At 45.8% G+C, this 65,284-nt stretch overlaps 6 protein-coding genes and 1 pseudogene across 10 annotated transcripts; 3 read left to right on the forward strand and 4 right to left on the reverse strand.

Annotated features, from left to right (window-relative positions):
- LOC101783571 overlaps nt 1-16 on the forward strand; it is a 1,734-nt pseudogene extending 1,718 nt beyond the window's left edge.
- Nucleotides 17-6,064: 6,048 nt separating this feature from the next.
- Nucleotides 6,065-9,085, forward strand: LOC101784375 (RNA pseudouridine synthase 3, mitochondrial). Its single transcript, XM_004974799.3, has 8 exons — nt 6,065-6,388; nt 6,766-6,837; nt 6,926-7,084; nt 7,399-7,527; nt 7,626-7,742; nt 7,866-7,967; nt 8,102-8,260; nt 8,468-9,085. The coding sequence occupies exons 1-8, from the start codon at nt 6,065-6,067 to the stop codon at nt 8,840-8,842; spliced, it is 1,437 nt and encodes a 478-aa protein (XP_004974856.3). The 3' UTR covers nt 8,843-9,085.
- A 1,989-nt stretch (nt 9,086-11,074) lies between these two features.
- LOC101784779 lies at nt 11,075-14,247 on the reverse strand. Its single transcript, XM_022827792.1, has 7 exons — nt 14,131-14,247; nt 13,942-14,008; nt 13,553-13,624; nt 12,465-12,498; nt 11,979-12,218; nt 11,270-11,944; nt 11,075-11,147 (listed from the first exon to the last, which is right to left on the reverse strand). The coding sequence occupies exons 1-7, from the start codon at nt 14,245-14,247 to the stop codon at nt 11,075-11,077; spliced, it is 1,278 nt and encodes a 425-aa protein (XP_022683527.1).
- Nucleotides 14,248-26,473: 12,226 nt separating this feature from the next.
- LOC101781651 (pumilio homolog 5) lies at nt 26,474-35,222 on the forward strand. Of its 2 annotated transcripts, none has more exons than XM_004973906.2 (10): nt 26,474-26,793; nt 29,343-29,958; nt 30,817-32,219; nt 32,326-32,467; nt 32,619-32,726; nt 33,557-33,769; nt 33,847-33,957; nt 34,081-34,275; nt 34,580-34,751; nt 34,845-35,222. In XM_004973906.2, the coding sequence occupies exons 2-10, from the start codon at nt 29,347-29,349 to the stop codon at nt 34,865-34,867; spliced, it is 2,979 nt and encodes a 992-aa protein (XP_004973963.1). In that variant the 5' UTR covers nt 26,474-26,793; nt 29,343-29,346; the 3' UTR covers nt 34,868-35,222. The 2 variants fall into 2 exon arrangements, with proteins under 2 accessions (XP_004973963.1, XP_022683140.1); XM_022827405.1 differs by lacking the exon at nt 26,474-26,793 and adding an exon at nt 26,851-28,432.
- A 987-nt stretch (nt 35,223-36,209) lies between these two features.
- Nucleotides 36,210-39,256, reverse strand: LOC101785582 (exocyst complex component EXO70A1). Its single transcript, XM_004974802.4, has 2 exons — nt 37,762-39,256; nt 36,210-37,658 (listed from the first exon to the last, which is right to left on the reverse strand). The coding sequence occupies exons 1-2, from the start codon at nt 38,530-38,532 to the stop codon at nt 36,339-36,341; spliced, it is 2,091 nt and encodes a 696-aa protein (XP_004974859.1). The 5' UTR covers nt 38,533-39,256; the 3' UTR covers nt 36,210-36,338.
- An 86-nt stretch (nt 39,257-39,342) lies between these two features.
- On the reverse strand, nt 39,343-43,488 carry LOC101781260 (probable mitochondrial adenine nucleotide transporter BTL1). The gene is made up of 5 exons (XM_004973904.3): nt 43,040-43,488; nt 41,190-41,284; nt 40,459-40,792; nt 40,025-40,262; nt 39,343-39,871 (listed from the first exon to the last, which is right to left on the reverse strand). Exons 1-5 carry the CDS (start codon nt 43,253-43,255, stop codon nt 39,621-39,623), a joined length of 1,134 nt encoding a protein of 377 aa, XP_004973961.1. The 5' UTR covers nt 43,256-43,488; the 3' UTR covers nt 39,343-39,620.
- An 11,029-nt stretch (nt 43,489-54,517) lies between these two features.
- LOC101780589 (nitrate regulatory gene2 protein) lies at nt 54,518-60,347 on the reverse strand. Of its 4 annotated transcripts, none has more exons than XM_012846673.3 (6): nt 60,186-60,347; nt 58,338-58,419; nt 56,841-58,193; nt 56,536-56,753; nt 56,231-56,454; nt 54,518-55,323 (listed from the first exon to the last, which is right to left on the reverse strand). In XM_012846673.3, the coding sequence occupies exons 3-6, from the start codon at nt 58,180-58,182 to the stop codon at nt 54,702-54,704; spliced, it is 2,406 nt and encodes an 801-aa protein (XP_012702127.1). In that variant the 5' UTR covers nt 58,183-58,193; nt 58,338-58,419; nt 60,186-60,347; the 3' UTR covers nt 54,518-54,701. The 4 variants fall into 4 exon arrangements, with proteins under 4 accessions (XP_012702127.1, XP_004973959.1, XP_022683397.1 ...); XM_004973902.4 differs by having other exon boundaries at nt 56,841-58,239; nt 60,186-60,346; XM_022827662.1 differs by lacking the exon at nt 60,186-60,347 and adding an exon at nt 59,906-60,098.
- Nucleotides 60,348-65,284: the final 4,937 nt, after the last annotated feature.

A 65,284-nucleotide genomic window follows, 5' to 3' on the forward strand; every position in this document is an offset into this window, starting at 1 on the left:
TCCTGAAATGAGCTAGTCAGGTATGCACACATTATGTAGTTTTATTTTTTTTTCAGTTATAGAATAGCTGATAACTGATTATATAATGATTTCAAGTACAGGATAATTAATTTTGGGCGCTGGAAGCCATGGTGAGTTGTCTTCTGCTGGACAACAGAAAAATATTTGCTAGTTCTTTTAGTAAACAGCCCAGCTGATGATGGCCTGTTGCCTTCGTTTACACAGGCATTAGATGAAACCTACTTGTGTGAACATGTCTACTTGTCGAATGTTTGAATATGTCTACTTGTGTGAACCTGTGTGAATGCGTGGTAAACACCTCATCTGTCAGAAGCATGCGTTTCAAGATTTTTCAGTTACTTGTATGTTAAATAGTCCACTGTTTGCATGTCTTCCCTTGTGAAACTGTCCACCGACTGCATGTCTCCTTTGAAACCGCGTACAGACTACATATCTCCCGTATGAAATTCCATCCAGTCATAGGCTGCAGACTATAAATAGGTGGCTTGCTTCCATTCATTCAGCATAGAAACTTTGTTTTTCTAGTACTATGGAACCACATCCACCTGCCGATGATGAAGATGATCTACCAGAAGCCGATGACTTTGATCCTACAGAGGTGTTCACCGTGGAAGATTTCCTAGCAGAAGATGAAATTGTAGAAGAATTTGTGATGCAGATTGGAGATGGATTAAAGGCAGACATCGAAGGAGGAACATCGTCTGTGACTCGGCGCCGATGACAAAGTGGACCAAGGAGGTACATACCAAGGAGTCGAGAACAAGGTCATGATGATCTTGTTGCTAATTATTTTTCTGCAAATCCTATCTACACCGATGAGATGTTTCGTAGAAGGTTTCGAATGAATAAACCATTATTCCTGCGCATCGTTGAAACTCTTAGTAATTAGGATCCTTATTTTACTAGAAGAGTTGATGCAACTGGTAGAGAGGGACATTCACCCCTTCAGAAGTGTACTGCAGCAATCCGGATGCTAGCATATGGCTCGCCGGCCGACCAACTTGACGACGTCCTAAAAATTGCTGCAAGCACTTCTTTGGAGATTCTTGGAAAATTTGCTGTAGGTGTGATTGAATGTTTTGGTCAAGAGTACCTGCGCCCTCCTACAAGTGACGAACTAGAAAAAATTTTGCAAGAAAATGAGGCTCGTGGTTTTCCAAGAATGTTGGGAAGCATCGATTGTATGCATTGGGCATGGAAGAATTGTCCTAAAGGTTGGGCAGGCATGTTCACACGTGGTGACAAAGGTGTTCCTACTATGATTCTTGAAGCAGTGGCATCTCATAATCTTCGTATCTGGCATGCTTTCTTTGGTACCGCTGGGTCTCAGAATGACATCAATGTCCTAAACAAGTCACCATTGTTCATCAATGTTCTAAAAGGGGAAGCTCCAAGGGTACAATACACCGCAAATGGAAAACAGTATGATATGGGCTACTATCTCGCTGATAAAATATATCCAGAATGGGCGGTCTTCTTGAAAACAATAACAGCCCCCCAGACCCGTGAAGACAAATTATTTGCATTGATGCAAGAAGGAGCAAGGAAGGATGTCGAATGCGCATTTGGCGTATTGCAATCCCGCTTTGATATTGTTCGTCGACCAGCAAGGTTATGGAAGCGGGAGGATGTTATCAACATAATGCAAGCTCGTGTTATCCTTCATAATATGATAGTGGAGGATGAGAAGGAATTGGCTAGAGTTTCCTTGGATTTGAATGAGAATGCAAGTACGATGATTGTGCTCCCGCCTGAAGTGCATACAAGTGATAACCCCAATCCATGCTTCGCGGAGGTGCTTAGAAGGAATTCCGCTATCCAAGTACGGCCAACGCATAGACAACTCAGGGACGATCTTGTTGAACACATATGGCATCGCTATGGAAACAAAAAAAATTAGATATGAATATTTCAGTCGTATTTGATTTATGGGGATGAAGATCTATGTTATATTTGATTGAAATATATAGTATAATATAATATATGTTTTACTTTGAAGAATTTATTTTCTATCCATTAGCAACGCAATAGTATATAGAAATACTATTCATGATTGATCATGGTTGCATGCAAATATTTAATGATTTGTTGACAGCCAAAACAGATAGCAGCTGTCTGTGGGTTGTACGAGCTGTCTATTTAGCCGTCTATGTTGTAAATTCCAAGAACTTAGAGACAGCAGCTGTCTCACTGTTGTACATGCCCTAACAGGCGCATCAGGGCGTCTCTAACAATCTAGCTCTAAGCTAGTAGAACTATTTTTTTATTCATTGAATAGTGCAAAAGATAAGAGACTAGCTAAGAGTGAAGAGATAAGCTCGCTCATTTCCCAATGCACCTTCCCCTCACTACACAACATTCAATACTAGCTGCTGCACACTCTCTCTCCTTTAAATTAGAGCTAGTGCTAGCTCATACCATTGGAGCAGCTCTCACATGACGATAGTCTTGGAGTTCGTGTTTAGCTAGTCGATGGAACTAGTGTCAAGCTCACATTTCTCTCTCCACCAGATCACATGCAAGTATGACATAATGGGCAATTCGACCCCTGTTGCCTGTTGGACTTGCTCTAATTTAGGTGAGGGGAAGCTTCATTCCTATGACATTCATCAGACACAGTTGCTATGTTCTCATCTTTGTGTGCAATAAAATTGTGCACTAAGACTGACCTACTAACAAACAGTAAAAGTTCTTTAATGATTTAAAATTGGGACAAAGATTTGATTACAGATATTCACCCACATTTAAGCTCATCAAATAGCAAAAAAGTGACACATAAATCTTTGTGCTATGTACCACAAAATTGACTGGTATTATATCAATAATTAGAAGGTGGAAACTAGTATAACAAAAGTCAGGTGAAACCAGAATGCATGCTTCCCTGAATTCTGAAGGTAACTAAAACCATCTACCTTGTTAACACCAAAAATGATTTGAATAAAGGTAAAATACAAGCAGGAAATTTTAGTTCATACGTTGGGACAATAAACGCTGCATTTTCCTCTAGCAAAACATTGGACACAGTTGATGATATAACTGATGCCAATATAATCATAGCAGTAGTAAATGGTGGTGAGTTCTCTGCTCGAAGTGGCCTCGGTACTGTTTCGATAGCAAAAGGGCATCCAGCAAGTGCTGCTTTAAAACCTAAAGGAGAACATAGTAACACAAGTCAGGGGAGGATATATGACAGGAAACTCAGTAATATATGACGACGCAAAAAAAATAGTTGCATTCTGCATTACAGCAAAGGTTAATATCCTGAAAAAATATTTTATGTTTCCTCTTCCTAAATTAGGATTTGTCAGATAAATTGGCCAACATCACAAGCTAAAAGTGAAAAATGAAAACGCATCCATTCAATTTTCAATTTTCTTTTTCGGAAATCTACGGCTAGGTTGCCTGAACTTTATTGATTTGGGTAAACAGATTTACAGGCATCTACTACCTTATATTAAAAAGTTGCTGGCCTGGGCGGCCTCTCAGGGGCCTTGCTTCTGTGCAAGGTCACTGACGCGCGGGCCCAGCACCTCAAGTAAAAAAAAAGAGCCTCAGAAGAGCTCCGTGCCTCTGGCGCGTTCCCGGCCGCGTGGCTGTGGCTCTGCTGACCGCCCGGCGCCCGACCACGCCGAGGTGCTCAGTCCGGCGTGTGGCCTGCGCACACCTCATCGAGCTCTCCCGGGCGTGATGATGGAAGAGGTATTGCCGAGGTCGCCTCCCCTTAGCTGACTGCTGCCGGAACTGCCATGCGGCGCTCGCCCGCCGCTTGGCCGTCGCGCCGCCCCCGCCAATCTCCACGTGTAGCTCCAGTCCGCGCCGCTCCAGTCCTGCACTCGCCCTCGCGCCTGCCCCCGGATGGATCTCGCTCACATACCGCTGCCTCGGAATTCTAAAAGTTCATAAACCGTACAATTTCTGAGGAGGTGAACGCGAAAGCCATGCTAAAACGAGAAGTAAAAAAACAACAGTAACGATCTAAGCCACTCTCTAGAGACTAGTAGTATGCTGCTTAACTGCCAATCTGAAATCTACCATGTTAGGATATATTGTCCCCACTCTCATATCTGGGTTGTCCCTGTACCAATCAAGTACCGGCTCCGAAGGGTCATTGTCATCAATATTAATGCCAGCATCATACATGTCTTGTTCAACATTAAGAGGAATGACGGGAATAGCAGCTTCTTCTACCGTTGCTTGTGCTGCTACCTCATCTGCGGCTTTGAAGCCCATTACCTCAAACACCATATCCTCATCAGCCAGAACATAAGGTTCACCATCTTGATCAGTATCAGGCAGTATTGTCAAAGTACTCCAATCAACAAATTATGGCTGTGCTGGAGAGCTATAAGTTTCACCTGCACCATCATGTGTTACACTAAAAGTTCCTACCGACCCAGTCTAACTGTGCACATTCTGGTACCCTTCCTTATCAATGACTTGTACCCAACATTTGCTAATCCTTCATTCCATCTATGCTTAATCATGGACTCAAAGTGCTCATTTATTCTAATCTTCCACTTAGTTTCACTGTCAACATCCACAGACCATGCTGAAAGAGTTTGACTAGAACCCCAATATATCTTGCTAGCCATATCAACCTCAAATTTATCCGGATGCTATCCACTTCATCTATCAACCCACAACACATGTTGCTGTTCGTCCATGTCTACAATACCATACTCTGCATTTGCCTTATATTTTTCAACCTTAACCACTATTCTAAACGTATTGCCAGGATCAATCCTGACATAATCATGAACATAAAAAAATTTTGCAGTTAGAAACATCCAACTCCTCTAAGGCAAGTACCTACTACACTCAGTGAAGAGGGGGATGGTTGACTTACCAAGGAGGAGGGTAATCATCAAGCTCCATTGTTCAGCCCCTGCACAAGGGAATGCGTAAAATCCCAGCGGTCACTCATATGCGGCTCGGGCAAAGAACTCCGTCACCTGCCGCCGCCGTCGTTTGCAACTAGGGTTCCATTCTGGTTGAGGAGAAAGGGAGGAAGAAGAGGATGAGGAAGACGTCGGACCTGGCTCGGGGGTAACGGATAACGGGAGGGCACGATGGTCATTTTTCATGCCTGATCCACGCTGGAGGGAGGAGATGTCGTGCCACGTAGGATAAAGTGGCAAATGTGTTGGCTCAAATGTTACACGGTGGTAAAAGTGTAGGAGCCATTCTAAAGGTGGCAAATGAAGGTGTGACCTATGTAAAAACAAATAATTAAATAACCCATGGTAGGAGGGTCTCTAGCGACGGGAAGTCCAGGATGTCGCCGGTGAAGGGGTGGAGGAGGCGGATGGTAGTGTCGGGGTCCCTCTGCAGCAGGAGGTTGTCGTCGATGGAGTCGAGGACGCAGTGGTCCTTGAAGAGCGGGAGCCGGACGCGGACGAAGGCCCCGTTGAAAGGTTGAAGAAGTGGACGTGCCTGTGGAGCTTGCCGTGGCCCGGGTAGAGGCCGTGGCCCTCGGGGAACAGCATCCACCACCACGGGTGGAAGCGCGGGTCGGCGACGCCGCGGCCGTGTGGGCAGGCGATGCTGGAGCGCCAGTGGCAGCACACGGCGTGGAACTCGCGCAGGTCGCCGGTGAGCACCCACCACGCGACCAGGCTGGTCAAATCCTCATGCAGAGATGTCCGTGGCGACGCGTCCCGAGAGATGGCGGCCTCGGTGACGACCCTCCGCCGCCGACGCGGGCGCATGCTGCTGCACGCCATTGAGGAAGTGATTTTACCCTAGTAAAAAAATAAAAAAGAGATGTGCTCAAGTTTAGTAATTTTTTTGCTTTTTTAGAGGAATTTTTTTTGCTTGTATATATGCTGTATAAAACTTGTCCACAATTCCAATTCCAAAAAAAAGAACATTTAGCGAGGCGTCTTATACCATGGGCCGTATAGTCTGGTCAGGCTGGCCCATTTATTTAGATGGGCTAGATTTGGGCTTTAATAGGCCTAGGCTTCGGTCGGCCCGTTTTGGCATTGTTTTGCTATCACAGCCAGCGCAATAGAATGGCCCAAACAAACAGACGATTAGAGGGATGCTGTGCAGCGGCGGCCGGGGGCCGGGGCCGTGGCGGTGGCCGGCGGCGCTGCGGCGGCTGTCGCGGCTGGCGCCGCCGACGCCCGCGCCCGCCGACCCTGTCGTGGTCCGGGTGGACAGCAGCAACGTCGCGCGCCTGGGAGCGCCCAAGCCCGGGCCGAGGCCGCGGCAGCTGCTCTCGCTGCCGCCGTTCCCCGCGGGGGCGGACCCTCTCCCGGGGAGGAAGGTGGTGCCGCGGCGTGTGACGGCGGTCAGCTGGGTGAAGCACTATTTCGCCGACGTGCCGCAGGAGGCTGTGCAGGCGCACTTCAACAGGAGAATGGTAACTTTTTGTACCGGCATCCCTACCCCCATTGCCGCTTGTTTCAAAGGTGGCATTTTTGGGTCTGTTAGTGTTAATTAAGAAAACAGCTAGAAGATTCCGGGTTCTGATATTATCATACGCGAATTGCTTGTTTCAGTTTTTTTTTGAATAAAGGGCTTGTTTCAGCTATGGACTCTAGTGCTCACTGCTCAGAGCTGTTACTGTAATGCAGTATTGCTTGCAATGGAACTTCTTTGAGGTGTGCTTGCAAGATTGATAGGATCGTTAGATCATTTGAACATACATAATTTTCCCGATTTAATTTTATTGTAGTTTGAACTGCTTGTGGTCCCATTTTGTTTGGGTATCTGAAAAAGAAAACCTTTGCTATTTAGGTTTTTTCAGAGTGTTCTGAGCATGAATTTTCAGCTGAAAGCATTCGAACTCAGAAGCATCATCTGAAAAAGGTATGCAATTAAGGAATTGCTTTCTACTTTCTGTATGATGTTGTTGTACTTTGTGAATAAAGTAAATATGCTCATCAGTTTGTTGCAGATTAAACACAATGATGTTATGGAGCCTGGAATGAGAATTCACCTTCCTGTTTCAGTGGCTGAGGGTGAGATAAAAAAGCGTTATGAGACTATTCCGACTGCCACATTGCACCCCAATAAAGATGAGATCGAGTACCTGAGGAGGCTTGTCATCCACAGGGTAATTTTTATTGCCATAATTTATCTATAGTCAGTAGCCTACATAATTCCTGCATTAATTAAAAAAAACTTTTTTTCTGCGGATAGTTGGCTTCTGTACTTCAGTATTGTCCAACTCGGACATATAACATTATGAAATGAATAGATCAATCTGTCTCTACATATTTGTTAATTCCAAAATACTATTTGTATTGTTAAGCCTATCATATGATAAAGGTGTCATTTTGTCATCATTTCAGTGTTTCGAATTTCACTGCTTCCATTCTACAGTACATTTCAGGTTCAACATGTTAAGCTAAAACTTTGGATGTTCAGGACTCTTCTATACTGGTGCTTAACAAGCCCCCCAAAGTGCCCATGAAAGGCCATTTGCCAGTACATAATAGCATGGATGTGCTAGCAGCAGCAGCACTGTCATACGGAAACAAGGAGGGTCCGAAATTGGTGAGATCATTGTGTTGTTTGATGTTTCTCTCCGAAATTTGGTCAGAGTGTATCTTAGACTATCTGAGGTTATTTGTTCCTATGGCTTGTGGGTACAGGTTCATCGACTAGACAGAGAAAGTAGCGGTTTGATTTTGATGGGTAGAACAAAAGAAAGCTTTACTCAACTGCACTGGCTTTTCACAAGCGTAAATTTAGCTAGAACAACTTCACAGGTAATCATCAATTCGTTGATTAGCCTTTGACTTAGCATACTATGTTCTATCTAATCTTCATGATTAAAATCTATTTTTAAGCTGCATACTAATACCTTGTATTACTGGCCAATATATATACAGACATGGAATAAGGCATGTGAAGCATACGTGCAGAAGTACTGGGCGCTAGTAATTGGGACTCCTAAAGAAAGGGAAGGAGTTATATCTGCTCCTATTTCAAAGGTATTCTCTGATTCATTTGTTATGTATAAACTGTGCAAGTATATATGTAACATAAAATGATAAATGATCCCCTGTAGGTTAACTTCTTAGGTTCCAATCTTTTTAACTTAATAAAATTGGATTTCCTTATTCAGGTCCTTCTAGATGACGGTAAAGCTGAGAGGGTCATTCTGGCACATCCTTCTGGCATAGATGGTGCACAAGAGGCCATAACAGAGTATCGGGTGATGGGACCAACCATTAACGGGTGCTCATGGATTGAGCTACGCCCATTGACAGGGCGGAAGCACCAGGTTCCATCTTAATACTCGGATTTTGTTGTCACTTACATATCTGCATGTGAAGGTGTTCCACAATTTAGCACATCCTATCAAGTTTTTACTTGTTCTTAGATTGCCATGTTATTTCACAAATATGTCAAATATCTGCATTTGTCTTGCTTATGAAATGGCCATTCTCAAATTTGAGCATCAATGTCTTCTGTTTGCTCTGCGTTGCAGCTTCGAGTGCATTGTGCTGAAGCTCTGGGCACTCCCATCGTTGGAGATTACAAATACGGGTGGTTTGTGCACCAAAGGTGGAAGCAGAATCCTCAGCCTGACTTTGAACCGTTCACTGGAGAACCATACAAGATAAGGCGGCCAGAAGGATTGGAGGTTCAGAAGGGCAGTGTTCTATCTAAAGTCCCTTTGCTACACCTGCATTGCAGGGAGATGGTCCTCCCCAACATAGCAAAGTTCCTGAGCAGCATCGGAGAATGGCATGACGGTGGCGCCGCATGGGCCAAGGAGAAGCCCAACCTCCTAAGATTCATCGCACCAATGCCTCCGCACATGAAAATTAGTTGGAATGTCATGTCGTCATATCTGGTGTGATCTCTGCCAGTTTTTTTTTTCCAGGAAACAACCTGGTGTGATCAACTGATCATGTACCTTTTGCTTTGTTTGTAACCCCTCTTGTCAATCCCAATTCCCAAGCCATGTCGTATGAGATTGTAGTTGCTTAGATTGTTTTAGACTCTGCGATTGCAGTCACCATGTCAGAATCAATGCACAAAACTATTGATGTGAATATGTATCCATATTTTTGAGAGAGTGCATCTCAGTCTTGGAATTTGATTGCAAGCACATTTTAATAACTGTACAATGTTGCTTTCAACACTAGACTACTGTTACTGCACTATTACCAAACTGATCAGCATCAGTAGTTCCAAAAAACTTGGTTTCTCCTGTGCTGCTTCCTGAGGAAGACACCGAGCAGCTTGTAGCGTCCACCGCCGCTTCCCGCCGGTGGCCTCCAGCAGTCCCTCGGAGCTCACCTGGAAGCCTCGAGGAGAATGAGTTGGTCCTTCACTTTAGCCTGCTGATGGGTTGACCTGGTGATGGACGGCTCCGTTCCATGCATCAAACCAAACAGCGAGTCTAGGCTCGGACGGAGGATCGGATGATTCCGCATGGCGCCATGACGTGAACGGAACACACTGTAAGATCCCATATCATAACGGTAAAGGTGCAGATGGCAGAGGACGAAAAAACCAGGCACAACCACCAATCCACCATGTTACAGGAGCCATTTACGCCTAGCATGACACAAGTAGGAAAGCAGGCGTCAAGTCAGTGGCTATACCAACTGAACCAATCTGATCAAATATAATAGTAGAAAACAGGGACATGATGAAGTATTAAGATACAAAATCTATAAGATCCTAAATATGCAAAAGAGAAAAAAAATGTGTGGTCTTGATGTGAAATCTGCATAATCATTTGGCTTGCTTTGGTGGACAAACGAGCATCTCCATTGAGCAAACTAACACTGTCCTTGGACAACTTCTGGAAACAACATGTCAGCAGTGTGTATTTATCTTTGCTAACACTATCCTAACAAAAATACCGCTGCTTTCTCTTTGCTAATTAAGTTCAGTGCCAACAGACAAAATTTTTTGCATAGCAACAAGTCATATGGTGATTGTAATATAGACAAGGTTGCAATCATAAATGACAACCATACTACATTTCAACTAGCTCTGAGAAAATAGCCAATCACCACTAGTAGCTATTCAATCGTCAAATCCCTAAGTGGGCCATTCAAACTCTTAATTCTCATATGGCCCACTGCCTTTGGAATAGCTTTGATGGACACCAAACTTATCATTTAGGCCTGGCTTTCCCTGTGCCTCAAGAAGGAATATGGTGGCTTCGGTATACCTGACCTCAGAGATTTGAACCTAAGTTTTACTGGGATCTTGGGTAAGAAGGTACCTAGAGAAGGAACCTCAGCTGTGGAAGGAGTTGATAGACTACAAGTACAATACATTAACATGTCTCAGTGCCGGAATCTGAATAGGGGTGCTCTGGGATGCCCAAGTTGCAAAAATGGGATACAGATAACATGTAGGAGATGACAAGAATTTTTTTTTTTGGAGGGCTAGGAGATTACAAGATTAAGTGTTGGGAAAACAACTGGTTGCGTTCTTCCAACTTAGCTGTTCTGTTTTGGGAGGTAATTCTATTGTGAATGAAAAATCAGCAACCACAGCAGACTTATGGGATGGTCACCAACAGAAATGCACTTTCATGAGGCGCTTTAGTGACAGACTTCTTAGACTGTGAGGACGTGGTCCACCTGGCCTCTACCACCCTTCACAGGGGATGAAGACTGTGTGGTGTGGAAGTACCATTCTTCTGGTGTTTACTCCTCACAATCACTCTATCAAATCATAAACTTTAGGAGTGAAACGTGTGTTCACCTGTGAGAACATGTAAACGCTTAAACCTGCTTTTTGGTCCTTCTGCAACGCAACTGGACCAAGGCCAGGCCCTGGAACTCTAAAAAAATCACCACCAGTAGCAAATACAAACATTTGTAACAACTTATAAAGATTTGCAGACCCAAATCGAGCAACGCGTGCATACAGATGGCATTACATCATGGATACCATATATCTAATTAAAAAGGAAAGCAACAGATATCCTGTTGATTTGGGACCGTGGACGGTGTCAATTTAATACTAGAAAAACACCCCAGAAATTAATCAATCAGCTGTAGCCACCCTTTGGTGAATAACCGGTAAACCGCATAGAACAGAATCATTGCATCAGAGGCAAGACTTACCCAATTCGCCACTTTCCCTTCACCCGCCACCAATTCATCTCCCCCTGAAACTTTATCTGTCCCTTGTTCCTACAGGCAGAGAGGAGGAAAAACAATAAGCTTACCTAGCAACACAAAATGTTGCAGGGAAAGGATCGATCATTGTCAGGGAGAACAATGATGGAATCGAAAACAAAAAACAGGTCACTGACCATTGTTGACGATAGCAACATGTGTAGATATGGAAAATGATGCTACAAGGACTTGGTATAGCACATCCTACGATAGATCCATCTGATGCTGGTGACAATGTGCCGCTGCTGACGTGGTATTGAGCAAGATAGCGCTTCTCTCTATGGTGAAAGACAATTGTGTCACCCACAATTGTAGGAAACGCATTAGACCCGACACACAGATTCCTCTCACCAATGAAGAGGGCATCGCCATCGATGCATGTCATCAGGACATTCCTTCCAAGCATAAGATCAGCTAGTCTGTAGGCTGAAATTTTCTTGGTTATGCCAAAGCTTCTGGCGATCACCAGAATCTCTGATGAGCGTTCTACCAAATGGTACCGGGTGGGTCCATCGGATTTGCTTACTGGACATTTGGCAATCGACCTTGGTGGTGGCACCCTGGGTTCCATCCCTTCCAGTTGGGGTGGGTCAATCTCTAGGATCTCTGGTCCAGTGAACCCTCCGCAATCACGCACCACATATAGCTTGCCTTGGAATGGCGATGGACTAAAAGTTTGTTGCAAGGACCAGCTTGAAACCCTCCATTGCTGCTCCCTGGAGGTAGCAAAGGCTACCTTCATAGCAGGTGACCCCACAATCATGATCGGGACGACTTCATCGAGACTCACGTTGATAGAGGCAGCAGCTATACTTACGTCTGATATAGCACCATTTGTTTCCCCACATGGTCGGGCTCACATACCTCAGGAGGGTCTCCAGAGGCGGGAAGTCCAAGATGTCACCGGTGAAGGGATTGAGCAGGCGGATTGCCGTGTCGTGGTCCCGGTGAAGCAGGAGAATACCGTCGATGGAGTCTAGGACACAGTGATCCCTGAATAGCGGGAGATGGATCCGGACGAAGTCGCCGGTTGAGAGATTGAAGAAGCGGACGAACCCGTGCAGCTTGCTGTGGTCCGGGTAGAGACTAGGCGTGTGATACAAATATCAGCCCGAGGAGGTTGATACATTTATTCGACAGTTCATAAATCGTACAACTACCGAGGAAGTGGGCGTGAAAACCACGTCATAACGAGAAGTAAATAAAGAACAGTAATGATCCAAGCTACGACCTAGAGGCACTCCAGACAACAGTTGGAACTAGACGGCAGCAGAAACATCCTTGCAGGGCCCAACGCCACAGGCCACATTGAGTGCGGAAACGACCACCTACTCAAAGTCCTCAGCAATAAAATCCGGGTTTTCCTCTGTAGCAACAAAACAAGAGTGAATGCAAACATACTCAATAAGTCCAACTACACCCCTGGAGGGGGATAACAAGAATATGCACAAGTCATAACAAGGAGTGGGCTAAGGTTTATTTGCAATAAAGCTATATTCTTAACACATGCAGGGGTTCATTTTCCAAAAAGTTTTCATAAAGCATTTATTAAGTAACTGAGTAATTAAGTGGGGTTGATCCTACACAAAGGATCCACAATTTTATGCTACCGGACTCCCCGTCCGTGGTAGCTCACGGCACAACTGCTGGAAACTTCCAAAATACAACACACGCCATGAAAACATCCATCGCCCAAAAGCTAGTTATATGCCCAAACCGTAACTCGTCCAATACCGTGTCCACGGCTATCCGAATAGGTTTTAACTCTGCAGAGGTATACACTTTATCCACAAGTAAGGTAACGCAACACGATCACCTTAATGTCAGCACGGATCCTATCAAAGCCATTACCCACCTTAGCTAATACCTAATAAATCATCATGGAAGCAACCATGGGGCTAAGGACCTACCAACGAGGTCTTAACCGGGACCTAAGCCTACACATGCTTACTCCTGCTCCATGATCTCCCATTGCTCACCTAGCGCATCGATGATTATTAGAATCGCTAGTGGAATTTTTATGCTAAGCCTTTGCCTCATATAAAAGTTGAGTGGTTGCACGATAAAATTGGGTTAGGCAAGATGACACATCAACTCGATCCTTAACCATGAAATACCCATCCGTCTCATCTAAGCATTTTCTTTCTTTTACTTCCCGAACCTGTTTATCTCTTTTAAAACACTCACACCTTTATTCTTTAATAAAACACATTATAGTCATGATTGAATATGTAATGAAATGAGTAACCAGGTCGTAAGCATTCTAGCAGTAATTATCATCCAAACAGAGCATATCATATTTAGAGATAATTCTAGGTCATCAAGGAAAGTAAAACAATATGCAATTTATAAAACAGGCCAATAGGTTATGTTTCAAAAAGCTAGGATAAATATGCATCAAAGGGTGAGATTGGACTTGCCATCCTCAAAGTCTTCAGGGAGTTCCTGCTCTTGGTACGGGTCCTCGGGCTCCTCCTCAGTCAATCCATGATCTATGACACCCCAAGCGAGCACAGAATAATTAAAAGAAAATAACATTTTACCCGTTGAGCTTGGAGAGAGAGTGAATCAAAAATGGAGGAAGGAGGGGTATTTGCAGGGGATTGGTTGATGGCTCCGCGGAAATATATTGGAGAATGATATGTTCGAATTTGGGGTTCATTGGGGAAAATTTGGCACATAAAATGTCGGCGAGAAGGTGCTTAGGGGATGGTTTTAGAGGGTTCGGGGACCTTTTTGTAAAGACTTTGAGAGAGGGAGGGCTCCTGGCGCATAGGGGAGGGAGAGGGGAACCCATTCCTACCCTCACCTTGGGTGAAGGAGGCGCGGAGGGGCATGTTCATGACGGCGGGGACCTGGGCGGCGGCGACGGTGCTCTGGCGATGAGGGAGAGGGAGGTGGGAGTGGTGAACTCAGGGAGGGAGTGGGGCGGCCTTTATAGGCGAGCTAGGGGCCCCACTGTCGCGGGTGGCGTGACGGGAAGGTGGCGTGCGCACACAGGCGGCGCGGCGAGCAGCATGCGGCGTGGGGCGAGGCTGGCGTGGCGGGGAGGTTGCGTGCACGTGGGAGTGGTGCGGGGCGTGGCGCAAGCACGAGCGGCGCGGCGCAGGGGCATGGGGGCGAGCGGGGTGCACACTGTGGGGGTGGCGTGTGCGTGCGCGCCGCGCACGCGGGCGTGGGGGGTAGGCACGACGCGGGTGTGGCGTGGTGAGCGGGGGCACGGTGCTGGGGAGCCTGGCGCGGGGTGCTGGAGGGAGGCACGTGGGGAGGGGGGCCAGGTGCGGCGTGCGGAGGTGCCAGGTGCGGCAGGAGAAAGAAAGGGAGGAAAGAAAAGGAGAAGAGGAGAAAAAGAGAAGAGGAAAAGGAGGAAGGGAAAGAAAGAAAGAGAAAAGAGGAAAGGGAGAGGAAAAAGGGAAGAAAAAGCGAGGGGGTGACAACGGCGATTGCGGGAACGTCGTGAGCACGAGTGCGGCGGTTTTCCAACTGGCACGCGGCATGACTTGCGGAGAGAAAAAGAGAATGCTGGACGGCTGTCGGCTTGATGCTAGAATGGCGAATTCGTCGGGAAGTTTGGAATCTGGAAGCTCAAACCGAAAAAAATTTTGAAATGGTTTTTAGCGAGTGATTTCGAATGGTGAATTTTCGAGACGTTGCACACGTGGTGGGACCTAGGATATCTCGGGGTGCGTGAACAAGTCTATCTCTTCAACTCACGCTAGCGTTGAGATTTCCGTTGTTCCTCTCCCTTCCACGACATGGCTACCTCGTTGGAGGAGGCCTCGTAGTGCCTCGCTGTTCCTGTGTGCAAGCACGGTACACCTTTGAGCATGAATTAGTCTTAAAATAATACCATCCAGGCACCAAGTGACTCATTGTAGACAAAAACAAATTCCATGCTTCGCGATTGGAAAATCCATTTGTGCGTATATCCATATGGTAACGTCGAACCAATTCTAGTACACGGTGCTTTAGCTTTTTATTGAATCGTGAAGTAGATTCGTGGGGGCATGCTACAAGCTTTCGAAGCTTAGCACAAACCCATAAGTATAGATCATACAAATTCAGGCACAGACTTCAGAGTAGACGTATCCCTGCTGCTACAGTTGTGATTTTGCTCCTTTTCGTAGCGGATGATCCCTGCAAGGATAGATCAATCGACACGTACTGTTTCGTTTTCATCAGCACACAGCGGGCGCCAAAACCATTCTACCATGAATAAGAAGAGAACTGGAGGGGTGGCAAGCTGAATGGGAGTTGTTATATATGCCACATTTCTCAGTTCTCGAAAGACGTACAATCTGTAACAGTAACACCAACAGGAACGGCAGCCATGCATGCTCGGTCGCGTCTTGGTACCGAGCTCTCCAAGCAAAGATGAGCAAACCTGCAACCGTCATAAGTATCAGTAGTAGAATTATTTCTATTGCACTCATCGGAGTTGCAATGATGAGCAAATGAATACGATTACCAGGCTTCGCCGCCATTGAGCAAAACACAACCACATTACCCTGCCTTTTCGCACACTAGGATTGTGATGAATCACCGGCGGCGGCGAGGCTCGAGCAGCAACGTTGTGGACAGATTTTGGCGTCTATTTTTGCAACCACCAGAAGATTTCGGGCCTGTTTTGATACACAATGCTAAAATTTAGCACTACACTTTTAGCATACTTTTAATACTTGTGCATCCAAACATGTGTGCTAAAAGTGCTGTAATAAACTTTAGCACAACCCTTTTCATCAGTACACCCAAGGGGTGCTAAAGGGATCAACTTGTGCTAAAAGTGGTCCCCAACTCCTCCTTTTACCCGGTTGCCCTTGCTATCTCTCTCGTCCCTGCCGCTTGCCCTCGCTCTCTCTCTCCTTCCTCTCGCAGCGTCTCCCTCCCGCAGCTTCCCTTCCGCCGCCGCCATCTCCTCCCGCCGCGCAATACTCCAGCCGCCATCCCCGTCCCGCCTGTCCTCTCCTCCAATCCTCCCTTCTCTTTGGTCCTCCGCGTAGAGCTGGCCATCCCCTACCTTCCGCTGGCACCTTCACCTCTCGCCCGCCCTCCTCTCCTACCGCCATTCCCGCTGGAAGCTCCTTCCCCTACCGGCACCTTCCCCTCCCGGTCATCTAGCCTTACCGCCGCCCGCAAATCCTCCTATCCCCATCCGCAGGTCCTCATCTCGGCGCCCGCACATCCACCTCTCCCCGCCCGCAGATCTCGTTCCTTTTATCCCCACGCCGCCCCCTACATCCACGAGTTGCTCACCGCCAGTAGTTCGCCGTCGTGCCCCCAAACTACCCCCGGTTGCTCATGGACAGCCGCGGCGATGATGGATTCAAGGACTTGTTCCCCTAGGCCGATCCACAATTCCCCCCCGACAGCTTTGATTTCTTCTCTCAGTCCGAATCTTCCCTTCCTCCCCGTCAAGGCATTGAGGCCCTAGACCTAAACTCCCAGGCTGAGGAGTTCCCCGACCTCAGTAGCTACTCCGAATTCCTTCGGGGAGATGGAGTTCCTTGGGGCCGCGCAAGCCGTACCTTTGGCTTACGCGTGCCTCGCAATGGAGGTTCAAGTGGTGGCGGTACCAGAGGAGGTGGTAGCAGCAGAGGATTTGGAGGAGCCGACGGCAGCAGAGGAGCCGGTGGCAGCAGAGTGGCCGGCGGCAGCAAAGTGGCCGGTAGCAGCAAAGGTGCTGGCAGCATAGGGGGTGGAGGGCGTGCAACAAGGTCCTTGTTTCCAGGATCCTTCCCCGATGGTGGTTCCGGCAGCGGAGTTTGTGGCGGAGGACGTGCCGGTGGACGAGCATTTTGTCCAGGACCAACAAGTGAAGTAGAGGCTTCTCAGCGAGACGATGTGATTGATGTCGACGCACACAACGGCGTCGAGGGTGCAGAAGGTGTGAAACTTATATTCCCCGGCTCCAAGGTATTATGTTCGCGCCTTCCTTTTTTGCACAATTCATAACCATGTGTGATTATGTCTTCAAAAACCATGTGTGATCTTGTTCTGGTGTATCATGTTTGGTCATGTTGTGAGTAATTCCTTGAACTAGTATGCATGCAGTAATCAATTATTTTGATGTGTGCTATCAGTTCAACATTGTGTGATCATATCTTGTCATAAGCACTGTTGTCTTTGAAACATTCGATTGTGGTACTTCCTGATTTCATCAATATGTATATGCTATCTTAGAAACATTTTTTTGTTGATATGCACTAGATAAAATGTGACAAAGCACAATGGTCAGAAAGAAATACTGGGATATTCTATGATTTGTGGGTAGAGCAAATTAGAGCAGGAAACTATCATAAAGGCTCAATGTCTGGAAGAGGATACAAGATACTTGCTGAAAAATATTACATGGCCACTGGTTTGAAGCATGATTCATCACAGTTGAGGAACATGAGTCATCAACTAAAAAAGAAGTATTCTTTCTGGAGAAGCCTACAAAAGGAAACTGGGCTGGGCAGAAATCCTGATGGAACAGTTTTTGCCCCGGATTGGTGGTAGGAACAGAACACAAAGGTGAGAGGCATATGATTCATTTCCATCAACATAACAACCACTTGCAGGGTTTCCTTATATAACTTGGAAACATTTTTTATTTGCAGGGCAGACCAGATTTGAGGAAGTTACAGAACGATGCTCCTGAGTACCTTGATCAACTTGAAGAAATGTTCCATGATGTTGTAGTTGATGGCAGCACATCATTTATTCCTAGAAATGAAGAGGAAGAGGAACAATATGGTCAAGATGTTGAAGATGGAGAAGACTTTGATGCTGACCATGACCAAGATGGGTCTTTCTATGATAGCCCATTGAGCTCTAATACAAGGAAGAGGTCCAATGGTAGCACAAGGTCCACTGCTACTAGTCCATGAAAAAAATCAAGAAGCCCAATGGTGAATTTGGTGACCAATTACTTTACTAGGATGACTCAGAAGGATGACATGACTCATAACATATTCAAGAATGTTGGGGACATAATTGTTAAATTTACCGAAGAGAAAAGATAGAAGATGAACAATAATGTAGTGGCAGACGCAGTTAAGAAGTGCCAGAAGTTAGCTCTAGAATGTGGTGCAAATCATAACAGTGCAGAAATGTTTGCATGTTATGATATCTACAAGGACCAAGTTGCTTATGAATTCTTCTTCTACCTACCATGTCCTGAAGTTAGGATGGCATTCTTGAAGAGATGGTGCCAGAACAAGAATCTAGTCTAGGATGTTAGTAGGTTTAATAATATTGTTATTGGTGTCTGTTTGTTAGTCTAGAATGCTACCATGTGCCAGTTTGAACCTTTCATGTGCCTGTTTGAACCTTATATGTGGTTGTTGAACCTTTCATGTGGCTGGTTGATCCTTTTATGTGGCTGTTTGAACCTTTTATGTGGCTGTTACTTATTTTTGTATTATATGGCTGTTTCTATGATGCTGCATCCAATCAAAGTAACTGATTTTTTTATGCTCACTTAGGGTGATAATGATGGTGAAGATGGAGATTCCGATGATGAATTTTTAATTGAGGCATGCAACTTTATGCAGTTGGAACTAATTCGTTGAAAGAGGAATCGGGAGATTATGGAGTCGGCACTCATGCTCGGTAGGTATTGTGATACTTACTGGAACAAAGCACCATACAGGATAGCCACTGTACCGGGCATAGAATGGGTACAAGAGACACTATCAAATGCAACCTCATGCTACAACATGTTTAGGATGTCTTGCACGTTATTTCATCAGCTTCATGACTTGTTGGTTGAGTCGTATGGTTTGAGGGCAACTAGAAAAATATCAACGATGGAGGCATTAGGAATGTTCCTATGGATAAATGGTTCGCCCCAGTCACTTAGACAAGTTGAGGATCGGTTTGTAAGGTCATTGGAAATAATAAGCCACACATTTGATAGTGTTTTGTCCAGTGTTCTGAAGCTAGTAGTAGACATTGTTAGGCCAAAGGAACCTCAATTTAAGACCGTGCACTAGAGATTGAAAAACCCTCGATATGCTCCATACTTCAACAATTGTATAGGAGCTACAGATGGGACTCATGTACCAGTTGTGGTCCCAAATGATAAGGTGGTTCATCATACGGGTAGACATGGATATCCTACACAAAATGTGCTGGCTATTTGTGACTTCGACATGAGGTTCACATTTGTTGTCAGTGGATGGCTTGTATCAGTACACGATATGCGAGTGTTCAATGATGCCATAAAAAAATATGGTGACAAGTATCCACACCCTTCTCCAGGTAAATTACTTTGGCTACAAAATTATGTAAGCATGTACCAATATGTTGTCAACTTCATTTACCTCACAATATTCTCTTCATTTGTAGCAAGTTTTATCTAGTAGACTCAGGGTATCCTAACCATCTGGGGTACCTTGCACCATACAAGGGTACAAAGTACCATCTTCCTGAGTTCCGTAGTGACCCACTTCCAAAAGGTATGAAAGAGACATTTAATTACGCGTATTCGTCCCTTAGAAATGTTATTGAGAGTTCGTTTGGAGTTTTGAAGATGAAATGGAGGATTTTATTGAGTATTCCAAGTTTTCCAATGCAAAAGCAAAGCAAAATAATAGTAGCATGTATGGCTCTTCACAATTTCATTAGAGAGAACGATATTGCTGATAGAGCCTTTCATATGTGCGATCGTGATGAAAATTTTGTTCCTATGGCTGAAGCATCAAGCTCTGAAGGACATGCAGGAAATACCCAAGCATCGGACGAAGATAAAAATATGAATGATTTTCGTGATGAAATAGCTAATGCTTTGTACAATAGACAAGTTGATTTTATATATGGTTGAGTTGTAATGCCATTGACAATGGACTGTAATGTATTTCTCATTCACTTGTTTCGAATAGAGCTGGCCAAACGAGAGAGAAAAAAAAGGCTGGCAAAACACCAAAAACATGTGCTGCGCGCCAGCAACCAGCGCCGTTCTTGGCGCCAAACACCAGCAAAATGGAGGGGCACTGCAGGGGTAGTTAAGAGGAATAAATGGGGTAAAGTTGATATTTTTCCTCTAAGGTGTTAAAGATTAGCACCCCATCCAAACAGCCCTGTGCTAAAGTTTAGTACTTACTATTTGAGGGTGCTAAAGTTTAGCACTGTGCTAAATTTTAGCACTGTGTATCCAAACAGGACATTTATTGTCCAACATTCGGAGCCAGGAAAAAGCAATGAAAGGAGCCAGCAACGTAATAGTGGTCGTATTTCTGTTCAAGATTCCACCATAACTGCAAATTAGAAAAAAAACTGAAAGATTACTTAAACAAATTAAATAATTAAACCAGCAGAGTTAACTTTACAATGTTATTTACTTAGTTATTGGTTCAAAACTCGTACAATGTCTTTCAATGGAACTAAAAACAATTTTGTGTGGTAATACCATATAAAACTAAGGAACTTATTATTAAACATTTTTTTTTGAAAGACAACTTATTGCACAATTCAAGCTGCATACATACGTCCACACTGTTGTGATATGCTTGGACTAAGATACGGCCAGTTCATAAGGCAAGATAATGGCATTTTCTTTTCAACAATGCAAAGCATTAAAAAACATAGTAGTATTTAGTTGTCTAGTGCTAAATTTTTGAAAAAAAAAACATAAACACGGGATGGGTACCATGTTTGAATTTGATCGAGCTAGTAGTTGGTATGTAAAACCTGAAGGGAAAAAAAAGAAACTCGAACTTACTCTTTAATGCTCATGTCTTCCGGAACTTCCCAATTATAACGTTTGTGCTGCTGGTAGGACGCACCGGATGCAAAAGGCTCGCGGGCCTGTGTTGGCAGCAGCAGGAGAGCTTGGGAATGTGTTCGAGCACCTTGCAGCAGCCTGCGGGAGGATCCACCAGGAGTCAGAACTCAGAATGTGTTCTTTGATGTTTTCTATGGATGTTTTGGTGTTCCCGTTGGAGCCTAAAAGTGGCAGCAAGCTGATCAGGATCAGACTAGCCAGTCAGACCGGTTCCTCCAGGCGGTCTGATCGGTCTGGGTCTCTGTAGCCGGTTTGGCACGGCCAACTGGTCTGACCGATGGGCTTGACCGGCCAGACTGGTCTGACCAAAGTACTTAAAATGTAAATTGGACTTCACCATTGCATAGATCTCATCGAGGCGATCGAAATGCATATGTGGAACGTCCAATTTGGAGTCCGGATGAGAGAGATATGTCTCTAGCAAGGTTCAGCCTTGTGCTGACTGGTCTGACCGGTTGGGATTGGTGGTCGGACCGGTCAGTCCAGCCTAATCCGAGTTAGAAGTTATATTTGACACAAAATTTGTATAACCTTCTACTCCTATTGAGGCAAGACCTCCCCACCCTATAAATATAAAGGGCCACGGCCGATTGAGGGCATCCCAATCGAACCAATCTATAATTTACTTTTATCTCCTAAAACCTAATCCTTTTCCAACCTCCATGCTGTTCATCTACTATTCTCCACAACCATAGATGGCGTTCTAGGCTAGCTGGTCGAAGCACGCCGGCGACGTCCACGCCTTGACGGGATCCCTCCCGGGTGAGAGTTTTGACGGCCTTTGCTAGTTTGCTCGTAAACTAGTCGTTCTTCGCCACATAAGTGCGTTGGTTACCCTTTTGCTGGTTTGCTCGTAAACCTAGCCGTCCTCCATTACGTAAGTATGGTAATTATTCCCTCGAATGATCGACTCGGGCCAAACCTCAGGAACCGGTCTGACCGGGTTACTGGACCGGTCTGACAGACCTGTGAGCATCTTGGCTATTCGGTCTGTTCGCGACCCGCGCGATCTAGCGCATCTGTGTGTTGGCTAGAAAAAAGCGCCAACACATATTGGCGACTCCGCTGGGGAGGAAAGATCTGGTTGCTCAAACCGTTCTATCAAACCCTAGCCAAATTTCTAATTGATCTACTATTTTGATTCGCCGCTGTAGTTGCATCTGGTCTTTTTGGACCGACTGCATCTATACTTGTGACTTTGCGTCAGATTGCTCAAGTCGATTGCATTGTGTTTTGCTTGCTGCTACATTTTGAAGATTAAAAGAGAAGCAAAGTATTAGTCATTGGTTGCTTAGATTATCAACAGTATCTAGATTTATTTACCACAAGATCAGAAGCATCAAGACCTATTATGGCGGGCTATTCTTATGTTCCACAACGATATCACTACATCGAGCCAAGGTATAAGTTGCAAATACTTCATATGTTTGTAATAATTATTTTGCAAGTACCATGAAAGATGTTGCTAGATATGATACTAGTAGGCATATTGCATTGACTAGTCATTATTCAGATGGTTCCACTTCTACAAATTATAATTCTGAATATTATATGCAAAAGCCATTGTTAAATAATATGCATGCTTTAAATTTTAATGCTACTAGAAATATGCAACATTACTCCCACACATCGGCTATACAACAAGTTCAAGAGCCGGTGGACATTTATCATAGTCAAACTAACATATTGAGTTCGGTCAATTTGTATGAGACATCATATGCGGGTAGTTTCAATAATATTCAGCGAAGTGTTTCATCTGTTTATTCATCGGCTGGAAACTCACAATAAGTGATTATACCACAAAAAATGCCGGTGAATGAGAAGATTGGCCATGCTAATTCTAACTATCCAGCCAGTTATTCTCAAATATCATGTGCTATCAATCTCTATAACATTTAGCAAGGTAGAGATGAATCGGTTTCTAATTATATAAGACAGTTATTGGAAACTAAGAACCGTTGCTTTAATTTGTCAATTTTTGATAAGGGTCTTGCTGATATTGCTTTTAAGGGCTTAAAACCATCCATTAAGGATAGAATGGGTATTCATAATTTTATTTCGGATGCGTCACTACATATAGAGGCTTTAATACAGGAGAAATGAATGATAAAAGAGAAGAAGAATTATTCAGATTTGAGCAACAGTTCAGTTATTACAACAACCGAACCAAATAATGCATATCTAAATCCGTTACACCAAAAGTGTCAAGTTTAGCTACACAAGAGCGTGTTAAACATAATAAAATAGCCATACTTATTTTTCCTAAAGCCGAAGGTGTCGTGCATTTCTCTAGTGATTACCGCGTTATTAAATGACATGTTCTGGCTGAGAAAAGTTTAGAACATCAAGCTATCGAGGACCATAACAATGGAGGCAGTAAAGAAACAATGGCATCTCAATGCTCGGTGCCAGCAATCTTGGAAGCACCAATCTAACCGATTCCATGGTCCGGTCTGACCGGTCCATGCAGAACATGGCTGTGGGCTGCCATCAATAGGAGAAGCATGATATCATCCACATCAAGGTTTCTCGCCCCTCCAACATACTTGATAAGGTGCTCAAAATGCAAATTGGACTTCACCATTGCGTAGATCTCGTTGAGACAATCAAAATGCATATAGGAACGTCCAATTTGGAGTCCGGATGAGAGAGATGTCTCTGGCATGATTCAGCTCTGTGCTGACCGGTCGGGATGGGCGGTCTGACCGGTCAGTCCAGCCTAATCCGAGTTAGGAGTTGTATTTTGACACGGGATTTGTATAACATTCGACTTCTACTGGGGTAAGACCTCCTGACCCTATAAATATAAAGGGTCACGGCCGATTGAGGGCATCCCAATCGAACCAATCTACAATTTACTTTTATCTCCTAAACCCTAATCCTTTTCCAACCTCCATGTTGTTCATCTACTATTCTCCACAACCATAGATGGCGTTCTAGGTTTGCTGGTCGACCTAGGGCATGCCGAACGAGAGATTCGACGGCCTTTGCTAGTTTGCTCGTAAACTAGTCGTTTTTCGTCACGTAAGTGCGTTGGTTACCCCTTTGCTCGTAAACCTAACCGTCCTCCATCATGTAAGTGTGATAATTATCCCCTCGAACGATCAACTCGGGGTTTGCCCCAGGAAACCAGTCTGACCGGGTTGCTGGACTGATCTGACCGGCATGTGCAGCATCTTAGCTATTCGGTCTGTTCGCGACCCGCGTGATCTAGCGCATTCGTGTGACGCCAACAGTTCCTTTTCACAAGATTAGAGAAAACAACACATTACTGATGCAACTTTATCACAATGCTAACACGGTAAGACATCCTTTGTACTCAGGCAGTGAGGCAGACATGGATGGATCAAGAGATCGAAGAAAATAGCTAGAATTCCTAGAGACGAAGCTGCAGGACCGGTGGCCGGAGCGGCGGCGCTGGCAGAGGCCGCCGGCGCGTGGGCGCCGAGGAGGCTTCCCGACCTCGACACGCCGGAGGAGAGCTTCTGGAGCAAGAAGCGGCCGGCCATGCCGTCCGGAACCCTCGATCGGTGGACCTGCTGCGATCGTGCCGACGAAGAACATGGAGAGATCGAGTCGGGCCAATGGGCCACCGATGGACGGACTGATTATTTATAGGCTTGGGCAGGAAACGAAATCCCGGCCCACGCCGTCTCCTTGGCTTGCTTTCCTGCGTGCGTGTCTGCATGTCCTGTTCCGGCGTGCTCTGCGACCGTGCCTGAGGCCTGAGGTCGACGCGGTGGCCGGAGCCATGCCTCGGCGTCCGGCTACGCGCGCCGGAGCGAGGTGCCCTGTGTGCTGTGTCCAGCAATCAGAACTCGTCAGCATGTAGGAGCACGAATTTGTTCAGTAAACGTGTCCTGTCCCTGCGGTTCTGCCTCCCTACATGGAGGTGTAACAAGTTTTGATGACCTCATCTCATCCGCTGTGCTATTTCAGTTTCCATTTGTCACATGCAAAAGGAATAATCAGTGGTCCATAACAACATTATATATTCTCACCACTAGCGGAATTGTCGGTAATTTTTGTTCGATTCTACGAGGAAAAAAAAGCATGTGTGCACATGCACCGTAATCCACTCTCAGAAAAATATTATTGCGAAGAAGTACACTTTCTCTTGACAGAAGCTTCCTAAAATAAAAATAAATGTATTTTTTGAGTTGAGGCGAAGAAATTAATGTTAGTAAGAAATTACATATATCCCTTATAAAAATTTAATCATGGTATTTTAGGAGAAGAGAAAGTGATTCCATCTTTAAATGTGTATTTTTTTGGGACAAATTTTAAACTCGCAAGGGAGTATGGAATAAGACTGACGCTGGATCAGGTCAAAAGCTCAGAGCTCTTTCCATGCAATGGTAGAGTACGTTCCCTTGACGTTTCCTTCAGGACCGTAGCGTCTAGCAGCAGGCAGTGGTGGAAGGAGTCAACAAGACTTAAAATAATGGCATCTGCTACGAAGAGACAGACAGTACACCACAAGAATGCCAACTTACTTAGCCCAGCAAGTAAAAAAGGAAAATATAAAAAAGGAAAAAATGAAAAGATTCTTTAATTGTTGCTTGTCCTGGTTGGCAGTAGAGCTCCTAGAGTAGACGAGAGGAGCTCTGTCAAACAATTTTTAAGAGAAGTGATTATCTTAATTAAATCAAGGGGATATGAATTGGAAAAAGGTAGCTTATCCTGATCACTTCTCGCGCATAAAATCTTTATTCATAAAGTTAATCATAGAGAATTATAGATAATCACTTTCAACCATAAAATAACCTCTCTCCAAAATTCGGTTCCCACTAAAAATCAGGAGCAGTAGCTAAACAAGTCCAAAATAATACAATTCTTTCTGAGAGCTTCATAACCGTCTCTAGAAAAATGAGAGGGACGTCCATTTCCATTTTCCCTCTTAACAAACGATGTCAACCACAACACTAAAAAACATATAGACATTATCGATGTTAACCACAACACTAACAAACATCTAGATGAAAGGATAAAAATAACATTATCGTCTCCTAGGCTTGTTTGGTTGTTAACCACAACTGTCCGCAACGTATTTGCAGCAATGCCTAACATGCGGTGTTAAAAAATTGCGCCACAACAACAATGAAAACAAAGGAAACGCTATGGCGCGCTATATCTTTGTGACAAACCATGCAGATGCCTGGGTCATGTGGCGTCTCAAAGTTCACGATGGCGAGATGAGGCTAGGAACCAAGCACGCTCCTAATACATAGATATTATATTTATTATCTTTAGCAAGATATTTGCTGATTTGCCGTCTCAAAACCCCACCGTTCCTTCCTTAAAATTTAAAAAACACAAAAATCCACTGTCTTTTTTCCAAAGGAAAGCGTAAAGCGCGTCCCCCCCCAATCTCCGTGTACGCGTAGCGACGCCGCCGCAGAATCCTGCCGTCCTAGGTCCCCGTACGCAAACGACGCCTCGTGACCCTGTCCGTCCCATCGCCGCCGCTCATCAAGCCCCGGCACGAACCCCAAAGCACGCCGCCGCGGTCGCGCCCGGCCCAGCAGCAGGGCGGTTCGAGGGTTTTAGAAGCGACCGATCGGTACGGCCGCACGCACCCATTCATTCAACCCCCTCCCTCTCTCGTCGTCCATCGTCGTCTCCACCGAGTCGCAAAAGAAAAAGAGGGAAAAGCGGAGGAGGAGGTGGAGGAGGAAAGGAAAGCTTCTGGAGGAGAGAGAGTGTTTTCGGAAGGCGTGGATAAGGCCGCCGGGGTGGTTGGTGGCTCCGGAGAAAGGGGGGCGAGGCTTGTCGCCCGGGCGAGCATCCGGAGGAGGGCTGCTGCTGGTGGCGGCGGCGGCGGCGGCGCTGGTGGAGCTGCTCGGCAGCTTAGGGTTTCGGGTTCCGCCGTCCGGCCGGCTCGGAGGCCGCAAGGTCGCGCCTTTCCCCCCTCCCCGTGTCTCGTCTTCCCCCCTGTTGACTGGTGTGGCGGCGGCCTGCTAGCGCGCTTGGCGTTTGCTTGATTTTTGGGGAATTTTTTTTGGGCTGTGGCTGGAGCTTGGCTGCTTGAGTGCTGGCAAGCCCACCTTTGCACGAGGGAATGCGTGCGTTGTTGTGATTCTGGGGTTCGTGGGGGTGAAGGGCTTCCTTCGATGGAATCGCGGGAATGTTTCTGGGCTTCCTGAAATTGGTCACTCTTCCGGTGTTCCAGCTGGTTTCAAGTGCCTTGTGGGCTTTGTCTGTATGTGAAAAAAAAAGTGTGCTTTCGCTTGGGGAATTAATCCAGCGGCAAGCTCGTGTTTTTATCTAGTGTGAAAAAAATGTTTTCCCTACTAAATTGCGTGGGGGAATGGGAGGTGCCGGATTGCTGGTGTAGGCAGGGGACTATGTTGGTATGCAATTCGATGGATATCTGCATGATTGCACTCCAAAGGCCTTGTCTTTTTGGTGCCTCATCTGAAATGTAACTGCAGTTGGGGCGCTGGATGTTAGCAAACGTGTGACCAATTTGGCTGGCTCACTTTGGCAACTTGTACATTTGTCATTTACATCAATTGAGATTCCACTGCTATGTTTCTTTCATTTGTTCTGAGGCCCTGAGCGGTCATAGTTTGGTTATTATGGTATTACTTACCAGGCCCAAGTAGCATTACCTTTTGCGTATGTTTTCTGCATGCTTATTCTTTTATGCAACATAAACTGCTGGAAATAAAATCTATAATGCCTTTGCTTGACAGAATTATTGTTACTTGTTTGCCTACCAAACATTTAGGCTTCAATAAGTGGTTGAGAAAGTAATAAAAGCTGTTTTACTTGCAGATTTTACTCAATTCATGAGCACCAAATATCCAATTTCTCATTGATACCTGCAGAAAGTAATAATGAGAAGAACTCTCATTTTTCCTCCTAAGAAAAATTATTATATGCACAATACTAAATAAACAAGTCTAGATGAAAGGACAAAAATGTAAGCAATTTATTTCACCTCCTAGTATCATACCTATGGTGGTTTACCTTTAGCAATACATTTGCCATCTCAAAGGTCCATTCTTTCCTCAAAAAAAAAATCTGTTTCCTCTTTATTTCCCAAGAAAAGCTTAATGCGTGTCCCCAATGTCCGTGTATGCATAGTGCTGCTACCGCATAATCCTGCTGTCCTAGTTCACCTTACACAAACGATGCCTTGTGACCCTGTTTGTCCCATCCCCACTGCATGCCTCCCAAAGCATGCCACCACGGTGGCACCCAGCCTAGCCGCACAGGCACAGGTGGTTGCAGGTTTTATAAGCGACCGATCAGTACGGCCGCACCCATTCGACCCCGCCTGTCATCCATCCTCTTGTCCACTGAGTCACAAAAGAAAGAGAGTAAAACGGAGGTGGAGGAAAGGAAAGCTCATGCCAGAGAGAGTGAGTGTTCTCAATGGGGTGGATAAGGCTGAGGTTATTGGTGCCTCTGGAGAAAGGGAGAAGCTTGTCACGGCGAGCTTCGGGAGGGGAACCACTGGTGGTGGCGCTGGTGCTTGGTCGCCTAGGGTTTCCGGCTGCCGGCCAGCTGGATCGGGGGCCACAAGGTCGTTCCTTTCCCTCTCCGTATTTCGTTCTCTCTCCTGTTGAATGGTGTGGCCGTGTGATCCTGAGCACGCTTGTGGTTGCTGGATTTTTGGGGTTGATTTAGGGCTGTAGTTGGAGCTTGACTGCTTGAGTGTTGGCTAGTTTCCTTTGAGCGAGGTGAATGTGTGCGTTGCTGTGATTCTGGGATCGGATTCAAGGGTTCCTGTTGGTGGAATTGCAGGGATGTCTTGTGGCTGTCAAATTGTCAACAAGGGTTTGTGGGTGTTCCTGAATTTGGCCACCCTTCCAGTGTTTCGACTGTTTTTGGAGTGCCCTCTTGTAGGCTTGTTTGTGAAAAAAGGGTGCTTTCTCTTGGGGAATTAGTCCAGCAGCTAATCTTCTGATCTCGTATCGAAATTTTATCAACCCCCCCCCCCCCCCCCCTCTTGCCCGCCTGCCCTAGATTGACTGGGAGAGCAGTGCTGAGTTAGGGAGTGGCCTAGGTTTGTGTACAACTTGACGAATATATGGATGATTACATCCCAAAGGCCTTATCTTTTGGTGCCTTAGCTCACTTTGGCAACCTTTTCATTTGTGATTTGTCATTTACATCAATTGAGATTCACTGCTATGTTTCTGTGTTTAAATTGAGGCCCCGAGCTATCAAGGTTATGTAAGTATGGTATTATCTGGTTAAAGCAGCATGACTAGTTACCCTTCATGTACGTTTTTCTGTTAGCTTGTTCTATCCAATATGGACCCCTAGAAATGAAATCTAGAATGCATTTGCTTGACACTCCCATTCTTGTTACTTGCTGCACTACTAAACATGTAGGCTTCAATAATCTGGTTGAGAAAGTAATAAAGGATGTGCTGCTTGCATATTTTATCTATTGATGGGCACTAACCGGCCAATTTCTTTCTCTGCAGTCTAATGGCTACTGAGAGTGCTGTCCGATTAATTGGTGGGACAGGGGCTAGGGACTGGAGTAAGGGCTTTGGTGCATTTGACTCATCAGTTGGTGGCCTTTCAGGGGAAGATTTGGGATTTGTGGATAATGGCACAGGGGTTTATAGTGGCTGGAGGGAATCTGTCCCAAATCGCAGTGGAAGTGCACCGCCTAGCATGGAAGGATCTCTTGCTGCTCTTGGTCATCTCATTGGCCAGCAGAGTGGGAGCTTTGAAGCCAGTTTAGCAAGCTTGGATAACATGACTGACAGTTCCAAGTCTGAGGAGCAACTGCGTGGTGATCCAGCATATTTTGAGTATTATGGGTCCAAGGTGAATCTGAACCCAAGGCTCCCTCCACCACTTATTTCGAGGGAGAGCCGCCGATTAATGAACCGGGTTGGCAAGGCTAAAGAATGGAGGGTGGTCTCCCAAGATAACAGCAGCAAAGGCTCCATATATATTCCTCGATCTACTCTATCAACTCACAAAGAAGAGCCAGAGGATGATAAATCTCCAAGATTGGATTCAAGTTCGGTGGAGGATGCCCAGATTATCTCCAGTACATCCAACTTTGAGAGCCAGGATTTTATGCTGGTAAGTGCTTGACATGAATTAAATACTCCTTTTTTTCTGTCAGGTCCGTTGCATTAATTCTACCTTTATCTACATGTGCCATTTTTGGTTCAGGCTTTTTGCATGCATTCAATCTGTAGTTATATGTACCAAAGAAAAATAGTGAAATATGGTTGAAACATGCTAGCTGGTAGTTGTAGTGACATGGAAAACTGGATTGGGTTTTGATTGTAATATTGTATCCAACTTATGATTGGCTTTAGGGGGATGAGTGAGTAGGGACGGTGTTATCTTTTTACTTGCTTGAACTGGAAATAATATATCAACTTTTCATCATACTTATGCAATTGTTATCTTATGTCACGGTCCAACATTTCAGTCCTGCTTTAGCTGATATTTAATGATCTATGGATAAAAACTGGAAAGTAAGGTTCCTTTTGAATACATGTAAAATTGATTGCTCCAACCTCCAATGTTTCTCCATATCTTACCACGTGACAAACAAAATGTTAGCACTTTAGCCTGTCTAGATCACTTTGGTATTTTTTAAAGTTAACAAAAATGTGGAAAAGATTTGTCTCGTTTTATGTTCTATTATAACAGTTGTTAGTTGGTAAACCTATGTGAAAACAGTAAAATATAATTGCTTTCCAAAATCTATTGCTACTGCTTGCAAGCTGTTAACAAGTTTTAAAAGAAATCTAGTGTGGTGCAACATTTGTGCTTTATGGAATTAAGTCTTACTGTATTTGCTTGTTCCTTCCTAATTCTTACTTTACTCTTTCCTTTTTGCATTTACAATGAAGTTTGAATTAATGCTTTGATTTTCTGTTGATTGTGACAAATGGTATTATCATCATCTGTTTATATTTTCTTCAGGAGAGCTTTCAGCAGAGTGTTGCTTCTTTGCCTGATAGTTCATATTCTAATCCTTCAAATAACAACACTGGTGATGCTATGGCTGCACGTTCTGACATAAATTTATCAAGGAGTTTGTCAGTGGATGCTGTCAAGCAATCGGATTTGAACTCTTGGACACCAAAAAGCCCACTGAAAAGTACTATTAGCAATGACCTTTCATCGTCACCCCTTTCCAGTTCATCATATTCTGGTAGCAAAACTGGTATGCAAACTTCTCAGCAAGAAAAGCTGGCCATAGACACCAAACTTGGAAATGCTGTGCTTGGCAGTGGTGCAGCTGTTACTGAGCTTGATAATGTGGAATCCAATATGAAGAATTTGAAGTTGAGTTTGGATGACCATTCATCCTCATCTGTTAAGCAGAAGTGGCAGGACAATGTCTTGCAGCAGTATGGCCCCTTGCTCCCAGCCCAAGGTGATCCTATTCAAATGACTCCTCAAGGACCACATCTTTCCCATGTTCCTTTTGCTGATAACTTGGCTCATACTCAGCTTAAGTTGCCTACTGGTGACATGCAGCAATTTTTACCACAGCTTGGTATGACAACACCTTTCTTCACACCAAATTCTTTTGGAAGCCCTTATTATCAGAATTTGCACCCTGCAGCATTTCCAACCTCAATTGGAACTGGCGGGTACCCTGTAACTGGTTCAGTTTTGCCACCTTTTATGGGCAGTTATCCTCCTCAAGGTTCTCTTGCTACACCTCTTGACAGTCCAATGACTCCAAGCTTTAGTGGCAGGCCATCTGGTTTTCCTTCAACAGGGAATCCTACTGGGGGAACAGATTTTATGCAGTCATATAAAATGTACGGACAACTTGGGGTTGGTATGCAGCCATCCATTCCTGACCCAAACTTCATTCATTTCTTTCAGCAGCCCTCATTACTTCAGTATAATGGTGGAAATCAATACAATCCAATGGTCCCGAGATTTACTGTTGTTGGGAATCCAGCTGAAAGCTTTGATCCACAAAAGATGATACCTCAAACTGCATACCCATCTGATCAGAGGCTTCAACTTCCAAGAACTGGTTTTCCTAATTCTCCTACAGCCAGAAGAGGAGGGGCTGTTCCAAATTATCCAGGCATGTCACCCTATGTTGGAGTACCGATGAGTTACCCTACAAGTCCGGTGTTTCAGGGACAAACATTGCCTGGAGCATTGCCTCCTGGTAGGAGAAATGACTCTGGATTTCAGTCCCCCTCAAGAAATATTACTGCTAATTCTGGGATTCAAGGACAGCGAGAAAGACAGAAGTTTGATGAACCAAAGGCCTGCTCTTTCCTAGAAGAATTGAAGTCCAACAGAGCACGTAGGGTTGAGCTATCTGATATCACAGGTCGTATAGTGGAATACAGGTTAGTTGTCTGATGTTGATTATTGATTTAGTCCATATCCTGTCTTAACATCCATTCTAAGAAACAAAGGTTTGTATGCTAATTCTGTATGTATTCTTGATCTCAGTGCTGACCAACATGGTAGCCGATTCATACAGCAGAAGTTGGAAAACTGCACTGCCGAAGAGAAGGCATCTGTGTTTACAGAAGTTCTTCCACATGCTGCATCATTAATGACTGACGTTTTTGGGAACTATGTGATCCAAAAGGTATGCTGTTGGAAGGGTGAATCTCCTAGCCCACAATAAATTTTTTGTATATTGCATGCAACATCTAGTCACTTAATCTCGCATAGAGCCTTGTAACAAGTAGCCAGTAAACTTGAGTTGTATTAGAAGAAATGACATGTAATTACTGCAGTTCTTTGAACATGGAACTCGTGAGCAAAGGAGGGATCTTGCCACTAAGCTTGTTGGTCATGTTTTGCCTTTGAGTCTTCAGATGTATGGCTGCAGAGTAATTCAGAAGGTACTCTTTATTTTTTGTTTAATATGTTTTATATTAAATGTGGCTATATTTTGTAATAATCATAGAAACACAGACTATGTTTATCCAAACCTATGCCTCAATTCTGTTTGCGTATAGCATTTCTTTTCAACAACTTGTTATACTAAGTCTCAAACCGCTTCCAAATCTGCCTGGCTTTAGTTAAGTGATATCCTGGGTGATACTAATTACATGTGCCAGTGGTAGATGGCTTCAGTCGTGGTAAAACTGGGTGATCCTGAATGCGGTGATAGTTACTGTAGCTCATTTGACAACTTTTATTGGACAAGTTCATATCAAAATTGCAATTAAGGTTTATACGAGAATAGCAGCAGTAGTGGAGTGAGCATTTGAAACTTGCGGTGTCTTAATATATTATCATAAGTTTCTGCAGGATCAATTCCTTTTAGTTTGTGCTATACTGATCAGTGTTTTCCCTTACTAATATTTGTCTCTGTACATAAAGTCTTTCTTTCTTTCTTTTTTTTCCTTTCATTTTTGTATTGCAGAAAAAAAAAGTAGGGTTCTATCGCAACATCCATATCCACTGCATGCCACTGTTAGAGGGGTATTTTTTGTAATCAGTATAGTGTTCTGAGGGGAAAGTATTTATGATATGCAAAATGGTTTCTTTCTGTATACCTAGAAATTACTGCTTAATCTGCTAATGTAACTGGAACTGGTGATTCAGTGCAAGCAACTTACAGCTTAGTTTCTCATGTGATTCTTGCTATCATCTAGCTTAGTGTAAGCAATTAACAGCTACCATTATTGATTCTTGCTTCCACTAACCCCTCTCTGGAAACAAGCAGGCTCTTGAAGTTATGGAAATTGACCAGAAAATAGATCTAGTTCGTGAGCTTGATGGACATGTTATGCGATGTGTTCGTGATCAAAATGGAAATCATGTTATACAGAAGTGCATTGAATGTGTCCCTACTGAACATATTGGTTTCATAGTATCTGCTTTTCAAGGACAAGTTGCTAACCTTTCAATGCACCCATATGGTTGCCGTGTAATTCAGGTGAATTTACAGTAATATTACATTCAAATTTGGTGAGAGATTCTGGTGCTCTGTTTAATGTATATCTTACTGGGCAGAGAGTTTTGGAGCATTGTGGTGGTAATTCACAAGGCCAGTGCATAATAGATGAGATTTTGCAGTCAGCGTGCATCCTTGCTCAAGATCAGTATGGCAACTATGTTACACAGGTAAAATCTGTTTGTAATTTGATATGGTGGATACTCAGACACCTTTTCTCCTATGATCCTACCAATGTTTGATATGTTTCCGTCTTGCTTGGCAGCTTATTGTTCTCTCTGGTTCTTTTGCAGCATGTTCTAGAAAGAGGAAAAGCTCATGAGAGGAGCCAAATTATTACTAAATTGGCTGGACAGGTTGTTACCATGAGCCAAAATAAATTCGCATCAAATGTGATAGAGAAGTGTTTTCAGCATGGTGACATTGCGGAGCGGGATCTTCTGATCAGGCAGATTGTGGAGCAGACAGAGGGCAATGACAATTTGCTGGTATGTATAATACTTGCAATTCCGTGTTTTTTCTATCATCCATATCCTTCTTTCCAGACCCAGAGAGGTTATGAAATAATGCTACAATGAACTGGTCTGAGGTGGGAAGATGGCATATATGTGGGAGCATCCAAATCAGATAATGCCATGAGTGTCTGCCTTTCAGTTCTGTGTTTTCAGCTTCTTGGAGCTGTGCATGTCATGGTCACAAATGAACTGAAGGAGCCTCTTTTCGTCTGTAACTTTGTCTCCCTTTGTCTGGATTCTAGGTTATATTTGCTAACCATTTATTATGTTCAATTAGGCAATGATGAAGGACCAGTTTGCTAATTATGTGGTTCAGAAGATACTCGAAACATGCAATGAGAGTCAGCGGGAACTCCTCATCAGCCGTGTAAAGGGTCATCTGCAAGCATTGAGGAAGTACACCTATGGCAAGCATATTGTAAGCCGAGTTGAGCAGCTCTGTGGTGAAGGTAAGTTTCATCTTCCTTTAGTAATGACACTAGGCTTCTCTATGATTATTTTGGATGAATTATCATAACATGTTTGATTATGTGATGTTCCAGGACCTGCCGAGTCAGATTCTTGAAACAACCCTCAAATTATTCATAGGAGGCGTGACTTGATCTTTGCTATCCATCAAGCAAAACAAGTCGAACTCTGGTACCTTCAGACGGGCTAACAAAACTGTTGTCGAAGAATGTATAGGTGTGACTTTCTCCAGGGTAGTCTTTTGAGTTTCTAGAACAGCAGCTTAGTGGTGTGCATCAGTGTATCTATGTTAGGGTGTGCCTATTTACAGAATAATAGTGGTCGGTTAGCTGTGTGCAAAAAGGAGTTTAGCGTTATGGTGTGTATGCGATACATATCAACTGTGCCTGGTAATGTATTTGCTTGCTTGCATCGCAGTTCTGGGATAAAAGCCCTGCTTATGTTTGCCTTGATTGCGAGTTTGTGAGATGATCTCTAGTTCAGTTCGAGGTGCGTTTTCTGCATGGCTACCAGCCGCCGTCCATTTTTGTATGTGTGTTGATGAACAAATTGTGCACAATAGTCATCCCTGCACAGGACGGTAGATTATATTTTTTAAAACAAATCTGCTGAAATTCAACTGTTTTTTTCTGAAAGATGTTTTCTTTCAAATTGTTGCATTTCAAAGGGACAAAGGGTTATCTAGTAGTGAAAACAAATTGTGCGCAACCTAGTCATCCCTGCACAGTACGGTAGATTTTTTTTAAAAAAAAATCTGATGGAATTGAACTGCTTTTTTTATAAAAAAAATGAAAGATGTTTTCTTTCAATTTGCTGCATTTCGAAGGGACTAAGGTGGTGTTTGGTTAGCTCAAATGTAACATAAGTAACACCATTACATATGTTTGATTGCGGTGATATGTAATCAATTGATAGTTTGATACTGTAATCGAATTCCTTACCTAAATAATACCTATACAAGTTTTTTACCCATCCTCCCCACCGTAATCAGATGCAATACTCATACAGTAATCTGATTACGTTACCAGAGTGCAATCAAACAAAGAGAATGAAGGTAGATTTTTTTTAAAAAAACTCTAGTGGAATTGAACTATTTTTTTATAAAAAATAAATCTAAAAGATGTTTTCTTTCAATTTGCTGCATTTCGTGTTTTGGTTCGTGCTAAGGTAACGTGAACACAAAGGAAATCAGATTATAGTGTATTTAGCAGCGGAATGAGTGATTACCATCTTTGTTTGGTTGCACTTTGATAACGTAATCAGATTACGGTGTGGGTGTTGTATCTGATTACGGTAGGGGGAGCAGTTAACAAGTTTGTATAGATATTATTTAGATAAGGGATTCAATTATAGTGTCAATTGATTATAAACCACTGTAATAAAACATACGTAATGGAATTCGTTACCTTCAGTAATCAGAACCATACGAAACGTAAGGGTTAAGCAGAAAAAATAGGTACTCAGTGGAAATATAGTCAGGCTTACAATGTCTATGAAAAACTAAAGGCTCGAGGAATTAACACAACGTTCTTTGTTGGTTCTAACACAAACTTAAGTACATAGCCTCTTTAGACGCCAAAGCCCTCGAGATTGGCGCTGTCCCTCGACTCCCGGCGGCTCCGGCTGCTCCTCGCCCGGCCGACGCTGCCGGCTACCCCATCGCCCAGTTCGTCGAACACCCGCCCAACCATTCCCTCGATGACGTCCAGCGGCAGCATCTCCCTCCGGCCGCCGGCCAAGGCCTTGTCGTTGGCCTTCAAGAACCCGGCGTACGCGCCGCGCACCGCCTTGGCCGCCGCGGCCTTGATCTGTCCCCGGAGGTCGCCGTCGGGGATCTTGTACTCGGCGCCGTGCCGCCTCACCCGATCCTCGAGCATGTCGGCGAACGCCGCTGCCTTTCCCCGCGCGTCATCGGGCGGCCAGGTCCTCGGCGCCCCGGAGCTGCCGCCGGCAACGAGCCGAACGAGCGGCGTCCACGCCGCGTCCTGGTACTCCCACGCCGCCTCCTCAGCCGCCGCCTTGTACCGCCGCCGCATGGTGTCCTCGCCGACCAGCCTCGCCAGCTCCGAGCCCCGGGCGCGCATGTAGATGTACCAGTACGCGTTCATGGCCGTCACGTGCGACGCCACCGTGTCCGCGCACGCCCGGCGCGCCGCCTCGACGTGCCGGCGCAGCGCCTCCAGCACGTTCGACGCCGCCTCGGCGAGTGGCGGCGCGCGGTCGCCGCCGCCCTCGCTCCCGTCCTCGTCCTCGTCGCCGCCGCGCTCCCGCTCCGCCCGCAGCGCGGCGTCCATGAGCCCGCGGTAGTCGTCGGACGCGAGGCACTTGAGGTAGTTCACGGCGTACCGCACGATCTTGGGCACGTCGCCGACGCCTTCGCCGGCGCCGGTAACGTAGTGCGTCTCGATGCGGAGGCCAAACTCGAAGAACACGCCGGTGGCGGCGCGCGCCAGGGCGCGTTCCACCTCGCGCGCGCGCTCGCGGATGGCGGCCAGCGTGGCGGACTCGCCGGAGAAGAGCTCCTCGAGGCGCCCCCGCTCCCGGACCACCGCGTCGAGCATGTCGAGCAGCTTGAACAGCCTCTGCGGCTCGCGCGCGGCGGCGGCCACGCCGTCGGCGAAGCGGAAGAACGCCGCGGCGATGCGGGCGGCGATCTTGGCGAAGCACTCGGGCCAGACCGCTGGTGGGAGGGGTTCGAGCACGCGCGCGCAGAGCCGGCGCTCCGCCGGGAGCACGGAGGCGATGGCCACGTGGAAGTGCGGGCTCCACAGCGCCATGGCCGACTCCAGCGACTCCCACTCCATGTCGTCGATGGCCTCCGGCGTGTATGACTTGAGGTACGCCGGGTTGAGCCGCATCATCGCCTTGGCCGCTCTCCTGTACCTCGTCTGTGTGACGTCACCCCACCGTTATTTCGGTTACGCACATCGCAACTGTCGCAGCAAGAAAGAACAAGGCTGTTGTACAGATTAGGGGAAGAAAATGAATCACCTTGACGTAGATGTCAAGGCAGATGTCGAGGCAGTCGTTGCCGGCGAGCGTTCTGGCCATCCTTGTGGCGGCCTCGACCTCGTCGTCGGTGCCCAGCTCGTACTGCGCCGTGTCGTCTCCGTCGGCGCCAGCAATATCGTCATCGACGGGCGCCGCCGGGTGCTTGAGCCTGAGGAGCAGCGCCTCGAAGAGGTCCTGGACGCCGAGGAGCGCCTCGTCGAGCGGGCCCTCGAAGCGCATCTGCTCCGCCTCCGCCTCGTACACCGCGCGCAGCGCCGCAGCGGCCTCGGTGAGCCTGCGCACGCGGCCGCGGCCGGCGGCCTTGGTCCGGCCGAGGAACCCGACCGCCTCCTCCACCCTCCGGACGGCCTCGTCCCCGCGCGCCACGACCTCCTCGATGGCGTCGCGGAGCCGATCCACGCGGCCGACGAACGCGACCGCGCCCCCGGCGTCTGCCGGGTCCGCGGGCGGCGCCGCCTCCTCGGCGAGCGCGGACGCGCGGCGGAGCGCCGCGAGGAAAGGTTCGGCCGGGGCGACGGCGCGGTCGATGCGCGCCCGCAGCGCGCGCGCCGCCACGGCCTGGGACTGGAGGTTGGAGGACGGCGAGGCGCCGGACAGCAGCTCGGCCAGGCGGTCGCCGACGTCGTCGATGTCGATCTCGGCCTCGGCAGCGGCGGAGAGGACCGAGACTATGGCGGCGCGTGAGGCCTGAATCTTTGCGAGCTCGGTGTCGGCATCGGCGGCCGCCGTGGTTGACGCGTTCGGGCACATGGCCGGCGGCCGGCCGTTGTTTGAGCAACACGCGTGTATGGTCTCTCTAACAATTGGCGCCTTTGCTTTTTGTAATAGAGATGATGATGACTAGGAGACGTTGGTCACCGTGCGATGAGGGATGGACGTTGGATGCTGCAACTGAAGAGGATGAAGTTGCTACTGGAAATTTGCTGCTGGGCTGAGGACAAATGGTTATCCTTGGAGATTGCACCTCACTTCGCCATTACCTATGAGAGAGACATCATGCATCTTACAGCTGTACAATTGTGATTTGGGATACAAACAATGCATCAACCACCGCTTTGATTCACTCTACAAAATTGGACTCCTTTATATATAAGAATAATAACCTTTTTCTTGCTGATGATGGGAAGCACAATCATTTTAGGGCAGAGGACTAGAGGTAGTGTACTGTAACATGGACTCATGAGTCATGAAGTCTGAAATAATTCTAGGATGCTTATGTTGGAGTATAAATGAATTGTTCATCTTTTCCTATCAGTTTAAGCTTTTGGATTAAAATAGTTGGAGCAAACAATTCAATATGGTATCAGAGCCAGAGATCTCAAGTTCAAATTCTAGCGGCACAATTAAATAAAATAATTGCAGCACACTCCAATTTCCACGTATGCGGCTTAAGAGAGCCTACACGTGAGGGGAAGTGTTGAAGTATAAGTGAATTGCTCACCTTTCCCTGTCAGTTTAAACTTTTAGGTTGAACTTTCCCTATCAATTTAAACTTTTAGGTTGAACTGGTTGGTGCATGCAACTCAATAACTTGCAAGGCACATCCCAAGGCACATCCCAGAAGAGGTAACTTATTTATTTATTAGTGTTCACAACAATGATTGGGGCCGATGCATACCCTTTCTGTTAACAGTTGCTAGTAATTAGACAATCCAGGTTAGCATAGGATAATCAAACTAATGCTTCTAATCATCGGCCAAACCGCACAAGATGGCCTTTTTTGCCTAGATACTTGGCACATGTGGGATTTGAAAAGAGAAAAAGATTGGAAATCCCACACAGCAGAACAAACTTATTCTGTCTCAGTGCCAATGCCCTTGTTGAGCTGCGTGCTCTTGCTAGGCATGGAGCTGGGGAGCCAATAGGATCTCCTTCCATGCCTCATAGAACATCCAAGTGACACCAGACGTCGGCATGACCTTCAGGGAGCTCGCTGCCCATCCTCGGAAAAGCCCCTTGAAGCCCTCTTCTTGGACCACCTCAGCTAATGCCGCAATCATGTGGGGTGGGCACTTCCCTCGTATGGCTCCCACCATAAGCCGCTTCCTTGCCACTTCCAGAGGGAAGCTGATTGTGCTTGCAGTTAGGCCTACAAAATTCAACAGCAAAGTTTAAAACAAGCGATTTACTCAAATGTGAACCTTAATGCAAATGGAATATTACATTTCCTAGATATTGTTCAAGAATTCTGAGAAATTGTATGTTGTCTACCAAGATGAAACGAAGTACACTGAGTCCTGACCTGAAACAGCCCCAATAACCAGTAGCTCAGGACGGCTCAAAGATTTCTTTTTCTGTGCACGGCAGTAAGAAGTCTTGATTGTCTCGTACATGAAATAGTAGCATGTACTATATGGAAGCATGCCAACTAATGTTGGGCAGAGGCCAGCATAAAGACCACCAATGCCGTCAGCGCGGTAAATCTTGTTGAAGGCAATAACAATACTAGGATAAGCCTCGCGATTGACAGTCATACGATCCTGTGACAGAAAATTGGTAAAATTACAAATAGTCTGTCAGCGATAAGGATCTAAACAATCATTAAATTAGATCAGCGCTGTTGCTTGCAACTGATCTGAATAGACAGTAGACCTACAAACCAGACAGTTCTTCCAAATTATATATTTCATGAATAGCATCCACAAAATTCAACATGCAGATTCAGCCCTGAAGTACCTTAAGAACCTCAAGAGGATGGCACGCTAAACTGCTAGCTATTCCAGCAACTGCACCTCCAATGGCAATCGGTGATAATAAGTGAAATGGCAGCTCGATTTTCAAATTGCCAAGTTGTATCTTTGGGCACCCATCCTCTTTCCATTTCTCTTGTGCAGATGCCATACTCCTTTTGACACACTCAAATGTTCCAAGCTCAATTGCTTGAGTTGGGATGATCCGGAGCATATTTATAGTATTGCCTGCCCAGAGCCCTTGCCAGCCATTCTGTTCAATGATCTCCACAAAACTACCAAAAATATGTTTTGATCCTACCCCAACAACCATTCTTGTCCTGAAAATGATCAGACGATACAAACTTACTTGTATTGTATATACTTTGTTTTAGGCTAGAAAGAAAACTTTGGATGTTTCTACAAATTAACGACAATTTATAACAAATGAATGGGCTTGCTGCAGTAAATTATTTTGAAATGAACAAGCAGTATTGCATAATTATCATACTATAGTCAACAGACCATTCCAACTTTTAAACACGCGTAATACTCTGAACTCTGAAGAGCATCAATCTCACAAAGAAAAGCAAGCATGAAAGAAGCAGCATGCCAAGTGTGTTAAGAGCCAAGTTTACTCATCCTACCACACTAATATATTAAGAACTTGTAATTAGCAAGGCGTCAAACTTAGTAACATGGATAGATAAATGAATAGGCCAAAGTATTGACAAATACCTGATTGTTTCTAGAGGAGCTAGAACAGCCTTAGTCATTGCCCCAGCCATTGCTCCACTGACGAATTCCGCAACTTCTCTATTCCTCAGAAAAGTCTGCATTAGATACAAGTCTGAGAACTGAGATCAATGGTTCATAACTCCATCAGCACTTTGGAACAATTAGAAGAACTCAAGCAAAGAAAGTCTTCCAGGAAGTTACCACTTTGTAATAATCCTAAAGCTGCTACAAGTGTTTGATGCAAAATTCCAATGGAGGTGCTGTGGAAAACCTAATGTACAATTATTGCTATTTCTTTATGCCTATTGAAAGACAGCAGGTAACCTAGTGATAAATATAGTTTGCACATTCACTAAAGCATCAGTTGTTGCACCTGTTAATCTAGATAGGCACCTGCATATTCAGCTAACTGGATGAGTGTTATCTAAAGCTATTATCAGCATGTTATACATTTTGTCAAAAACCTAATCCAGACTGCAGCATTTCCTTTTCTTTAGGAAACGTCCTCAGTCTGGAACCTTGACCCAAGCTACGAATTTTTACACTGCAGCTCAGTGGGTTATATATGCCTAGCAGTTGGGACGAAAGTTCCTAGGACGAAGTAACATCACAAACAGCTGGGGGGTTGTACTGTAGTTTTTTAACAATACTCGGTCCAACTTGGAAGTTGGAAGTGGACAGGAAAACTAGAAGACACTTATATTCTACATGGAGTAGATGCATAAAGAGTAAGAAAATATTGGGTTCCGAAGGACAAAAGTTAATGTTATTTTTGAAAGGAACATATAGCACAAAAGATGCCAGGAAGAATAGTGTGGAAACAATCAAATTCATTCAGGTATGCCACTACTTGCTCTAATCAAACTATAAATAAACTAATGATATAAATGGCAGCGTCTGCTGCAAGCTTCACTATCTTCCACAAAATTTCATGTCCAAAGAAAATGATAGATACAGAGGAACTCAAATGGAAGGCAAAATTCTGCTCACTCGGAATACTTATCAGAACAAGCTACAGTACAACTATTGCTTTCAACTGATCATCTCCAGGTCTGCTTCAGAAGAAATATCTACCTAAGATAAGTACAAAAAACTTTCAGCAGGCCTGGGACACGGACACATGGCAATGGGACCCAGTGCACACATCAACCTAATCCTACAGTTAGAACTTTAGAAGCGCTTTAACTTCATCATTTCAATAGAAAATAGAAGTACTACGATCTGAAATAAATTATACTTCACCACAGCAAGCCACCGGCAGCAATTTGGGATGCCCATCTAGATCAGGAGCAAGTACAAAATTACCAACACCTACCAACTGTTAACCATCAGCTAATCAACTACTGAAATGGATAACCAAGGTACTTTAATATCTTTATCAGAAGTTCGTACTTCTGACAAAAATTTAACGAAAGCTACAAACAGTATGCTCACAGAACATATCAAACAAGTAGTTCCAAACTTCTACATCGAAAAGTTAGAAGCACAGCAAAATGGACGGCACTGAAGCTAATCGCAGCTTGAACCTTCAAGCATGAGAAACTATTTTCCGGTTGAATCATTCCCAGAATATACATCAGGAAATAACCATGAATAATAAAAAAAAAGCTGTCGCCTTTACATAAAAAAATCTCATTCCAGTTCAAAGCGCTCGCAAATCATATTCTCATATCCACGCTGTGAACAAGAAAGCCAAGCTCCCGCCTGTGTGTGCCCAAACCAATCCCAAAATCATCCCAATCGTTTCAACCACATGTTCAGTACAAAAGCTACCGTTTCACACTCATACTGTCACACATACAGAAACAGAGCATAATAGCTGGGAGGCATTGAGATCTGCAGTTACTCACCCTGACGGCGGCGCCTACATCCGGCAGCCTGACGGCCAGGTCCCCGACGACGTCGAGGCCGTCATCCTTGGGCACGGGCAGCCCCACGACGAGCAGGTCGTCCTTGTATCCGGCGCCCCCGGCGGCGCCCACGCGGACGTCCGCGAAGCTGATGCTCGCCAGCGCGAGCTTCTTGCCGGTGGCGGCGGCGGCGCGCCCCGCCTCCTCCAGGCCCATGGCTCCTACTCGAGCGGGTCGGGGACGCGAATGCGGCAGAGCGGGAGGGGCCCAGGCGCAAAAGGGTAGTCCTCCTCCTAGTCCTCGTCTCCGCCGCTTCTCGCGGCTTTTGTAGGGGAAGGGAGGGAAGGAGGAGAAAGAAAAAGGGTGGTGGCGCCGGAGAGAGGGAATCTTGGCAAAGCTCTGCGCTGAGAGCCCGAGACGTCTACGGCTTCACGGAATCACGGCGCGTAGGGGGTAGCGCGGTGGCGTATTTATCCCGTATTTCCCTGTTTTTATTATCTGCAAATTCACAATATTGTACGTGTATTCTTTTTTCGAGAACGCGCAGAGAATTTACGCGTCTGCCCATCTTGCTGTTTCCTTGGCTGTGCTTTTTCACGTGCTCTTGGTGTGCTGCTCATTGCTCAGTGACAGTGAGACGAGCCTGATGAATGAATGCATTGATATTTTCCTGGATTTTGGCACGTTTACAAAACCATGTTGTCATGTTTTTTTTTGCCCACTAGGATTCTTCCTGGCCTTTTTCATGAGAGGGACTGGTGTGGTTTTATCATCGTTGGCTATCGAGACATGAGAAATAGGCGAGAAGGTGAGGGCTAGCGTACGAAATCGAGGTCCTTTTCCCTAGGCGACGACGACCGATGACCTTTTGGGCCCACCAATAATATCCTTGTAGTGCTAAATGCGGTATGGCCCACGTTGTATTTATGGGCCAGATCAGCCCCAAAGCCAACTCAGTATCTGGGCTTTTACTTGGGATCAGCCCACGTCGTATGCCCAGCGGAAGAGGTTTTTCTTTTCCTGGCAAGAACACCGCCGCGCCACCGTCCCGGACTCCCCTATCTCCTTTCCCCACGCCGAGTTCGGATCGATTCCTTCTTGTTTCGCAGGTAGTACGCTGAGATCGAGAGCCGAGATGGCCGGCCGCTTCGTCATCCAGAAGTTGGCCTCCGGGATGTTGAGATCGGCAGGCAGCCTCAGCGCTCACGCGCCTCCTGCTTCTAGCGCCACCGTTCCGGTGATCCCCAATTCCCCTATGCTTCGTTACGTACAAACTCTGGTGATCCCCAATTTTACATCATGAATTATATGCTTAGGGCCTGTTTGAATCCAAGGACTAAATTTTAGTCTTGCACTTTTAGCTCAAAATTTAGCTCTTAGGATCTAAACAGAAGGGCTAAAAGTGACAAATAGCTAAACTTTAGGAGCTAAAATTTAGCCCCCAAAGAGGCTCTAAACTGGGCTAAAAGTGATCCCAGGACCACAAATTTCACCCCTGCCCCCCTTTCCTCTCTCCTCCGCGTGGTCCCTTGCTCCTCCCGCACTTCCTCTCTCTCGCTTCCCACGGCCCGCCCTTTTTTATGGGAAAACCCTCCGGCCCCCCCCCTTTTTCCGGGGGGGCCCGCCCCCTCGGGCCCCCCCTTTTTTCGAGCGGGCCCCCCCCCCTCGGGCCCCCCCCTTCTTCTTCCCCCCCCCCCCCCCCCCCCCCCCGCCTCCGGCCGGCCCCACCACCTCCGAGCCTGCTAGACGAGGAAGCGGCGGCGGCGGCGGAGTTGGGGAAGTCGGCGTGCGGGTTGCAGTCCGCGGAGAAGAAGTCGCTGCGCTCCAAGAGGGACCGGACGCCGGGCGCGAGCGGCGACGGCGACGTGGAGGTCTGGTTGTTGTGGTGGTGGTGCTGCTGCTGGTGGAAAGGAGGGGTAGGGAAGGAGGGTAATAGTGTCTTTGTTGAACAACATTTATGGACTTTAGTCCATTTTAGTCCATGGATCAAACAGCCCAGGAGAACTAAATTTTAGGGGTTAAACTTTAGGAGCTAAAATTTAGCTCATGAACTAAAATATATATGATTTATATATAAGATTTCTGTGACTTAATGTCTGCTTTAGCCTTTAGGATGATAGCATTGATGGCACAGAGGGTTGTGTGACCTTAGGGGTAATGTTGTCAGAGAGGCAAGTTTCGACCTGTTTTTTAACTCAGTTTGAGCTTGCATCCCAAACTGGACTAATCTTTGCTTTGTATCCGTTTCAAAAAAAAAAATCTTTGCTTTGTATGAAGAATTGCAGTGCTCGTTGCTCCTTTTTCTTCTTTTTTTCACTCTTATTTAGAACGATCTTGGTTGTTAGTCTGACGAGATTACATCAGTGCTGGTGACTCTATATTGCATTCAGAAGAAATATCTGTCACAAGTTCTTCGCATTCTAACTCCTGATCCAGCCTAACTGCCAAACGCAGGGTGCAAGGTATCTCAGCACATTCCCAGGCTCCCGTGTGAGGCTGCTAAAACTGGCTGGTCAAAAACTGGAATGCAGGATTCTGTTGGAGGGGTGAAGCCAACTTGTTCATCTGGTGCATGCGACAAGCTCCAACTGGCAGATTGGCTAGCCAGAGTTAAAGCTTGGTGGGCACATAAAGAGCCGACAAGGCAAGTTCTACTAACTAAATTTTTCTTCTGATGAACTTTGAATGAATGAGTCTATTGTGTTAACCCGTGATTCCTTTTCTGTATGAATCTTTCTGCTGCTTGTGTTTCCTTTATTAAATTTAATTTGAGCTTGTTCTGCCTTCAAAGATGTGTTCTCTTACCTTTTGTTTTCTTAGTTGTAGAATGTAGGCTTGGCCTAACAAAGGGAAGTAGTGCCTGCTGCACTCCTGGAAGTCACCTGCTGTGCTGCACTGCTGCTGCTGTTAACTTCGCCTACCCCTTTTGTGATGCAAGCGTGCAGTGTGATGTAATAATATTTATCGGGTATTGATCAACACGCAACTGAACATGTAATAATCTTGTGCTTCATGCATACGTCGCAGATTATTACATGTTCATGATTAACGCTGTACTCCATAGTCATGATTGAACATGTAATAATCATGAGCATATGTTGTAGATTATCCATAGTCATGATTAACGTTGCACTGGCACTAGAGGCTCATCTGCCTGACTTAACCGCACTAGTATTAATTACAGCTTCAGTAAATATTTATAGCCCATGTTACCGCTACTAGTGGCTTAATAAGAACACTATATTGTCAGAAAATGGGTAATCACCACTAGTAGTAAATATTTATGTTTGTAGCAGTTTAGAAAGATTCTAGACCCCAGTCAACAAATTTGCGCATATCTATCCATTGCACCAGAGGTAAGATTTAACACCTCACCACTTTCCCTTCACCGGCCACCTCTTCATCTCCCCCCTGAAACTATGTCGTCTGTCCCTTGTTCCTAAAGGCACAGAGGGAAAACAGTGAGCTTACCAGCTAGTAGCACAATGCTTGACGAAAGGAAGAAAATATTATTAGTGTTGGAGTAATCAACCTGGATCTCGATTCATCGGAGGTAGAGAATGATTTTTCCAGAAGCTCAAACCTTATCCCCATTCCTTCACAGAAATATACAGAGAACATATTACAAATTAGTCCTTCTACACCCTTCTATTTACAACAAAGACCACCAACACTCCCCCTCAAGATGGGGCAAATATATCTAACAGCCCCATCTTGTCACATATTTTCATAGAAGACACAACACTAACACCTTTAGTTAAAACATCAGCTAACTGATCTCCGGATTTAACAAAGTTGATCTGAAGCATCCCCTTATCTACTTTCTCCTTGATAAAGTGCCTATCTATCTCAGCATGCTTAGTTCTATCATGATGGACCAGGTTATTCACTATACTGATTGTAGCCTGATTGTCACAATAAAGTTGAAGAGGTGCACCATAGTGTAGACAGAGTTCACTCAATAGTATACGAAGCCAGATTAGCTCACATAAACCCGATGTCGTAGCTCTAAACTCAGCTTCTGCAGTGGATCTTGCAACCACACTATGTTTCTTGCTCCTCTAGCTAACAAGGTTACCACCAACAAATGCACAATACCCTGATGTTGATTTTCTATCATCTAAGCAACCATCCCAATCAGCATTAGTATATCCCTCTACTTTCAGATGCCCATGATTGGAAAACAAGATACCTTTCCCTGGGCAACTCTTAAGATATCTCAAGACTCTGTGTACCGTATCTAAATGACTAGATCTGGGATCATGCATATATCTGCTTACAATACTTACAACATATGCAATATCTGGCCTTGTACGTGATAAACAAATTAAGCGACCGACTAATACTGATGCTTGTCCACTGGATCACCTGAGTTAGCCAGAATACGATGATTCTGCTCAATTGGTGTTGTTGCTGGTTTACAATTCAGCATGCTAGTTTCAGTAAGCAAATCAATTATATATTTCCTCTTGAAAGATAAATACCTTGTGCCCCGTATGCCACTTCAATTCCAAGAAAATAATGAAGATGACCCCAGATCTTTTACTTCAAATGATCTTGCCAAAGCCCTCTTCAAGCATAGTATTTCCTTTTCATCATCACCTGTAATCACAATATCATCAACATACACCAAAAGAATGGTGATCTAGTTGTCGTGACACTTAAAGAACAATGTATGATCTGCATTTCTCTGTTGATACCCAATAGAGCAAATTTCGTTTCTAAACCTCCCAAACCAAGCTCTAGGTGATTGCTTAAGTCTATACAAGGACCTTTTCAATTTACATACTTTACCCTCAGTTTCTCTACTATTGAACCCTGGTGGAATTTCCATATAGACCTGTTCCTCTAAGTCTCCATGAAGAAATGCGTTTTTAACATCCATTTGAAATAGTTTCCAATTACGATTTACTGCTAGAGATTATTGTTCTGATGGTATTCATCTTTGCTACCGGCGCAAAGGTTTCATCATAATCCACTCCATATGTTTGGCTATACCCTTTTGCAACTAATCTAGCCTTATATCCACTACTGGGGAAAAGGCCTCTAGTACCGGTCCGTAACCCTCCTCTAGTACAGGTTGTGCAACCGGTACTAGCAATCCGATACTAGAGGGGTCCCTTAGTACCGGTTGAAATAATTGGTACTAAAGGGTATTAAAAAATAAAAAAGCAAAATCCTCCGCCGGTCCCAGCCCGCACCCTTGCTCGCCGCCGCTCTCCCGCCACCCCCCCTCCCCCGGCAGGCCCCGACCTCCCTTAGCCCGCGGCCCGCCCCCTCCGCCTCCTCCTCCCCGTCCTCCGCCTGGTCAGCCCCTCATCCGCTTCGTCGGGGCCTCTTCCTCCTCCTTAGCGTTGTCCGCCCATCCTCCGCCCCCGCCACCGGCCTCCGCGCTAGCACCTGCCTGCCAGCGTCCGCCCCACCATCCGCTCCCCGCCGCCCCGATGGCATCCTCCACATCACCCCACTGAGGTCGCGCAGAGGGGGGAGGGGACGGGAGGCAGAGGGGAGGAGAGGAGATTAAGTGTGGGAAGGAGAGGGGAGGGGAGCGGACGGAAGAGAGAGATAGAGAATGGGCGGGGGAGGAGAGGGGAGCAGGATAAGAATTATTACTGAGAGAGGGGGGGAGGGGCCGGCGGTAGTACCACCCGGTACTAAAGGGTTACCTTTAGTATCAGGTGGAGCTCCCACCCGGTACTAAAGGGCCTCCGGGGGATCTCAAATTTGGACCCGGTACTAACGCTAACATTAGTACCGGGTCCAAATGTGACCGGTACTGAGGTCGTGGATGATAGGTCATTTTTCTAGTAGTGATCTCTCCACCTTACCATCAGGTGCCTGCTTCACAGTGAATACTCACTCACAGCCAACAACTTTCTTATTTGTAGGGAGAGTTGTAAATACCCAAGTGTTGTTTTTATCAAGAGCAGCCATTTCCTCCAGCATTGCCTGCCTCCACCGTGGATCATGTTTTGCCTCCTGCCAATCATGTGGTATAGATGCAGCAGATTGCAAGGCTCCTACAAATGACTTGTACTAAGGGCCAATAGATATATATGACACATGATTAGAGAGATCATATGAGGATAATTTGGAAGGAAACTTTCCAGCAGTAGTTCAAGACTGCTTTCTATGGGCTATAGGAATATCTAAGTCATCATGTGAAGGAGAAAGTGTACCATCACTTGCAGAAGGACTTGGATTTGAACCGTGAGTATCTGATTGAACTTGAGCTTCAGAATTCCTTTCTAATGGAATTATTTCCTCCCCCTGCACATGTTCCCTCTCAGACCGGTGTCTTCGTGTATATACTTGAAGGTTTTGTTCTTCATTTGGTCTGGGCCACCGTAACGCCTCGTTTGGTGTATCTTGCTGCTCCCCTTGTAGTTGTCCTTGTTCTTCTTCTATAGGATCCACATCTGTATCATCATGACTGTCTTCCAGTGGTATTGCTCCAACCACCATTCTTCTTGTAGCAATAGGATTGCTTTCTTCTCCTTTCTCTCCCCCTGTCTGGTTGTCTTGATCTAAATCATCACTAGAAAATGGGTCAGGAAAGACATCAGTTAGATCTACAGGTTCATCATAAAAGGGTTCATGTTCCCTGAATATTACATCCATCCTCACAAATATTCGTTTTTCGGATGGGCACCAACATTTGTAGCCCTTCTGTTTCCCAGAGTATCCAACAAATATACATTTCACTGCTCTAGGGTCTAAGTTCCCAACCGATGGTCTATAATCCTTCACAAAACATACACATCCAAATACCTTTGGTGGCACAACATATGTAGTCTTACCAGTTAAACACTCAATTGGTGTCTTGTTGTTCAGCACCCGAGATGGCATTCTATTCATCAAATAAGCAGCTGTCATAACAGCTTCACTCCATAAATATTTAGGAACATTCATAGCCATCATCATACATCTTGTAATTTCCAAAAGATGTCTATTCTTCCTCTCAGCCAGACCATTTTGTTCTGAAGTGCCAGGACAGGTGGTTTGGTGAATAATCCCATAGTTTGACAAATACTCATCAAATTCATTGTTGGCATATTTTGTACCATTGTGTACCATTGTCAGTACGAAATATTTTCACACATGCATTGTACTGAGTCATGATTAGATTATGAAAATCTTTAAAGCATTCAAACACATCACATTTGCTCCTCAATACATAAACCCAAGTGGTCCTAGTACAACAGTCGATGAAAGTAACAAAATACCGATAACTATTAACCGATGATACTCCACTAGGACCCCATACATCTGAGTGAATGGTGTGAAGAGGCACAATACTTCTATTACCAGAAGGTACATAATAACTCCTAGTCTGTTTCCCATAATGGCATGCATCACACACTAGACTCTCCTTGCTAATTTTATTATAAAGTATGGGATAGAGCTGACCCAGAGTACTAAAGGACATATGTCCTAACCTGCGATGATGAAGAAGAAATTCTTCTAGTGGTGACCGGGATAAAATAGCAGCAACCACAGGTGACATATTATCATCTAGAAAATATAGACTATCACGCATATTCCCCGTCCCAAGCCTTCTTCGAGTCCCAAGTTCTTGAAATAAGCACCATGTTGGAAAGAAAATTACTCTGTCCCAAAAACAATGCAACTCTCGTTTCCCAAGGAGCCAAACAATTTTAATTTTGACTAAATCTATACAAAATAATGCTAACATTTTTTGGACGGAGGGAGTAGGAGGGGGTTAGAAAATTCTATGCGTGTCAGAGGGGGCCATGCCCACTGTGTCAATCCCAGGCTCCCGACAATACGGCACCACACGACGAGGCGTGGCCATTGGCCATCGGGATCCCGGATCCCCGAATTGTTTGCCCGGCCGCAACGCAGCACCTCACCCGAGGAGACTCTACGTCCGACGCGTGCGCGTGGGTGCACGAGCATGCCTGCGAAACAGTTGAAACGGTTCGGAGAATGGCACCTGTGTGGCTGGTGCCGAACAGCCGGTGGGTACGCAACTGGGTGCAAAGGAATTCAAACTTATACTGAGACATGCCTAAATCAGCTCTTACATCTCAAGGATCTGCTCAACACCTTTGCAGCTTCCACAGGACTCAAAGTAAACTACAACAAATTAGTCATGGTGCCTCTTAACATCTCTGACTCAACCCTTGATCACCTGACTGCAACCTTTGACTGTCAAAAAGGATCTATTCCTTTCACCTATCTAGGGTTGCCTTTAGGAACCACCAAGCCAAACATCGAAGGCTTCCTGCCTCTTATTCAAAAGATAGAAAAGAGACTTAGCAGCACCTCAATGTTCTTGAGCCAAGGGGGCAAGCTAGAAATGATCAACTCGGTGTTATCCTCATCGGCAGTTTTCTATGCGGCGACGCTTAAGCTACATAAAGGGGTAATCAATCAGCTGGACAAATACATGAAGCACTGCCTGTGGAGAGGAGGGGATCTCAATTCTAAGAAGCCCCACAAAGCAGCCTAGCACATGGTAAGAATGCCCAAAAAGCAAGAAGGCTTGGGAGTAACAAATCTATCCACTCACAATGATCCCATGCTGCTCAAGTTCATGCACAAATTCTTTTCCAAAGCAGACATCCCCTGGGTCAAGTTGGTCTGGGACAACTATTACCCCAATGGTCGATTGCCGGGTCAGCAAAGGAAAGGGTCTTTCTGGTGGAGGGATGTCATCAAACTCCTTGACACTTATAAAGGTCTTGCATCACCGGTAGTGGCAGATGGCACCACAGTGCTATTCTGGAAAGACATATGGAATGGTGCAGTGCCCTCACAAGCTTACCCAGAACTCTTCTCCTTTGACAAAAATCAGAACAGTTCCTTCACAGAGGTAGTCCATCAGCCGGACCTCATACTCAATTTCAATCTATCCCTCTCTTCACAGGCTCATGCTCAGCTCAACACTTTACAACAGTCCATCGAAGGAATGCACTCTAAGGAGGGGCTTGATAAATGGACGTACATCTAGGGTAACACGACGTTCACCACATCCAAAGCTTACAAGGTCATGATCGGGCAAAGAAGTGTCCATCCAGTATACTCATGGCTATGGAACTCTAGATGTCAAATGAAGCATAAAGTTTTCTTCTGGCTACTACTTAAAGATCGACTGAGTACAAAGGATTTACTGAGAAGAAAACAAATGGAACTGGACTCGTACACATGTGAATTATGCATCCTGCAGAAGATTCAAAGAATGGCACATCTTTTCTTCAGGTGCAACTTTGCTAAATCCTGTTGGAACTCAATTGGAATATACTTCATTCCCACGAGGCCAACTCTTCAGATCATCAGGCAAATCAAGAACAGGCTAGCTGTACCGTTCTTCATGGAGATAATAATCATCATGACTTGGAACATTTGGATAACAAGAAATGACAAGATGTTAAGTGGAATTGACCCAACAGTCCAACAGTGCAAAAGAAAATTTATCTCTGAGTTCTCAATGCTTCTGCATAGAGGCAAGCAATCTCTTTGTGCCTCTGATGGAGGTTTGGTTGCACACTCTGTAACCTAGACTCCTTGTTGACCACCTATTATTCTCTTTGACCCCTGTAGTTTCTTTTGCTTTCCTGTGGCTTTTCCTTTTCTCCTTCTTTCCTGTACTTTTGCTCCTTTATACTTCTCAAGTTTTATTTAATACATAACCAATAGGGGTACACCCCTCCTGTTTCCAAAATAGCGCCTGCGGTTGCTCCCGACTCCACCTACTGCCCTAGCAGTAGCAGGGCACCCACAGTGTCAGCTCAACGTGCTATGCTATGATTATGCTCCTTGCACTAGCCGTTTCATACTTCAGGCGTGCTTGGAACCTTTGCCGGCCGCTCACCTCGCCGAGCAAGGCAAGCCGCTTGGTACTGCTCGCCTCGCCTCTTTGCCCAACTGGTCGCCAAGCTGCTCTCCTGCGTCGAGCAAGCTGCTCCTGTGCTCACGCAGGCCGCCAGGAGGAGCTCCGCCACCGCCGATTCGACCTCCGCAGGTGCTGAATCGAGCTTTGCAGCCGCTGAATCGACCTCTACCGATTCGAGCTCCGCAGCTGCCGAATCGACCTCCGCCACCGCCGGATCGAGCTGCGTGAGGCAATGAGCAACAGCAAAGGAAGCAAACGTCCCCTTGGAGCTAGCCTTGCTTAGCCTAGCGAGGCGAGGTGAGCGGAGCAAAGGTTCCAAGCACACCCTTCTTTGTACATGTGAGTTAGCTCGAGAAGTTCTTTGTGGATTGAGCTAAGTAAACTAGCCAAGAATATGATATGCAAGCCCATTTGCTATTCAGTGATGAGCAACTACCAGACCAGATCGAGGCGGATACAATTCGCAAGTTACATCACAGCCGCTGATATTAAATTGATGCAAACTGTCATAAAACTGCTAGTAACGACATAATACTTACAAAATTGCTTAGTACTTCTAGACATAAGATATTTGTAGTTTAAGACCAAACATACATCTTAAGACCAAAAGTGACATATACTCCTAGAATATAACCATAGAGAAAAATTAACAGTCCCGTAGTTGGGTAGGTCTCAGTGTAGCCAGCCATGCTGATCTTGCTTCTATGTCTTGATCTCGTCACCTCCTCTGGCGGGCATTGCTATGGATGCCCGATGCTTCTGCTGATCGAGACGAGGGGCGCGGGCGCGGGCACGGTGCCCATGCGAGGGGCACGGCGTCAAATACCACCAACTCTTCGCCGCCGTGGCCCCTGCCGCCGCCACAGCTGCCCGAAGTCGGCCGTGGCGGAGGCAGGGGCCGCGGCGAGGAGCCCGAAGGCAGCTGTGGCGGCGGCAGGGGCCGCGGCCAGGAGCCCGGAGGCAGCCGTGGCGGAGGCAGGGGCCGCGGCGAGGAGCCCGAATCGGCCGTGGGGGTCATCGTCCTGCGTGGCGGCGGTGGCGGCACCATCCCTGCGACGTGGCGAGCCTCCTCGGGCGCCTGCTGGACAACGCCGACGGTTCTGACGTCGCGTTCTCTGTATTGGCGGGCGCCCTGCTCGCGCCCCGCTCGCCGGTGCTCAAGGCGGAGCTCCTCGGCTCCATGGCGGAGGCCACGATGCCCACCACCACGCTGCGCGACATCGAGCTGAACACGTTCAGTTTCTGGCCCTAGTTGTTGACGAACCAATGGCGGAGGGCGGAGGCATATGCTTGCAGAGAGGGGTTTGATGCTAGCACATGCACAGCACACTGGAAATAACAGTTTCAGCAGCAGCTGCAGTTCCGCAGCGGCAATAGCTCGCCGTGTCCTCTGCTGGTCAGCGGCAGCAGTACAGCAGGAGCAGCGCAGCAGACCACAATGTGGTTGCCAAAGCCGGCATCGTAGGGTCGGAGGCAGCTGGGCATCGCTCCGCCCTGCAGCTCCGCATGACCGCATCCCCCTCTGACGCCGCACAAAAGCTCCAGCGTAGCGCCGCCCTCGTAGCCTCCTCTCTGAAACATGAGTAAAGAAGGGAAGCCTCCCCTCTGAAACACAAGTATCAAGAACAACATCAATGGCTTTCTCACTGCTGATAGTGATGAACCTATAATATAAGCAATCATTGGCAAGAACAGTTAGTCTTGTAATGACATTATCATCAATCACAAGACCACACTCGACGCGGTATTTCCTAGTGCTAAATTGTTTTCCACTCCTAGAGGCTCACGGTCAATATCTTCAGCCTAGCCATCTGTCCTTGGCGGTTGTGCCACGCCGTCCTCGCGCTCGCGCTCCGGCGCACGAGCGGCGGCGATCACGGCCGTGACAGCCGCATCGTAGCTGTCCGCGGATGCGGCGGCGAACTCGGCCATGGCGCCGGTGACCGCGGCCATTCCAGCGCACAGCACTCGCCCGGCCATGCCCTCCATCCCGGTGGCCGCGCCCGAGCACACCGACCCAACGCCGGCCACAAAGAAGTCCAGCCCGTCCATCACCCGTGCCTCCGTGTCCGCGTCCACCGCGCGCCCCCACTCCATGCACACCAGGAACGCCGGCGGCAGCACGGCAGCAGAGAGGGTAGGACGCGCCCCGCCCGTGACGCCGAGGCAGCGGCGCGCCCATGCGGCCAGTGCGCGCGCGTAGGCACGCTGCGCAGATAGCCAGGTCTCCAGGGCTCCTCGCCAAGCCTGGATCTCGGTTTCTAGCGCCAAGGCAGCCGGAGGGGGAGTTGCAGCCTCCAAGGGGCCAAGGGAGATGGCAGTGGCGGCGGAGGGGTGGTGCTGGAGGAAGAGAAGTTTGGCGTCCTCGATCGTACGTTTCTGCGCCTTGTGTCGTTCAGCCATGGTGCGCCACATCCGTGAGAGGCTGCATAACACGAGGACGAGGTTAGTTGTAGTTGTTGCAGTTATGTAGAATTATAGGGTGTTTCCCTTAATGCTAACTTACGAAAAGTTCAAAAACAGTGTATAAAATGCTATGATCTACTCGGCTCTAACAGAGTCATGATGGGAATGGGTTCATACATGAGTAAAGAAGTTTGAATCAAATACAGCCCTTTAGTTGCCTCTAGTTATGTTTCATTTTGTATTATTTAAGTATGCTGAGCGGAAAAGCTTCAATTTAGAATTCTTGCAATGTTCTGTTACACATGAAGAAATTCATTTTGCAAAATAAGCTGTCAGCGATGAGTTTATGAGATATTCCCCTACTTTTGATGTTTGAACCTTATGGTCCCTTTTTGCTTCAATTTATAATCTCAGACAGGGTTCTTTGTAAAGTGCTAGCGATTAATTGATTATTGTTAGATACATCATTCCCAAACTGCTGGACTCATTTATAATCAGCCTTCAGATTGTTCTAGCACTTTGCCCGTTTGGCCAATAAGCAGAGAGTTATTTATTTTTGTCATTTGTTTCTGAAAAGCACACCCCCCCCTTCAGATCACAAGCTATTTGTCTTACATTAGCTGAAAACGTATACAGCATCAATATTAAATTTTAAGAACCTGAAGTTTGGTGATCTTTGACTGCTCTTTATTTGGTCGTTTTGGAGGTAAATACAGTAGGGGAGGCCCCTACTGTGGTAAATATATTAAATCAGGGCTCTCTATTTAGTCTTGATTACTGACGCTTTTCAACAGTCAACATTTTGTACAAGTTTTCATTTACCAAAATGTTGACCCTGAATATGTGGTAAACAAAATGTTGATCACCTCGTAATGGTATATTGAAAGTTCTCATTTGCAGAATCTCTATAGTGAGCAGAAGCATACCCGTGGATCAATTCCATAAGCTGAGGATGCAGCTCCTCATCCCTTAGAACTTCAATCCTCCTTGATATTGACTGAACTGTGTGTATTGACACCTTCAAACGAGTATGCAAGCTTCTCAATGCTGCACGAGTCTTATCGACAGAGGAAGGTTCTTCGCCTCTATCATCCTGGTTCCTCAAGTGAGTCAACCTCTTTTCATACTCGATTCTTAACCGCTCACCCACCTGCAAGTTACAAAAACAATCATGTCTTCCACTTTTGTTTGTCTATCGGTGCAAGCTCCTGAATCCTGACAAAGATTATACCTTTACTTCTTTGTATAATTTCTTCTCCCATGTATACAATCTATCCAAGGTAGACTGATGACTTCCAGACATTGTACTACAAGATTCTTCGGAGTAACAGCTGCTTGTCTCATTGTCAAAGAGATCATCTATTGAGCTAGAAGAAGCCAGAAGGAAACGGGAAGACGATGATCGCGATGATGCAGAGCGCAAAAGTGCAACTGGGTTCAGCATCTTTGCTGCAATATACGATTGACAAGGTAAGTTCAGTGAGTATTAAATCTGAATCTTTAAAGTAATTTCAGTATTGTTTGTAAAAGTGGTACCAGAAAGATCATTTGAGGTTGAGTACTGAGCTCTACTTGCCTCCAACATCACTGAGACTTCCCGAGCAGCATCACATATTCCCAGAAACTGACAGTCAATATCCTTCATGGCCTCAACCAAGCTCGCTGGCCTTCGATTCAGATATACTGTGAAACCAGGAGTTTCTTCTGCATTTGCTACTTTGTTCCTCATCAGTTCTTTCTTGTGTGCCTTTATCTCAAGTTCTACTGTCTTGCGAGGTTGAGGTGCTTCAGTACACTGAACACCTTTGGATTCAAATCCCTTTGTTTCTTGCTTGGTATTGACCTCAAAATTCACAGAGCAAGCACCCTCATTAGAAGCAATACACTCATCTGAATGCTCACATTCCTCATCATCATCTTCCTCATCATCATCTTCTTCTTCATCGTCCTCATCATCATGCTCTTCTTTTTCTTCTTTTCTGTGCATTGGTACATGATCTTGACACTCATCATCTTCCTCTTCAAGTTCTGGGATTCCTTCCTCTTCCCGTACCCGCTGTAACCGTGCCAGTTCATCATCAGTGACCACATTATCATAGCTACTACGAGGGTGAGGATCTGCAAAGCTGTCCAACGATGAGAATGGGTTCCAAAAGAAGTCCCATGGTGATGATTCCTGCTCCTGGGGTGACGGTGGTGGGTAGCTTGGCCTGTCATATGATGCGCGATAAGAATTCCTAACTGGCTCCTGGGGTGATGGTGGTGGGTAGCTTCCTCTGTCATAAGATGCATAATAGGACGTCCTCATTGGCTCCTGGGGTGATGGAGGTGCATAGCTTGGCCTGTCATAAGGCATGTAATAGGAAGAATTCCTCACTGGTTCCTGGGTCGATGGAGGTGGGTAGCTTGGCCTGTTATAAGGTGGTGGGTAGTATGAAGATGATCTCATCGGTGAAGAATGCGACGGGAAGAACCTATCCGTGCCACTGTAGTTGTCCATGGGGTAATGTGATTCGACACGGACTGTTTCCACCGGTCGTGGGTGCTCCTCAACTGACACTGATGGATTAGGTCCTGACCTCAAGTACTTTGAGACATGAATGGTTCTCTTCTCATATGAACCATAAGGAAGGCCGAGCATCTCTGGCTTCTGTTGCTTGACAGGAGAGATGAATGTATCGAAGATGAGCTCATGGTGATCATCTACAGCAACAAACCGCTGGAGAGCCATTGAAACGCGCTTCAGGGACTCAATGTAGGCAATGTGTGATGATGCAAAACGATTGCGCTGCTCCAGTGCCTGCTTGATGAAGTCCCTTCTGTCCCGGCACATCTTGACAGCCTCCTCATCTTCTAACCTGGAAGCAGCACATCCCATCTCTCCAAAGCCTTGTAATGTTCAAGAACCAGTCATGCTTGCATTATAGTTTCAGAGCTTTGAAAATAAGAAAAGAAACAAACAAATAGAAAGTTACAGAAAAGTTTCAGCTTCAGGAAACCAGGCATTGCTTCAACCATCACTGTGGAAATTACCTAAAACTGTAGAAAGGTCGCTTGTTGATAGCAAGAACACAGCTTCTGAAGCCAACGAATGGGGAGATGATCTGAATCAACCCTACGATTTGGCAAGTTTCAGAGAGTTCAGAAACAACAGTGATGATGCACAATGATTACATACAATCAACTTACTACATGTATCAACAGGGAACTCAAGCATATGTTATCCGGTGCAAGTTGAAAACCAGAGAAGATTTGACTGCTTATCAAGCCCTGAAACTATCTTTCCCAAAAGTGCAATGAAAGCTACAGGACATCAGAAAGATGATCCTTTGCAAATGAAATACCCCACTGCAAAATGCCCTACACTGCACTACACATTTGTTCGGTAGCAACCACATTCTTTTTTTCTCCTAAAAGAGGACCAAGGAAGCATGAAAGTGAAGAATATCATCCTTGGCCCAGCAAGAGATAAGGGGCCTACCTTCTGCCACTTGCATAATGGTGGTTACAGTAATCGGACTCGACAACTAAACTAAATTCAGTTCAGTATACTGTAAAGATACAGAGTGAGGACAGCGCCTTGAAAACTAGCAGTGCTGGTACAATGCAATACCATGCCACATTTTTTCAGGCAGATTAGTACAAACAAAGTCATCATTAATGTCTTTAAACTACAGACAGACACAACAGGCAATAAAAAAAGATATCATGGAGGTGAAAATGAGGGATCAGCCGCTGAAGATTTGAACAGTAAAACAAGAGCACGATTATAGGTCCAAACACTGTAAAAACTGATGAACCTGGATGAAGCAATCGTTTCAGGCATCTAAGTAGTTGGCAAAGTAAAAACGCAGAAACATACAAAACTGCAGGTAAAGCCGGAAGTTCTGGTGATGGTTATAGCTAATAATGACTTTGTCTCTTTGCACATTGAGGGAGAGAGAGAGGGAGAGAAACAGGTCTAAGGCTCTTGGCAGCACAGAAATTCAGAGAAACAAAACTGCTTCAGTGAAAGGAAGCAGCTACTGCATATGAGTGGAACCCAATGTTCAGTTTCTCCTGCTAGCGTGAGAAGAAAAATGGAGTGGAACGGGAATCTCTACAGAACTCCTGTTATCACAGAAAACTTTGATCTTTGAACAAATCAAGGAAGTGCACCATTGTATGCCAAGATGTGAAACAAGCTGCGAAACCATGAACCCAACCAAAAATGGCAGGGCATACATGTTCTCACTCTGCAACATCACATGATCCATCCTGAAACAAGCAGAACTGAAATCCTGGACCAAACACTGCATAGGGATGTGCTGCTTCAGACTAATTCCCTCATCTTGTGAGAAACTACAGCAAAATCCTAACGAACTCCAAAGGTAAAGGAGATGGAGGAAAATCAGAGGAAAAGAAAAATCGAAGAACAGGAACGCCGCTGCAGCAAGAACAGGGACAATTCCCCTCTTGCCACAGCAAAGATCGAACGGCACCAATAAAAAGGGGGAAAATGAAGACCGGGTGAACAGGAGCAATATCATTCTGAAGTGCGAAGGAAGCAAAGGCGAGCAACGGAACATAAACAGAGACGGCGGAGGTCCCGGGGGGCGTACCGAGAAACCAGGGCCGCGACGGCGTACATGTTCTTGAGGCGCTCAAAAGGACGCGCGGAATTCTAAAGATCAAGAGCAGCTAGCTCTACAAACAAGAACCCTCCATTTCTTTCTTTCTCTCTCTACCCGCTTTGGCCCCCACAGATTTCTCGCCCGGCCGCATCGCATCGATTGCCAACATTAAACAAAACGAAAGCGGAGTCGAGAACAAAAGCGGCGATGCGCGCGAGCTGTGCTGTGTGTATGCATTCGTATATTAGAATAAGAATCAGAGGCATACCTGAGAGAGAAAGATGGAGACGGCCGGCCTTCTCTTTTTCCGGAGGCTGCGTGTGTGCGAACATGAACAAGCAGTGGAAGACGAAGGCGGCTTTGTGCAGCAGTCTGTGTAGAGAGAGAAGGGGGAGGGTGGAGTGTGCAGTGCAGAGAGAGAGAGAGAGAGAGAGAGAGAGGCTATACTATGCAACGGTCAAAAGGCTTCAAAGGAGGAGAAATCACCGGGGATGAGAGAGAGAGAGGAGAGGTAGAGAGAGGAGAGAGAAAAGGAGAGTAGGGGCAGTCAAGTCAGTCAGATGCTATGCGAAACTGAAATGAGGCGTGGCCCTGCATTTCTTTGTTATTTTCCAATAATACCCCACTCATTTAATTCCTGGCCATTTCACGGAAATGCGTCTCTGCAGTGCCTGCTCGTGCATTTCAGGCAACCTCTGCGGCTCTGCCTGGGGGTGGAATTTGGAAATTCTTTAATTTTGCATCACAATTTATCTATTTTCCACAAATTATATGCTGGGTTTTTTTTTTATTTTTCAAAGGAGCAGCCTAGTGTTTGTTGGAATTAAATCTCTTTCATTTTTGTTGGTACGCGAATAGTGGACAATGTTTCTTACGTTAGATATGATGAGGAGTAAAAGAGGATGAGGTGTGGCCGTAACAACCGAGCTTGGAACCTTCGGAGGAAGTCACAAAAGTTTCTGCAAAATTTGGCACCTTGTTCACCAAACCATTTTTTTTTTAGAATTTGTAGTTCCTTTTTGGTCCATGCCATTCCATCTTACCCAAGGAAGAGAAATCTCTCACGAAAGAGCTCCGAGCTGACTCCATTTTTTTGCTCATCTTTACCTCACTTTTGCGCAAATTTCTGAATTGTGTTTGGTCATCCGTCAGTCAAGCATGGCCTTCACGCATGCCGCTCTTGACGCGTCACACAAATCCCATGCCCTCTATGGGACAATTTCAGTTGGTTGCACCAACAAACTAAACGCTTTTGAAACAGCTTGGAGTAAAAATAAAAACAAAAGGCAACCCTTTCTAAATAAAACAAACCAAAAGCTTTTTTTTCCTGCACCAAAAACATTTCTTTTCTGAACAGACAGGCCTTGGATCAAGAGAAGAATGTGAGAGGCAATCATATGAACCGTTGCTCACTCACCGTGTGTGTTGCACTTGCACCTGGTTATTGGCTGCCATGCACAAGGTGTGCCCTGGCCCCACAAGTTTTTTTTTTCTTTTGTATTGTATCAGAACAAGAAGAATGCAGGGGGTCCCAAAAAAGGGTTTGGGAGAATAGATGCTCCTCGATCTTTTAAGGTCGTGCTCAAGTTCAGATGAAGGTTCGTCAGATGCCTCGTTGCACTACGTGATGTCTAGGATCGACTTGGCGAGCCCACGTAGCCTTTCCTTCCAACTACCAACCTCTTCTAGTCTTTTACCTCCTCTTTTTGACGCGAACATGTCAACAGTTAAATGTTTGCAAGTTCTTTACAAATTTAGTTCAAAAAAAAAGAAGTTGTTTACAAAGCAGGGGTGATGGCATGATTTGGTTAGGTGCAGCTGAATTGTATGGAATATGTTCTAGGATTTGGTCGTATCTTAACATTGATGTGGATGCTCGTTCAGCGCGAGATAAACATCCGTCAGATTTGGGTCAACATGAAGTTAGAGATGTGATATCATTTTGTTTTAAGCCATTGGGTTGCCCCAAAATTTGCTAAAATGATCAAGAATTTGCTAATAAATGTAGGGAAGAGAGAGTTTAAATTAGTGATAAATAGGCTTAGCGACACACGGTTCTGCAAATGAAAATGGTAGATTATCCTTGAGGTTTTTTGACAACGTAGAGGACGGGCACTCCAAAGCGAGTCTGAAAAGGACCTCTTGTATGGACGGAGAGGGCCGGCCGGGGGCGTGCATGGGAATTTTCAAAAAGATAAAGCACGGCTTGCTAACCTGCCTCCCTCTCAGAGATGATGAAAGCAAAAGAGATCGAAAGATTCGGGCATGCTCCTCATTTTATCCCCCCTCCAGACACCTTTTGCTCACGCCTTTATCTCGAGCTTAGCTGCTTCGTACTCCCTCGGAGCACGCCTATCTGTGGCAAAAACCCTAGCCTCTTGGTTGAGAAACCAGCAACTCTTTAGGCCCTCCTCATCAGGACAGACAGTGATTTGGTATGTTTTCCTATCCATTTTCATTGGGATTGAACCTGATCTTCTTCTACCAGACAAGCCAATCATTCAGTAAGCTGTTAAGATGGTCTTGTGCTGAACTATCACTTGATACAGGCAAAAATAAAATAAACTAACACTTGAGCATTTGCAAAAAATAAAGTCTCCAAACACAATTTTGTCAGTAAAAGGCTTATGTTAATAATAAGTCAGTGCTTTTGTCTCAAGTTCTGAAACTGAAAACTGCGGAGAGGTTAAAAAGGCAAGAATGCAGATTCAAGTGCACATGTTAAAACAGGACAAACAAGGTCTTTCCATAAGTCAAGCATTAGCAACAATTTTTATCCTTGTGCCCATCACCTGCTAGAAAGAAAACAGATGCAGACTACTAACTACTTCTTCCTCATCGGATGCCTGCAGGCTGCAGCTGCAAAGGGGGGTTGACACTCTCAAGGCACGCCAAATGACAGCCGCACCAGGCCCTGTTTTTTCAATGTCCCATCAGTCAGAACAAGACACAGCATCAAGTTTAAAAAAGTCAGAAGAAGACATGAATGATTGGCAAGCATGGCCGTTTTTGTCATAGTTTACTGCTGCCAGTATAGATCCATAGTACAGGGCTAACCTTAATCAACTGCCCAGCTCTTGGGACACAGCAAGAATCTCAGCTTGCTCTTTTCATCAGTGCCATGTGGGCCACCACCAGGAGAAAAGGCAAGGCGAAATGGCACTATTGTCTATTTGAGAATGAGAACGGCTGCTACACTACTGAGCAATGAGCATTCCAGTCTGGTCAGTTGCTCATCCATTGAAGTATTAGACTCATCTTTCCCAACAGCACTATCCCTGTTGTAAACATGAACCAGATTTCCTCAGAAACTTTTTTTTTCTTCTCTTTGATCAGTTAACTCGCTTGCTTCAAAAAAATCAGTTAACCCACTTGCACTGCAAACTCTGCAAAAAAACCACGAAAGCTGACACGAAAATTTCCATTCAATAAAGAATTTGAGCACCTCGTCAGGAACCAGGCTTGCATTTGCATGCTGCACCTGCATGGGTTTATGATACTGCTGCATTTTTCCGTGCCTGCAGGACCGCAACTTGCAAGAGCGAAATGCAGGGAACCAGCCAGTAAATGGTTGGATCCGCATGCCTCAGCTACTCGTTGTACTGATGTATAGTAGACAGCAACTGCAAGTGCCAAGTGCAAGATGGGATACCTTTTGGACACACAGCTCATCAGCTCAGTAGCTCACTGATGAGTCACTGGCAATAGAGTCCATGGCTCATGGTACGGCTGCAAGAATCAAGATCTCAATTCTAGGTACCCTGGTAGTGGTACAGTATTTATAAATGTTGCTGTTGCGTGATCTGCATCTCATCTGTATGCGCGCACGCACACACACACCTTTTGCAGCCTACGTTTGGCTGACAGTTTTTCCATGGCTGTAGGTACACATGAGCTGATGACCTACCTAAACCACCATCTTAAACCAAATGACCTACCTGTTTGTCTGCACTGAAACGAAACTGTTCCTTCTGCAGCTAGTAGTAATCAAGGGACTCGATGCAGATCGATCCCTACTAGTCTTGTCTCCAGGCTGCATTGAACTGAACGAACCGTATGCAGAGCTGTTGCCTTCACCGCTCCACATGATGTGCTGATGCCACAGAGGCATTCACTCCCTCTTCTTGTTCTTGTTCGAGTGGCAGTGGCAAGGCCTTTTGTTTAGAGGACGACGACGGATGCAGCAAGTCTAGAGGTCCTAGCGTTGGACCGAGGAATTGGAATTCCGGTGAGGTCGTCGTGGGCAGAAGCTATCGCCATCGCCGTCAGCGGTCGTGTCGTGGATCTCGAGACGCGCGTGAGGATGGGAAAAGTCCACACACAACGTTTCCAATTCAGCAGTTGTGCAGGTGAGAGCAGCAGCAGTCCTACGACTGCCCTAGTACTGCACCCGGTCCAGAAGAGATGCACAGCCCTAGTACACCCTACGATACGTGTAGCAGCAGTCCTATACTCCTATGAGAAAGAATGGCACCGAGTACATGTATGAAGGCACAGGGACACTGAACTTTGTCCTACGAGAATGGTATCGATAGATTTGTCATAAAAAAACCTTAATCTCTTTATTAAAAAACTTAATCTTTTCACTGTAATTTTATTACTCTTCATTTTTAAAATATGACAAAGTGTACTAGGGTGAATGCTTGTTTGCTTGGGTGTTCTTCAGAGTTGAGAATGGATGTGGTCCATCCATGGGCCATGGCAAGGTGAAGTGGAATCTGCACAGTGCGGAATTATGGCACATAAATTGCAGGAGCACAGTGAATGATCAGTTTGCCCACACATGTGTACACGCACGCAGCCGCATTGATGAGCGCCCCCCCCCCCCCCCCCCCCACCCAGGAGTTAGTGTGTGTGATTTAATGGTTGCCACTCTTTTGCTTGGATGTTGCAATAATGAAAGAGTACTACGCGGACCGGCTAATTGTTCGTGGAAAATACTAGGGGGGACCGGAAATAAATTGGGTTTGCGTTTGAAATCGACCTTGCTCCACCGGATACTCTACAAGCTGCTATTTTACATTTAGCAGTGCTTGGAATACGTGAAACACAACACCAAAATCTCCGCATGACCAACGCATCACAAAAACTAGCAAAAGGACAACTATGATCTGCACTTTCACCTCTCCCGTGAACCGGCCTGACACCAGAGGACCAGGTCCACGTCTGTCCGTGCTTGCCCATGCAGAGCATATATACAGTTTTTATTGTTTTTTGTGTTCATTCAGCCGTGTCAACCCAAGTATACGATTGAGAGGAGTCTCACCACGACCCCCTCCAGGCATCAGTGTTCGAGCGCATTTCCGCTCAATGCTTGCTCACTTGCATCAGCCGAGCCTGGCTCGCGAGGATAGCCCGACTTCCTAA

Source organism: Setaria italica, chromosome VI, assembly GCF_000263155.2.
Source record: "Setaria italica strain Yugu1 chromosome VI, Setaria_italica_v2.0, whole genome shotgun sequence".
Lineage (NCBI taxonomy): Eukaryota > Viridiplantae > Streptophyta > Magnoliopsida > Poales > Poaceae > Setaria > Setaria italica.

Bases quoted from the DNA above. Each gene is read 5' to 3' on its own strand.
- LOC101784375 (XM_004974799.3), top strand. From the start codon at position 6,065: ATGCTGTGCAGCGGCGGCCGGGGGCCGGGGCCGTGGCGGTGGCCGGCG. The intron at 7,528-7,625 runs GTGAGATCATTG...TTGTGGGTACAG, and splicing joins ACAAGGAGGGTCCGAAATTG to GTTCATCGACTAGACAGAGA. The intron at 7,743-7,865 runs GTAATCATCAAT...ATATATATACAG, and splicing joins TAGCTAGAACAACTTCACAG to ACATGGAATAAGGCATGTGA.
- LOC101784779 (XM_022827792.1), bottom strand. From the start codon at position 14,247: ATGCCCCTGCGCCGCGCCGCTCGTGCTTGCGCCACGCCCCGCACCACT. The intron at 13,625-13,941 runs GTGAGGGTAGGA...GGGGTGTCATAG, and splicing joins CCGCGCCTCCTTCACCCAAG to ATCATGGATTGACTGAGGAG. The intron at 11,148-11,269 runs GTCAGTGACCTG...CTCTGCCTGTAG, and splicing joins TGTTGCTATCGTCAACAATG to GAACAAGGGACAGATAAAGT.
- LOC101781651 (XM_022827405.1), top strand. From the start codon at position 27,960: ATGCGTGTCCCCAATGTCCGTGTATGCATAGTGCTGCTACCGCATAAT. The intron at 32,468-32,618 runs GTATGCTGTTGG...TAATTACTGCAG, and splicing joins GGAACTATGTGATCCAAAAG to TTCTTTGAACATGGAACTCG. The intron at 33,770-33,846 runs GTGAATTTACAG...CTTACTGGGCAG, and splicing joins ATGGTTGCCGTGTAATTCAG to AGAGTTTTGGAGCATTGTGG.
- LOC101785582 (XM_004974802.4), bottom strand. From the start codon at position 38,532: ATGTGCCCGAACGCGTCAACCACGGCGGCCGCCGATGCCGACACCGAG. The intron at 37,659-37,761 runs GTGATTCATTTT...GACGTCACACAG, and splicing joins GCCTTGACATCTACGTCAAG to ACGAGGTACAGGAGAGCGGC.
- LOC101781260 (XM_004973904.3), bottom strand. From the start codon at position 43,255: ATGGGCCTGGAGGAGGCGGGGCGCGCCGCCGCCGCCACCGGCAAGAAG. The intron at 40,793-41,189 runs GTATTTGTCAAT...GATCATTTTCAG, and splicing joins GCTCCTCTAGAAACAATCAG to GACAAGAATGGTTGTTGGGG. The intron at 40,263-40,458 runs GTACTTCAGGGC...TTTCTGTCACAG, and splicing joins ATCCTCTTGAGGTTCTTAAG to GATCGTATGACTGTCAATCG.
- LOC101780589 (XM_012846673.3), bottom strand. From the start codon at position 58,182: ATGGGATGTGCTGCTTCCAGGTTAGAAGATGAGGAGGCTGTCAAGATG. The intron at 56,754-56,840 runs GTACCACTTTTA...CGTATATTGCAG, and splicing joins AACCTCAAATGATCTTTCTG to CAAAGATGCTGAACCCAGTT. The intron at 55,324-56,230 runs GTATGCTTCTGC...CGTGTTATGCAG, and splicing joins CTTATGGAATTGATCCACGG to CCTCTCACGGATGTGGCGCA.